Raw genomic sequence first — 72,089 nt, 5'->3', positions numbered from 1 at the left:
TTGGAAATGTTTTTTTTATTTGACCCTGACAAGGGGGGGGGGGTCAGTGGAGATGGTGACTTCAAAAGTGATTGCTTTATGGTCAGATCTTACCAAGGAGGATAACACTGTAGGAGTACTACAGTGGCTACTCATGTTGGTGAGGACCAGGTACAGGATAGTTTCACCTCTCATAGGGGTGCTGACCGGCTGATCCAATGCATTGCCATTGATGAAGTTGAGACATCTCTGGGCATTCATGTTTGGGCTAGAATAGGTCTTGCACTGTATGGCTGGGCAGTTAAAGTCACCCAGGATCAGGGCAGAGTTTGAACCTTGAAGGATTCAAGTAAGTCCAGATAGGTGGAGTGTGTGTCCTGAGTCAAGGCTGGGGGTCTGTAGCTAGCTATGATTTGAATAGGTGTTTTGTCAACAGTTAACTGCACTTGGGAGTGTCTCCTATGCATCATACTGTTTGAGCAGCCTGGAGGTGTGTATGTTTTTGATAAATATTGAAACTCCACCTCCTTTGGCATTGTAGCTCTCCATTTGAGGGCTAAAAGTATGGTAGGATGAGTAACCTGGTAAGGATGTGGTGCTCTCTACAGCTGTGAACCAGGTTTTGGTGACAGCACAAATGTTAGCATCCTTCAGGGCAAGGAATGCTTACAATGAGTGCAGTTTCATGCTAAGACTCCTAGCATTTAGCAGCATGATCTTTGAATTTTGTTTATAAGAATTTTCTGTGTTGGTAATTTTGTGCTCATCACTTTGCCTAAAAAGGCACTATGGCAAAGGCAAGAGCCTTTGACAGAAGCCTAAAACCCAGGGAGAGAGATGAAGGCCATATCTGGCAAAGCATCGTAGTCTGTCAATCATGTACTAGCTTGTGACTGAGACAGCAAGCATCCTAGGTTTTTAATGTGATTGCATGTCTCACATATTGTGTTCCTGGGTGGTAGTAGTAGAGAGATGTCTGTGTACATAAGGCAGTTGCTACACTGCATCAGGGTGCCCATATCGACCAGACTAGCAGGAGAAACCACAGGGAATTGTTCATCCATGGTTATCAGAATCTATGGAAAAGAGGTCAGGGATAGTAGAGTGGGTACTATCTGAGGAGAGTACCTATAGGTGTGACTATGCCGGGATAAAATCAATACAGTATCTGCAGGAGAGGGCCTCACTCACACAGGAGTGTTGGTATGGGAAAAAATGCAACTGAGATACCTTGCAAAGGGTTAAACAGCACATCGGTGGTGTACAATGGGCAAACAACCACAAACTCACACAAATGCTGGGTTTAAATATCACAAAAACAAAGGTAAAATAGAAACACTGGAACTGACCATTCATCCCTTGTCCCTCAGTTCTTAGATCAGCACCCTATGCCTGACCAGTTCCAACCAGTTCACTTACTCCCAGTAAGTGCAGGCAGGCCCTGGTCAACAGAAGATGGTGTAGCAGGAAACACACAAATCACACATGCAGCTCTGAATACAGCAAAATATGTAACCAGACTATGCTAAAGATACTTAAACTCTGTTTAGGTCAATTTAACACAGGAGAACAGATACACACTTAAATATAACAGTAGCAAACAAGAGCAAACTGATTTAAACAAATTAACCAATTAACCAATAAAAAATCTCAAAACCGTGCCCTGTCTCAGCAGTCTTCAATCAGACAAGTTCTAACTGCACACTCCTGCCCCTTGGGTGCAAGGGAACCCTCTCCAAAAAGATGTCCTGGATTATGCTCAAGTTATATAAACAAAGCTAGATTCAGCAGGTCTGAAGTTAGTCTATGCTACAGCAAACAAAGTGCACCAATTTCAGAAAGATACAGTTCAAATAATCAGGTACAATAAGCCTTTAACTACCAATTCCCAGCTCAGAAGAGCAGAATCTACCCTCTCCTCCCACAAGAGTGCAGACCACAAACCTTCTGACTGTAAAATAACTGACCTGAAGGCCAAGTGCTTAAACCAGAACTAAGACACTTTTAGAATAACAAACACTAAGCCTTCAACCAGCAAATCCTAACTTAGAAGGATGTAAGCTACCTCTCCTGCCACAAGAGCACAGACCAAAAACCTTCCCAATGTAAAACAACTGGCCTGAGGTCCAAATGCTTAAACCAAAAGGCATAGAATAACAGTTATAATTGAATCAGGCTACTAACAAGCATTAATAAATGCAGCAGAATAAGTGCAATCAGGTACTTTTAAGAACAGGCAGCAAAATCAAAATAAAGTAATCAAGTAGGAAGAAACAAGAAATACAATAAGATTATTTTAGGTTAAGTGGGAAGGGATGAAACATGATAATTTAAGGTTGGGAAACTAAGGGGAAGAGGTGACTTCCAAAATGATCTCTCTCTACTCAGTAGAATAAGCTGATGAGATGGGACTGGGAGTAGTGTCCAAAATGAGATTTATAGTAGGGGGCGGGCAATTCAAAAGCCATCAAGTATAAAAACACAAAAAGGACTGAGTGGGTAGAAATGTAATACTAGAATATGATACACACTAGAAGTGATAAAACCATAAATAAAGAGCTTCAAATCAACATTAAATGCAGAGATGACAGATATTCTGAACAATGCAGACTACACAGACACTTCAGCTAACTACAGATATTTCTAAATAAAAGAGCAATGCTGTCTCTCAGCTCCTCCCACTAATTAACTGATGCTATTGACAGTTTTCAAATTAATTCTTTGCTATTTTTAACTGACTCTAGCCAAGAACTCTTAAAACTCCAACAGAACAGAAAACTGAAAACTATATAAATGTAATACTAGAATAACATACAAACTAGAAGTGATCAAACCTTAAATAAAGAGCTTCAAATCAAAATGAAATGCAGAGATGAGTGATACTCAGAGTGATGCAGACCACACAAACATCAGACAGATATGCTATATTCTTATCTACATGTAAACAATTTTACATTTCCCTAGTTCCTTACTATTAGCAAGCCAAATGCAGATGAGTGGATGTTGTCAGATACAGACACATACAACAAGCAAAGGTCTTTCTCTGAGACAGGTCTGAAAGTAATAACATTAATTCTGGGTTAGCTTAGTTTACATCAGTGTTTGTCACCTGTCTTCAGTTCCCAGGCTAACAGCAACTAACATACATTTTAAATTATCTGTGTCAGAAGTACATATCTGTCTGATGTTTGTGTAGAACTGGAAGTCATAACACAGTTTAACACTTTTACATTTTCAACCTAGTAATTATTTATGTTTCAAGACAATACAAAAACCTCTAGCTGTAGACATTTATGTCTGCTTGCTGCACTGAAATTGAGATAAAACATTCATAAAACAAGTTCAGCTTATTTACTTGAAGATTTGCAACTTATGTCTGCATGTTCTAGGCTTCCAGCTTCTACTATTAATACATACATTTGCACAGGTAATACTTTATATACATTTCTGTTCTTTGCCAGTACAGTGCACTGTGGTTACCCTCTTGAAGCTCAGTCATACATCTCAACATCTTAGAGCAAGACATCTGGACAAAAGCACAAATAAAGGGGGAACAAAAGCCAAAACATTGTGGCAGTTTATAAATATTGCTCTTATTCACTTAGACAGTTGACAGAATAACAGGTTTTGCATTTGCAAGAAGTTTCTGAAGGATATGACATCTGACATTCAAATTTGTGCTATATTTTTATGACTTCAGTCTTTAATGATTAGCCAGTGATTTGCCAAACAAAACACAAATGTATGAGGCAAACATGTGGTCAGTCTGCAAAATTCTGGACAGTTGAGAGGTATGAGCTCGGTACATAGCATACAGTTCTACACACACTTCTGCACCTGTTGTTTAATATCCACATAACATATATAAGTCTCTTGCATTTGGAAGACAAGCATATGTTTCATATCAATATTGCCATATGACATATGATTATTTATAACATCCCAGTTAGCTTGGCTGGTAGTGTCAAAGTCAGTATTGTACAACAGGCAATCCAGTAGTAGTCATATGTGAGCTGACCCTTACCGGAGTGACTCAGGGTCCAGAGCTGTGATCTATGTCACTGCAGACAGAGCCATCAGGGATGGCCATAGGTGCTGGACAGCAGACTAACAGCAGCATGTCAGTCCAGGAAGTGTTGTTGAGACCTACTGTTTAAATTCCTATTTCCCATGAGTGCATCTCCCCATCTGCATTCTATTACATGCTTAATTGTATGACATACCTGGTATAGTGCTGTACTCCTTCGTCAGAGAAAATCCACAAGTAGTGTTTAAAGAATCGCAGTCTGTCTTCATGAAGAAAGTTTCAGACCTGTCTAACAAAGGCAGCAGCTTGCCTTTTGTAGGTGATGTCCATGAGCAGGTGATGGACTGTGCACCAATCTGTGTCTCCCACTTGCTAATTGCATCCAGATCATCTGTGTTGCCTTTCCATTAGACAATGGCATGGCAACACTTTGCTATAAATAAGGCCTTCATGTGGGCCTTGCCTTTTCTTTTTTGGCCTGTGAGGAGGACATTATTGAGTTGTGTGAGCTACAGCTTCACAGAGGGTAGGTGGAAAAACTGTCTACTGTTTGGATTGATGTTGGTATTATGTTATGTCTGCAGTTTTGCATGCTATGTCTGCATACCTCTCAACCTCTTAGCACAAGAAATCTGGACAAAGCCCGACAAAATGGGGGGACAAAGACCAAAACTAGGGGCAGATTTTAAATATTGATTTTATAAATTTAGAAATTTGCTAGAGTAACAGGGTTTGTTTTGACATACATATTCTGAAGGATTTGATGTCCGAAACCCAAATGTTTACCTTTATTTAGTGACTTCATTCCTCATATCATCCCAGTGATTTGGCAGAAAACCACACATTTTATGAGGAATAGGCCAAAAATATGAGCCAGAAATCTGGACATTCTGTGGGAATCTGTACAGCTGAGAGGTATGTATGTCTGTTCATTGTTAGACTTTCAGATTCTCTTGTGGTGTACTGTGGAAATGTGTGTTGGGGTGAGTAAGGAGACAGGCAGATGTGAGTCTTATAGATCCTTTTCTATCTGATTGTGCATGCTGTGCCAGTTGATGTTGGTCTATCAGCTGTGTATGTTTGTAGGGGCAGACTGAGACATGTCACTTATAGCCTCAACATCCCTCAACCATTTATGTTTGGCTGTTGTGTGGATGCCCTGCTCTAAGTGTTTGGGAGCAATGCTAGCTCTGTAGCAGGTAGTTGTACATAATGCTGCATGTGTATCAGGCAACAGCTGCTACATTCTGGCCAGGAGTCAGACTAGGGATTGTGAAGACACTGGCAGAGAGCAAGCTGTTACTGTCAGTGAGGGTGCAGTGTCAGCTCTTGTGTCACAGCATGGCCTGGTTGAGGGTACCCACAACAGACCAGGTGAGGCATGTGCCTGTGGTGCATATGTTACGTAATAGTGCCAACCAGAGAATGTTAGACAACATTTAGTACATATATTCATAATTGTGAAATGTCCCACCCTGCAGGCGTTTAACCTGCTACTATGGGTGGCAGTGAATGCAGTAGGAGCAACCAGCTTTGCTGGACATTGCAGGGCTCCATTATTCTTATGTTATACTGACATAAATGTAGTTGTTCTGCCACACACTGTGCTGTGGGCGAGGACTGTGCGTGTCTAGATGTGACAGATACTAGAATTGTAACAGATGGAGATACCAAGTCATTATTATGGCAGGTGTATTTGAAAGACTTATGTGCATGCATACAGTGTGTAACACAGGACTAGCATGGACATGTGTTTTCTGATGGGTATGACGTGTGACTCTGAGCTGTCTGTCATGCTCTTGTAACCCCAATATGCACTGCCTTGCCAGCATGTGAGCACACAGAGTAGGTTTTATGAGGACCCTGCCATAAATAGGAGGGCAAAACTGTGGATATTCAGCAACAGTCTGTGCAGTTGTCAGCTCTACCTGATATTGTAGGCCTCACCATACATCCAGCAGCTTTTATTTCTTTGTGCACTGGCTCTGTGTCTGAGGCCCAAGTACACTGTGAATTGGGCCAGTATATATAGGAGTAGTGTGTGACTGGCAGTCGAGATATGTTTGTAAAACAGTTGTTATACTCCAGAAGTCAGTTGGCTTACTGGTATGTTACTCTGAATGTTATTCAAATGGTTCTGAGTTCAAAATTTTGCAGTTATGTCCTTTTTTGCCTGTTACATCCCTGTAGTGCATGATATATTTACAAATGCATCAGCAATTCCCCAGAGCTGATTTGGTGTAGTGGTGTGTTGGTGTGACTGTATTTCAGAAGGCCCCTGTGTTCAAGACTTGGCAACTTTGCCTTTTTTTTCCTTAATTTTACATGACTGTAATGCATGATATATTTACAAAAGCATTACTAATTTCCATAGCTGATTTGGTGTAGTGATGAATTGTCCTGACTCTAATAACCAGGATTTTGGGTTCAAGACTTGGCAGTGATGACTTTTTTCCCCTAATGTTAAATGACTGTAATGCATGATATATTTGCAAAAGCACTACAAGTTCCCACAGCTCAGTTGGCATAGTGGTGTGTTGCTCTGACTCTAGTGCACAGGGTCCTTGGTTCTAGACTTGGCAGGGCCAGTTAGTTTGTTGCTGGGCAGAACAGTGGCTGAATGAGATAGTGTGATTAAAGCAGTTTTAATGTGGTTTGCACTGTTTTGTGTGATGCACAGCGGGATGCCAAGCAGCACTTAGTCCTGCTTAGCTAAACATAACACCGCTTATTCCCACTTAAATTCATGCTAATTCAAAAAAAAAAAAAAAGGGGGTGATAGGAAAGTGGTAAAATGGGGGCAAGCAGGGGGAAAACATTATGAAAGGCAGCTAGTATGTGCAGGATGGGTGTAGAAAAGGATCATAGCTCTCCATTTCTTGTGAAGCAACAGTTGTGCATGATGTGGACAATTTGGAATTTAGAGCCCCACACCCCACAGGCAGGGGTCTGAGTGACATACATTTGTTAATTAATTCAAGTACAGATTGATCAACTTCAGTGTACATGGGGGCAAAATGAAGAGGTATGGTGGGACACAATTTTTTTTGTGGGACAGACCCCCCCCCTTTTTTTAAGGTGAGAATGGGATGTTGGGGAAGGGATGTAATACATTTGGGGAGGTAAGTTGGGTAGGAGAGGTTGCTTTTGCAGACATACAAGACAGACAAGACATGCAGACAGGGGCAGTGTATGACACATGAGGGGGTAAACACCTTGAATGGGGAGGGTGGTTGGTAATCAGAGGCCCACATGCCCCCAAATGAAAACAGTAGGACTGAGGCCTCCACTCATGGGCAGTGACCACTGCCCCTTCACAGCCCCAAAAGTGGCTGTGCTGAGGCTGGACAACAGTGTCAGCCTGCCCCTCGAGGTGTACCAGTCTGCCCTCGATCTGGTGCAGGCAGACATCCAAGTCCCTCTGGATGACCCTGAGCACCATACCTCTGAACTGTTGTCAGGTGACAGGGTCCTTTTCGTGCCCATGCCCAGGTGGAGACGAACCCCATCCCCTGACGTGGCTCCACCTGAGGGTGGTGCAGGACCAGTGGAGGAGGCAGTTCAAAGTTGGGTTCCAGACATGCTGGGACCTGGTGCTGTGGCCAGATGAAATAAAACATGTGGATCCTCTGGGATCTGCCTACCCAAACATGCTATGGTGTTGAGGTTTTTCAAAGTGTATGGGTTAGTCCTGAACAAAACATTTCAATATCAGTTATAACAACATGCATGGGTGTTCCAACTAACCCAGAACAATAAAATTGTAAAACACTGCATGGCAAACAGAACACATGCATAAATGGAATAACAGTCATTATTGTAACAGCATGCCAGTAAAAGTTATGGCAAAAGGCCACCGAGAATGGAATTTGAACAAGGTATGTTAGTATGCAACCATTTAAATATATGAACAATAATGGAACACAAGTCCCAACATTAAGTTTTGAGAATAACATGCCCGTAGTATAATAATAATTATTATTGATGCAGATAATGGATGGGGGGGAGAGAAAACAGTCCATTACCAACTGTATAGGCTTATATTTTTCACAACAGTACTGCTCAATACTCTACAGGTCTGCCCTCACTTTACATCTACCTGAGGCCTATAGCTACTGTAGCACATAAATACCTGTTAATATGCCAACCTGGAATGTTATGGGGCAGGCTTCAACAACTCTAGGTACATGAGTAGAGGGGACTCGTACATGTCAAGGTTACATATATGACTACCAAGGTGTACCTTGCACTGATGTTGTGTGAGAGTGCTAATGGCATACTTCTACCGGATTTATATTTGTGTGCAAGGTTATTGGCAACAGTGATCGCTAGCCATGACAACGTGACACTTGAGAGACTTGTACTGGGAAGAGTGCATAGTCTATATAGCTGTCCTGTTGTCATTTGTAGGCATGGGGCAGGACACTGGAATATTTGTATACAGTTTATTAGTATACCCTTCATACAGCTAATACAATCATTTATTTTCCTGTGAGCCCCATGGAGAAAATATCTGTTAATGGAAAGCTCCACCCTCTCATACAGTTTAACTCAATCATTAGGTTTCTTTTCTCCCTACAATATGGTTCCAGCATTGTGTATGTACCAGAAACTTGCTTGTAGTTTTTAAAACTTTTATTTCCTTGCATTGGAGTCAAAGGAAGGGAAAGCCCATCAACTTTTTTTTAACTCAACTTTTCACATACTTTGCAGAGAAATTTGTCTCCACTTGCATAACATATCGTAGACACAGTTAAATCTGTAGTTTACCCTGTAAGGTACTGCTGTCAATCTTAGATGGGCAATTAACCCTGCTAATGTCAAGAACACAGTATTTATTTATTTATATTTGTTGACCAGGAGTGTCCGACTGGACATAGGTCCATTTTCAGCAGAGGCCCGGGGAGAAAAGCTCCACAGTTAAAATAAACAGACAGTAGTTACATTGGATTACATAGCAATTAACAATTTAACATAGCAATTACTTACAACATATTTACAGATGAAGAACATAGTACATCAGTAGACAACTAGAATCTTTATCTGTAAAGTACATAACAGACATTAACAAATGTTACAATAAGAAGTTTCTGCTGTATAATAAGTACTAGGATTATGAGCATCTGAGCTTGCTATAATCAAGGTAGTTAGTGGAGTGGAAAGGAAAGGTAGTGGTTGGATGGGGTGGGTGATATTAGAGTGGGAGTTGCAAGGGCATAGCCAGCATGTTTTTAGGTGCACTTTTAGTAAAGTTTTGAAGTGGGTGCATGATGGTATGGTTGTGGGTGGGAGGGAGTTCCATAATTTGGCTATGGTGCAAGAGAATAGTGCTTCACCAGCAGAGTTATTGGCTTTAGTGATCTGCAAGTGATTTTTGTTGCTGGATCTTAGTGGTCTGGTGGTGCGATAGGGTTGCAGTAGATTCTGGAGGGATGGGACATTTAGTGGATGGTTTACTAGTTTGTGGGCGAGTGAGAGTTGATACCATTGAAGGAGGTGAGGGAGTTCAAGTCAGCCCAATTCAGCAAGTGAGAGACAGTGGTGACTACGGTAGGATGCCCCAGTGGCGAATGTGGCGATTTTGTTGTAGCGGGTCTCTAGGTTGTTTAGATCGCATTGCCTTAGGTTGGTATATATTGGAGAGGCATAAAGTAGGGTGGAGATAAGGTGGGAATTTGCTACTGAAATCTGCTATTTTGGTGAGAAGTTGCTTATTTCTGTATAACGCTCCTAGTTTTTTGTGGACTTTTTTATGGTCATGGATATGTGAATGTCAAATTTTAGTTTATTGTCTATTTCCACTCCTAGCAATTTGGTGTGTTCAGTTGGGTATATAGTGGTGTTGTCTTTTGCTGTGATGTTAAAGTGAGAGTTGTTTTGAGTATGTTTGGTGGGTTGGAAGATGAGTAGTTTAGTTTTGTTTGGGTAGAGTATTAATTGGGCATCGGATAACCAAATTTCAACAGAGGAAAAGGCTTCCTGTGTGACTTTTTGCAGTTTTGGTATGGACTGGGCTGACCAGATGATGGTTGAGTCATCTGCATATTGTATGAGTGTACCATGTTTGGTGGCAGAGGCTAGATTATTGGTGAAAACAGAGAAGAGTAGGGGTCCAAGGATGGATCCTTAGGGAACCCCTATGGAGACAGGTAGTTGGGGAGATATGTCATTCTGCCATACAATGTTATGTTTATACATACATTTACAGTAGCTGACATAACAAAAAGACAGAAAGCTGTGGAATTCTTTCCACTGTTTTTATTGCAGAGGGGAGGAGAACTTAACACTTCCTTTTCATTGCAAAACAAAGCAATTAGATCAGTCAGGGATTTAAAGGCAATTGTCTACTCTTCTGACAAATTTACATAAGCAGCAACACAGTATTGAAATTCTAAGCTTTAAATTTTATTTATAATAGTTTGTGTTAAGATAACTTGAGTAGTAGCAAAGATTTTTGTGACATTTAGAGAAAAGTCAGTAAATATTTTTTCTTGTAAAGTATAAATGCATTTACCATTTTCAACCCCCCCCCCCACACACACACACACACACAGATGGGCCAGAACTGCAGAAAGAGAGTCAGGTGGCAACTCTATCAACTAGGTGCACTGATACTGTTCATAAAAATGTCTTTTATGCTTTGTGTGACATGCTTCCAGAGGGAGATGCATATCTGGTACATGTAGATCCATTGTAAGAGATTCCCACTGACTTTGAGTCAGTCCTTGTATTGTCAGAGAGCAACCATAATATACAGCTGAATTTACTTTAACATGCATTTACTATGTGCCCTAGCATTAACAACACCAAGAAAAGGAAATTAGAAGTACTTAACTGTGTTTAAATATACACACACACACACACACACACACACACACTTTTGTACACATGTACTTTATATACATACACATATACAGAAACACATGCACACACACACACACACACATGTGCGTGTGTGTGTGTGTGTGTGTGTGTGTGTGTGTGTGTGTGTGTGTGTGTGTGTGCGTGTGCACTCGTGCGCATGCAATATGTGTGCATACAATGAATTATTTATAATAAACAACATAGTATAGTTAAGCATTATTAATGTTAAATTCTAGTAAATGCTGCTCAGTGATTTACTTGGTCACTCACACATTGGCTATGTATTCCACATGCAATCTTGGTCAATGTTTTTCTGTCAGTATTTTTTTATTTGTATTGATAAGTACATTTAATAATTGTTATTATCTTTGCCAGTGTAGATTATGTTGTGGCTGAAAAGGGTCATGGGACCAGTTCACTTTCCTGGTTACCAAAGTATAAATAAATATGAAACAGAAAAAAGAGGGGGAATATGACAGAAATAATTGAGGAACTAGTAAAGCACATTTTAAATCTGCATCATTCACGAGAGAGACAAATCCTGCCACTGAAGGCATTGGGAAGTAGCAGACAGACTAAGTTTAGAGTCCTACTACTTGTCACTTGTAAATGTACAGCAAGGATTTTTTTACCGCAGTGAGAATTTTCACACCTCAGCATGAGAGTATGGGAGAGGGTTTATTAAGTTTGTTAGGACTACAAAAGACTCCTCTTACAAAAAAATGTTTTTATCTGCTTTCTTTTGATGCAAGTGGCTAACAGCTATTTATAGCATAGAACAAGCTCTGGCAGGCAGATAAATGAGAGTCAGTAAGGTAAACAGAGAAACAGCTCTTTTACAGAAGGTGTGTTCAGATGACAGTGCTTTACAGTCCTGCCATTATATTTTAATGGCATGAGAAAACAGCACCACGTCCTTATGTCTGGCATGAGTCATATAAGGAGGACTTGAAATGTATTCTGGGAAGAAGGAAGGAAAGCAACAAAATAAGATCACATTACCAAGGCAGGCCCCATCATCCACCATTTTGAGAGAAACACATTAACATTTTAAAAGAAGCACTTGGAGTGATTATGAGGCATTAAAATAGCTAAAAAACAAAGATACAATGAAAAAATATGTTTTTTGAGTTCTAGGGTGGAGTTTTCCTTTAACACTACCTGACAGTTTCTACAAATACTTAGGATTACTTGTGTGTCACTATGCACACATCTTCCAGTCCCTGGATTCAAACCGTGGTCTGTGTATGGAAAAATTAACAACATTCATCTATTTCTTATCACAGTGAGCGAGTGGACCACCACTGTTTGCTGTTTGACTGATTTGTGCCTAAAATTCACTTGGTTACAAAGTCTGACCTTGTAATATAAGTGGAGTGTCACAGTGACATGCATGAAAGATAGTGAACTATGTATTAGTACTTTGAATGCAGGTGTACACATTTAACCCCTAGTGGATATGATTATGTATGATCTGTACAGACCATCGCAAGCTGCTGGTTTGCATACCTGACCCATACACATTTGTACATCATATATTTTCAGTCTTTACATATTTCAGTCTCATACTTGCCTGCATCAGCATACCTACATTCAGGAATACATGTAGCTGAAATGCAAAGGACAATGCTGCAGGGAACACACTGTAATACATTGCACATTACTATTCAGGGTTCAGATCTTAGTGCAGAACATATATCACTTGTAATTGTATCTTGTTTTACAGCTCCACATCTACAGCTTGGCATAAGAGCTGCCTAGCAGACAAACCACAGTGAATTCATGCTCTCATAGTCATATTTACTGTGTAGCACCTGTACACTTGAAATTCTTCAACAACAGACCGGATTAAACACAACAGTTTGTGGGAATAAGCTTTATTTAGGGTGATGTGACACAGAGGTTTATTACATTCAACATTCTACATTCAGTTGTACTGCATGTCCTGTAGATGATGAATGTATGTCAGTTATTACTTTCACAGTAGCAAGCACAGTATACTTTATACACGGATTCATTCTTACACAGTATTACTACAATACTGGCTTCCTTTCATCAATAGTAGCTTGTTTGCTACCTTCATCTGAATTACACAGCACCTGGCATTAGTTAGTTATATCAGTGTTGGTCTTACAAGGCATTTATTCAGTACACTCAGAACACACTATACCTAATGGCAGTAAACAATTACACTTCCTTATTTATTGGACTATATATACATATATATTTCAAGTTATATCTGCACTCACCACACTGTCAGCACAGCATCAGCAGTTGTGCAACATGGGCCTTCACATTATGAGCCCTCTCCTCTGCAGCTGTGGGGGAAAACACACTATTATGCATACCTGTCCATCAGATATTCATAGTACAATTTGACAAATCACCAATTGATATACTTACAAACGTCTGAGGCATTCCGGGCCCGAGCATCTTGGATCCATTTACTTCCTCCATCTCAGGTCATCATAATGATGATGGACCTGCTCAGCAGTGTGGGGGATGCCAGTGGCATTGGTGAGCTCATGAAATAGAAGGTCCCATGCCTAAGACTTATATACTGAGCCCTGGTACTAGCCTTGCAGCAGTCTGCCATCATGGTTCTGTATGAGGAGTCCAGCCATGACCCTGGATTCTAACATGCCCCAGCGCTGCACCTGAAAGTGTGCTCCCTCGCCCGCATCTTCCATAGTTCTTACAGAGATCAAACTCTAACAGGTTCTGCCTGCATTACTACTTGTGCAGTTTAAATAAGGCCATATTCCCACCCTTTGCCATCATTGAACCATTTTCAAAAATGCTAAGCAAAGCTCAGCAGTGAGCAATCCCGCTAAGCTGAGTTGAGGAGTGCATAAAGTGGCAAATGCTTGGCAGTACTTAGTGGTGCACAAATCCACTTAACTGGGCTGAATACTGCTTAGAATGGCACTTCTTATCAATGTTCAAACCAGCAAAGCAGAGCTAAGCATTGCTAAGTACTGCTCAGAAAGGTCCTGTTTAAGCATTGCTTAGATTGACTTAGCAGTGCTTAGCAGAACTGAGCTAAGGGAAAACAAAAATTTCCTTTAAAAACAAATTAAAATTGGATATTAATTACTCATTTTTGATACATTATTATTAATTGTATGTGTTTTACTTTGCATGACCTCCCCCTATGTGCTTTCATTACATTACCTTGGGGTGTGACTGTACTATATCAGACACTTGTGTTTTAATGGTGGTTTTCACCTTATATCTCCACTAGCATTGGGAGTCTGGACAAACTACACTGCCCTGGTAAACAAATATCACTAACTGCATCAAGAAATAAAATAAAATTTAATAAAAAATGCTTTTCCATGTAAAAGATGAATAGCTTGTCTTGGTATTCGAACCATGCACCTACTGTACATAAAGCTGTGACTCTAACCACTCAGCTAATTTGACTGTGAAGATTTCAGCTATACATTTCTATATAGCTTATTGATACATTTAAGCACTGCTGAGCAAAGTGCCACACCGCCCAAACCCTTTCAACTATGCTTAAACTTTGAGGAAACTGAAATAAAAAAAAAACATTAATTTAAAGTTAGACTATTAGACTTCACATTATAAAATTAAGTGTCATAGGACACTTTCTTTACTATTTTCATGCCATACAGCACTTTTACAATGCAGGGGGTGTGTTACAGATACTGTAACACCCTCCACATTATGCTATCGTTCACAGTATTATTTAAGAGTCCGAGGACACTTTCTTCATTTATTTAGTGCTGTATGGTACTTTTACAATGCAGGGGGTGTTACAGATACTGTAAACACCCCCCACATGACATTAGAGTTCACAGTATTATTTAAGTGTCTGAGGACACTTTCTTCATTTGTTTAGTGCCATACAGCACTTTTACAAGGCAGGGGGTGTTTACAGATACTGTAACACACCTCCTACATGACAATTCATTTCACATCTTCCATTTTAGTGTCTGAGGACACTTTCTTTACTGGTAAGTTCCGTATGGCATTTTGGAAGTGCAGGGGGGAGTGTTACAGATCTGCAAGCACTGCTGTAACACACCCCCTAGCACTGATTCAGTATCCATGTACACGGCTCCCCCTCAGTAGCATGCCTGTTGAGAGGGAGATACGGACAAGGACACCATTCACTCAGTGTAGGAATAACACTATTCCTACATGGAGTTTATTAAATCCGGGGGTTGATATACTTCATTTAACTAAACTATTAAACAAATACTTCATGTAAGAGAATGTCATTATATTATAAGCAAAAGAACTAGTTAAGAATTTTATTTTATTTATTCAACTTTGTTTAGTATGTGCATTCCTGGGTTAACTCAATGTTAGCTCTAAGTAATATGCTAATTACAAGTATTTAAGTGCTGAAGATTTTCTTTTCTTTATTCCTGTGTAACACTTTCCTTTCACAGATCATTTATGGAACAACTGATGCTTAGAAAGAAAGCTTGAGAACAAAAGAATGTTTCATTTCTTCAAATGCCAGATTCTTCCTACCTTAAGTTGTCATGAAGAAAATCTAGGTCAGAGTTCATTACTGCTATGTGTGAAAGAAGAAAGGACATTTCTATTTTTGTGCTTCTTCTCAAGTGTATGTGCGAGAAACCTACTCAAAATAATACCTTGTTTATTTTCCTAGAAGCGAAGAATTGGTTAGACAAAAGCTATAGTAATGTTTAATACTGTGATGTTGTAACATAAAATGTGTTTATATTTTACACGTTAATAGCTTATGCTTTCATGTTATTAACTTTAACGATACATATTAATTGTACATCATAATGGAAAGAAGTAAAGTTAGATGTTTGTTACTGATTAGGTCAGCTTAAATAAACTAAGAAGAATGAAAACACTTACAGAGGGAATTAGTACTGGCTGTGTGCTGTGAGTTGTCATTTTCACATGCTGCAGTCAAAGTCTGATGTCAGCATGTAAAGCTTAGATCAGAACAGCAGTTCACAATGGACAAAAACACAAATTCAAATTAAATAAGCAGGAATTATTATATATACAGTCAAGATTACTTGTAATACTATAATTAATAACAGTAAACATCTTATGAATAATATGCATATATACAAGTAATGCAATATCTACTATGTATGATTAATAAACTAGAAGTATCAGTAAATTTAGAAGTGTGTACACAAGCTATAATCTTGAATAGAGAGTTGATGATTAAATGGCTCTTTGATGGGAGATTTTAAAAATACAAGATATATAGAATAAGGTAGAATACTATTGAGAGAATAAGATATAAATGTATATTTAAATAAACTGCTTTCAAGAAAGATTTCTGTTACATATAGCTTCATATAACAGAAATGTGAATGTACACAACCTCATATAATATACATAGAAAATCATATAGAATATTATAGCAATAACCCACGCCTGGTGTGGGTAATGCTGGATTTACCCATGGTTGGCGTGGTTTTGTCCCGAGGGCGAAGCCCGAGGGACCAAACAAAGCCAACCGTGGGTAAATTGAGCATTACCCACACCCAGAAGTGGGTTATTGCTATTATACAATGACATTATTTAAGAAAAAAAAAATTACTTTTCTTAAATAATGGCATTGTATAATGCCTCCTTGCTGCCCTTCCGCAGCTGTCTGGTATTCCGTGGCAGTTCTGATGTACTGCGCATGCATATGCCTACCCAGTACATCAGAGCTGTGGGCAAAAGCAACGGAGAAAGCAAGATCTCCGTTGCTTTTTACTGTTTCGCTATGTTAAATGGGTTTAACATAGCGAGACAGCTTTAAAAAAAGCAACAGAGAATCTCCGTTACTTATTTTAAGGCTGTCTCGCTATGTTAAACCCATTTAACATAGCGAGACAGTTTTGAAAAAAGCAACGGAGAAACCAAGATCTCTGTTGCTTTTTACAAACTGTTTCGCTATGTTAAATGGGTTTAACATAGCGAGACAGCTTTAAAATATGCAATGGAGATCTCCGTTGCTTATTTTAAAGCTGTCTCGCTATGTTAAACCCATTTAACATAGCGAGACAGGTTTAAAAAAAAAAGCAATGGAGAAAGCAAGATCTCCGTTGCTTTTTACACACTGTGTCGCTATGTTAAAGGAGTTTAACATAGCGAGACAGCTTTAAAAAAAGCAATGGAGATCTCCGTTGCTTTTTTTAAACCTGTGTCGCTATGTTAAACTCCTTTAACATAGCGAGACAGTGTTTTAAAAAAGACTTATACTAATGGAAAAAGTCCGGGCGACCGACCTTTTTCCATTAGTATAAGTCGATTTACAACGCGCACCCTGGCCAATCAGCATGCACGTTTTGGAATATTAAGGGGGGGGGGTCATGGTGTAATTGAAAATAATCTGCAAGCTGAAATTTGAAGCTTGGTCATGTGAACTTTGAAGCTTTTTCCATGTTGTATGTTATTGGATTCACTAAGACTACCTGAAAGAACTTATTTTGCAAGTCAAAGCTGAAACTTGATTGTCATATTGCTTTATCAGTACGTCCATTTTGATAGAAAGTAAAGCAGATTTTTTCAATATATTTGAATCTGAGAAGTGAGAATGGGATTTGAATTGAAGACTTTGTAACTTTTGAATACAATATAGATTGCATTTTTTGGACTCTATAGAAATAGCAAGACAATTCTCTTCAACCTTAATAATGCACATATTTTATGAAGTAGTTTAATAAGTTAAAGGATTTTTAAATATTTTGATATTTGATGTGTTAAGAGAGTTACAGAAATTTGAGATATAGACTTGTACTTTTAAATTAATTCAGAACTGTTTGTTAGAGCTAAAAAATATGTGTGTGTCTTCTGACACGATAGGTACACATGTACATTCACTTCTCTTTTGCGTTATCATTTAGTATGATAAGATTACCTTTCATCTATAAGCTTAAAGACACTTTTATCACTTCAGGTCCCACTCTGTTTTACTTATATATTTAGACATCTCATTCTAATAATGTTAAATGAGCAAATTATTTAGGAATATTTAATGGGTAATTTGTACTACTATTACATAAGTAGGTATATAATATAATATTTGTTAGTTTATTTAATATTTGTAATTAATAATAGAGTATTATTGAACATTTATGTAGTAATGGGGTAATAGTTTTAAATGGCAAAATATAAAACTGAATTAACAGTCTCTTATTATTTTGACCCATATATAATATTATATTAACTATTTCTAAGTTGCTTTAGATTTTGGCTATTTTTTATGATTTGTTTAGGTGTTGGCAGGTAGAGTAATTGTATAGTAGCTTGACTGTTTGATAGGCAAACAGGAAACTTTGGTATCCATGGTAGGTTATGTTTTATTAGCAATATATACAGTTATAGTTGTAGACTTGACTTTGTTTTTGTTATTTGTGAGCTGCAGTAGTTTAGTTTGTAGAAAGAAAGAATTCAAAATCATCTGTAGTGTTAAGATAGTGTTGGAAGAATGTATTATAGCCTTGTATATAATTAAATTAATATAGTGGATAAATGTGTCATATTATCTTTTAAAGGAAATCTTTTGGATGCACAATATGGATAGTTTTAATCTGTTATCTATTAATATAAATGGATTAAATAATGGCACCAAAAGAAAGTCTCTAACAATATCTCTACAATTAAATAGAGGAGACATATTCCTGTAAGAGACTCACATGATATATAAGGATATACAATATTTAAGTATCTTAGGTTATGAAATGTTATCATTTGCCTTTTTCAACAAAAAAGGAAAAAAAAACTGCTAAACCTTGGAGAAAATCCACATTATTGCCTAAGGTCATGGAATCCATTAATGATCTGAAAGGAATGTATACATTTGCAATAATTCAAAATAATGGCAAACTCTACACATTAGCTAATTTTTACTGGATCACTGGAATAGGTACAGGAGGGGCTAAAGATCACCTAAACTTGCTACAAAGTCATTGGCAGGGTAGTTTAATTTTAGCAGGGTATTTTAACTGTATAGCTAGTAAAGAAGATACAAGTGAACAGAAAATAAATCTAAAATAATGGCATCAGCTAAAGCACTAAATAGATGGATTAGTAAATTGAGATTTTTTTATCTTTGAATTGCAACAGTCAGGTTAGTAAAGTTATGGGACTCCTTAAAATGCATATTAAACATAGAATGGGAAGATGAGCTAGCAATAAAATGAAAGAGTAGGATTAATAGATGTTTCAAATACAAGATGAAAAATAGAAAGAAAGGTTTTAATAATAAACAAAGAAATTATATAATAGTGAAGTCATTAAAAATAATGGCAAAATATCAGTTTTAACACATAAAGTGGATATATTTTAAGAAAAAAATAAAATTGAATTGTTGTGTGATGATTTCAAAAATCTACTTAGATCAGCTAATAGAAGTAAGATGTTAAGCAAAAAGACACACATCAATAATATTAGAAATCCTCACACTAATAAGCTTACTTCAGATATAGAAGACATATTTAATATTCTTAAAAAATCTATGAGGATCTTAATAAAGATAAAAACTATAATCCAGATGATTACAAAACTGACAATTATTTAAAGAAAAATATTACTAATAAATATAATGACCGACAATATCTCTGCTGAACAAGCCTATTACCCTGACACTAAGTTAAAGGAGCTTTAAAAAGATAAAAATGGTAAACGTCCAGGGTTACATGGTTTAAATATGGAATTATATTGTTTGTTTCCATTAAATATTTTAGAATTACTGAGTGATGTTTTCAGGATAATTCAGAGTGACAAAATAATTCCCCCTCATGGAAATGTTCTGTAATCGTGTCTATATTTAAATCAGGAAAGGATAATAAGTTAGTCTTCTCCTATAGACCTATTTCATTATTAAATGAAAATAAACTATTTACTTTCATTTTCACCAAAAGATTAAGAAATATAGTAGATTAATTAATAAATATCAAAGATGATTTATAGTCAATAAATTAACATATGATAATACAAACAGATTAGTAACTATCTTAGATTTAGCAAAAGGAATGAACAAGAAGTTGGCCCTAATTAGCTTAGATATTGAGAGAACTTCCAGTTCTGTAGATTGCAGCTACTTGTTAAGACTTTAATAGCATATGCATTTCCATAACAATGTATTGGAATATTTAAAAAAAAATTGTATAGAGACTCCAAAGCATATGTTAAAATTGGATCATACATTTCTCAAGGATTCACTTTAAACAAAGATACAAAGCAAGGGTATCCCTTGTCACCTTTACTATCTGGATTAGTTATAAAACATTAACTAATAATATAAGAAGCAATGAAAAGATTTGATGGATTATCAATTAATAGAGATTGTCAATCTATAATACAGTTTTTTTGCAGATAATAATTTTACTAACTATATGAGATTATTTGATCAAAGAAATAGATGAGGAAATTGAAAAGTTACAAGAAGTATCACTGCATAAATAATAATAAAACTGAAATTTAGTGGTAAATCAAGTACTAGATAGTAAATTTAAAGATAAATATTAATATAATTGGGATATTTAGGAATAAAAATGTATCAAATGTGTAAACAAAAAGCAAAGCGGCTATACAGGTAAAACCCAATATATAAAAAGAGAAGTATATGAGAGAAAACACTATACCGGGTACCACACAATAACGTCTTTATTTAAACAAAGTAAAAAGGAGAGGTGAGCGTATACTATGCATTTTTATTTATTTATATGCATTTTTATATATATGCATTTTTAATGAGATTATTTAACTGTTTTAAATTAGATATGCATAAATATGAACATACTTTACATTTTTGTATATATATTTTATATTCATATGCGTATTTTACAATATTCTTGTCATATATGCCTTTAAATTTTCAAAAGTTGTATGATGTCACTAATTGGAAAAAAATTTTTTGACTGAGAGTGATATAAAACAAGCAGTTGAACAGTTAATTCTTTGTCTGATGAAGCAACAAAGGTTGCGAAAGCGCTCACCTCTCCTTTTTACTTTGTTTAAATAAAGACGTTATTGTGTGGTACCCGGTATAGTGTTTTCTCTCATGTATCAAATGTGAGTAAGATTATTAATAATAATTTTGAAAATGTAACTGAAGAAGCGTTACTTCTTATTAATAATGAAATGAATTTTTTTTAACTTTTGAGGATAGTTTAGTTGTTTGTGTTTTGGCTTTCCCCGGTAAGGGGTTGCCACAGTGGAACTTCGGTCCGCTAATGATTGGCAGTAGATTTTTACGAAATGCTGAGGTACCAGCTCGACGCTCAACCTTCAATGAAGGCATGCCCATTTACACATGCATGTCTTTCGAACACTACCCAATTGCAGGGAGGACATGCAGACTCCACACAGAAGGCACTCCCAAGCCCAGCCAAAAATCGAAAGGGAGAACCTCTTACTGTGAGGTAACAACGCTACCGCCGTACCACCGCGGCATCTTAAAATGATCATATTCCTAAGATTTTATACAGAAGCCCACACACACACACACACACACACACACACACACACACACACACACACACACACACACACACACACACACACACACACACACACACACACACACACACACACATATATATATATATATATATATAAATATATATCTACACACACACACACACACACACACACACACACACACACACACACACACACACACACACACACATATAGGTCCCATCAGTTGGTTGAGTCTTCAGAAACTTGAATTCTATATGGTTGAGACCTTATGATCGAGTGTTTGAAAACTGGAAGCTTTTGAATGTAGATCACAGTACATTGAGGATTGGGAAATGTATTCTTTTCCTCACTGTAGTGTGATCTTGGAGTTGGTATATATAATTTGCAGGGGGTGGGGGGTACAAGGATGCATTCCCGCTGCAAACATATAAAAAGGTAGCTTTTTGTAGATTTTTTTTTGCTGTTTTGTTTTTATTTTTGATGTTTGAGTTTTCGGAAACTCCATCATATGGTCTCTTTGATTTTTTTTGAGTTTCGAAAAAGTCAATCTTCTGACATAGACTCATATATTTATATTGTATTCAATGGCTTTAATACTTGACAAAAAATTTTAAAAAAAAGGGGAAAAAAAAACCTTTAACTTCATTTTATGGTATCCTAAAAAGCAGACAATTGCTTATAGAAATCATACAAGATTATGTGAATATGGTGCTATTAACTTCGCAGATTTAGAATCTTAGTGTATTGTTGTGAGTTTTAACTCTATTGGGGTCTATATTGTAAGATCAACAGTTGAAAACATCGAACACCATATGGTCAACACCATATGGTCGATATCTTCAAACATCGAACTTATAAAAACAACAAAAAGAAAAAAGTACCATAACAGGTTTAAGCAGAGGGGCAAGCCCCCCTGTACCCACCATGTGGGGGGCTGTACCCCCCACACCTCCCGCTACTTAAATATACCAACTCTGAGACCACACTACATTGCAGTAAACATAAATCTCCCCTTATGGAGATTTCCGTTTACATGTTCGACGTTCCCCGCTTTTGTTATTCTTGTATCGACAATATCAGCTTCAATATTGTCGGCTTTTGAGAATATAATATAGACCCCTCTATTGTACTATGGATAGACTCAACTTACACTAGTCAATGGAAAACCATCCAGGAGCAGGTTATACTAAATTCTTATACACTTATTAAAGATGAATCAGAAATGTGTAATAATCCTTTCATCTGGTTTACAAAATTTACCTTAGAATGAAATTAATTTCAATCTTTAGACTTTGAATATATGAAATCAATTCTTAAAACAAATAAGAAATATATTTTTAAAACTCCATTAGTATCAAAATGGAATTTTTTTGTGCTTTCCCATTGTACATACATTTAGATTTAAGGAAACTCAGAACAATGTTAAAATGAATTTAGGAATGTAGGAGTATTATGGTCTGATTGCTTTGAAAAAGGAAAAGCTAAGTCCTCGTAATATTTAATGAAAGAATGCAAGTTGGATGAATCTGCTAACCAGTTAATATTATCCATCAGTAAGAAATTAAATACATTTGTGAATAATATGAGTGAAGTGGAACAGACCACTATTCCCCCATTATATGAATATATGACTGCTGTTATTGAAGATAGATTGACATGCAAAGGAAACTTGTCCAAGCTATATAAGTTAATAATAATAATAATAATAATAATGATGATGATACAAAGTGCTGGAACTTTTTATATTGTAATGGATTCAGTGAGTCAATAGACAGTAAAAATGAAATTTTGTTACTTAAACCAATTAGTCAAACTTCTTCAAGTTTATACGGGAAAGTTTTTATGTGGAAATATATACAAGGAACTATTGTTATTCGTATAAAATCTCTACGTTTAGTAAAATTACTCCTTCAGTTTGCTGGAGATGTAGCAAAGATGTAACAGCTGATTGGATACACATGTTTATGAGTTGTAAAAAATGAAATGTATATTGGGAATAGATAAGTATGTTTTTTAAGGACTTATGGTCTGATAATTGTTCCTTAACTAGATTAGTAATACTAATGAATATTCCACTTTCTGCATCTGTAAAAGCCAAAGAGCAAAAGTGTTTTATTCTCTCTTGGCAGTCCCTAGAAAAGTTATTACAAAAACTTGGAGATCTAACTCCTCTCCTATATTCAAATTATGTTTAAATTTAACAGCAATACTAAGTAAAACTGAAAAGAAGTGATCAGAATAAGATCTATAAATCATACTAGTAATTTTGTGGTTGGGATAGGCTTTACTGAAGTACCAAGATTCTTAATGTGTTAATCATATAAGATTACCTTGATGAATCAATGTATTCCTGTCATTGTATAACAATATGTGAAGTTAAATTTCTTCCTTTCTGGGTATATATATATATATATATATATATATATATATATATATATATATATATATATATTTATATATGTGTGTGTGGGTTCCGTTCAGAAGCTTGAAATACTGAAATCTCGAATTTCAGCATTTCGAGCCCAAGAAGCTGAATCCACATAATAGCGAAGGTTTACAAGCGCGAAATTCAAACCCTCAAATACCGGAGGTTTTGAATGTCATGCTTCTAAGGTTCCGCTATGGTTAGGTATTCGGGTAAGTATGTGTGTTAAGGGGTTTGGGTAGGGGCTGTTGTGTGTGTCAGTGTGTTTTGCTGCTGTGATGTGTGTGTGTGTGAAGAGAAAGTAGCTTGTGTGGTGGTGTTTTGTGTGTGTTTGTATGTAGTGCAACCTCGGAGTGAGAATATTTAAGTAGGGGGGTGTTCAGGGGGGCTTGCCCCCCTGCTTTCATGTAGTAGAGTGATTGTGTGTGTTTGTGTGGTAGATGGTGTGTGTGTGTGTGTGTGTGTGTGTGTGTGTGTGTGTGTGTGTGTGTGTGTGTGTGTGTGTGTGTGTGTGTGTGTGTGTGTGTGTGTGTGTGTGTGCAGTAAAACTGCAAAATTCAAAACTTCCAGTATTCGAGGTTTTGAATTTCACGGTTTTTAGTTTTCGTTGTTTTGTGGATTACACTTCTTGGGCTCGAGATACTGAAATTCGAGATTTCAGTATTTCTAGCTTCTGAAGTGAATCCATATATATATATATATATATATATATATATATATATATATATATATATATATATATAGTAAATAAGTTAAATTAATAAAAAAATTCTTAACAAAAAAAAAGAAAGAAATGAAATAACTTATTCAGCAAAAAAACATACATTCTCCTGTTCTAACTTGCAAAATGTCTTAGTACAAGTAGTCTTAACAAACCCAGCTATGTACTATATGTAAAGAATGTTAAAGTTTATTCATCTATATTTGTTTTAGAATTTGGATTTCAAGATCTTTCCAGATAGCATTTTATACAATTTTCTATGGAAATTATAAGAGCATTTATTTATTATATTTCAATGTGCAGGCATAATTCTAATCCATTTCTTCTCTATAGACTGTTAGCTGTCTAATTATTCTACCTTCACTTTACTTGTCCTCTGGAATTCTACCTCATTTCAAATAACCTTCATTTCTGCAGTCTCCAGTCATAGAATAATTTGGGCCGGATTCATGAATGCTTGCACGGAGTCTAAGAGTAGAGTAACACTCCATGCAGCCAACATGTCTGCTGAGCGATCCAGGAAAAGCCGGCAGGGGCGTGCAAGAGAGCTGCTAAATCGACTCTTACACGGACAGGTTTAGGTTATGCAAATTACCTCATTTGCTGCTGAAAGCTATGCAAATGAGGTAAATTTGTGATCCAGGAAACCCTAACCTGTCCGAGTAAGAGTAGTGTTATTTGCAGAAATGTACTCAGTTGTCAACTGAGTACCGTTCTGCAAATAGCAAAACGGAGCCGTGACAGCTCCAAATAAAGGATGCATCCAGTTGAGGAAGCATGCCAATGGCCAAATATATGGCCATTGGCATTTTTTCCCATTGCAAAATAAAAAAAAATATTTTTTTTACCGATGCATCCAGTTGAGGAAGCATGCCAATGGCCAAATATATGGCCATTGGCATTTTTTCCCATTGCAAAATAAAAAAAAAATGTTTTTACCTTGATCTCCGATGTTTAAGCGTAGCACAGCGCCGCGCAAACTTGCTGCGCTCTAAAAATCAGAAAACCAAAAAATAAAAGGCACAAATAGGGAATTTATTCAAAATATTAATCTGCCATGCAAGTGAATGGTAGGCTGAAGATAACATGGCTACTCAGTAGAGGTTGCTAAGGGGGAAGCTCAGTCTGAGAGATGTAACTAAGCATTAGTAGGCAATCCTATGCAAATGAGGATAAGGATAGTGAATCCCAATATTCTCTGCTATGTGAACCATGTCCCTAGAGTGTAAGAGTAGGAAAAGGGGAGTAATAGATTAGGAGATGGGTGACATCATGAGGGGGTATGTATGAAAAAGACTGTAAGCTTACTGGAGCAGAGTGGCATGTGGTTGCTGTGAGTTATTCAGGACTAAAAGAGGTGTGTCTACAGTTGTCTAAACTGAAATCAAGAAACTGAAGGTGTACGATGTGGCTATCACTAAAGTTTCTTGCAAAGCTGCTTACACTGTGTGCACGCGTGTGCATGCGTGTAAACCCGTGTAAGCCTGTGTGCGTGGGTGTGTGTCCGTGTAAGCCTGTGTAAAGCTGTCAAAGCTAGTATACACGAATGTGCACCCGCCTAAGCCCGTGTAAGCCTGTGTAAGCCTGTGTGCATGCGTGTGAGTTTGTTTGAGCTTGTTTGAGCGGCGCTGCCCCCTGTGGAAACAGAAATGGGAAAAGGAAGGAAAGGAAGTAGTAGGAAGTTAACCAAGGAGAATTAGCAGAGCTGCCAGGTGAAATCAATCAGAATCAGCCAATTACACAGGGAGTACACTAGCCCAGCCCAGCCCAGCACCTAAAACAATGCAAACAACATTCCCCCATGTTTTTCCTCAGAAACACTGCAACACTGCAGTCAACAAAGAGAAGTGAAAACTTAAAAAGCTTAAACTGAGACATAAACATGTTAGGGGCTGCCATTGCTGTTATAAGGCAACATGTGCAAGATGCTGAGAGTGGTGCCATTGCGAATGCTGCTGAGCAACCCACAATGAGGAGACAGAGAAGAGTGTACAAACCCAGGGTAACCTACCAGAGGCTACATGAGCTGGAGATAGTGGAGCGCTATAGAGTGGACAGAGAGCTCCTGCAGCAAATTGTTGAGCTGTGCAGGCCATGCCTCACACACAGAACCAACAGAGGGGAACCCATCCCAGTGGAAACCAAGGTATGTGCTGGCCTAAGAATACTAGCAACAGGTACCTTCCAGAGACCAACTGGTGATATGATGGGGATTTCACAGGCATCAGCATCAAGGGTACTGCACCAGTTCCTGAATACCATGTCAGCACATGTCGGTGATCATGTATATTTCCTCAATTCCCATGAGGTATTGGCCAGCAATATGCGTCTCTTCCAGCAAATAGCGGAATACCCTGAGGTAGTGGGTGCAATTGACTGCATGCACATACACATCAAAGCACCAGCTGGTGAGCGGGGTAGGGCCTGCATCAACGGCAAGGGCTTCCACTCCATCAACTGCCAGGTCATGTGTGATGCCCAGGGCATAATACGGAATGTGTGTGCTGGCTGCCCTGGAAGCTACCATGATTCCCATATCTGGCATCTGTCGCAGCTGTACCAGACATTTGCAAATGGGGACATCCCTGACGATGACCTAATGGTGGATGCTGGATATGCACTGGAGCCGTGGCTGATGACACCCATCAGAAATGCACACACACCTGATCAAGAACTCCATAATGAGGCACACGCACAAACACGAAATGTAATCGAGCATGTGTTTGGGATGCTCAAGTCATGGTTCCGGTGCCTGGACACATCTGGTGGAGCCTTGCAGTACTCACCAACTACATGTACCCAAATTGTCATGGTATGTGCCATGCTACACAATCTGATTCTGCAAAAACAGCTGCAGCAGGAACAGCATGGGGCAGGGCCAAACAGCCCCGCACCATTGCCAAGGCCTGCACAGGCACAGCGTGACTCGGAGGAGGAACAACTTGAGCCTGCCCCAGTAGGTAGAAGGAGGCATGCCCAGTATGCCTTGTCCTTGGCAAAGAGGCAATGCATAGCACATACACTGGCTCAGTAGGAACCCTGGAAATTATACCTCTCACTGACTCACACATAAAATAAAAGGGATGCCCAACTTGACACTACCTGTTTCCAAACATATATAGAGAGTGTATTATGTGCATCTGACATAGGCAGCCCTGCAGCACCACCTGAGGCATGATTGCCATATATTACGCATTATTAAGCATTGCTAAGCAGCTTTTACCAATATGTAGTATATGTAAACAAAATTGCTTGTGCAATGTTGGCCAAGGTCGGCCAAAGCTGAGCAAAGTCAGTTAAACATGCTCATATCTGCTTTACTGTACCTTAAGCAGTCTGGTCTGGCCAGCATGAAAATAAAAAGCATTGACAGGGCTTAAACCCAGGATACTGTGCACTATAGTCACAGTACTGAACCACTAAGCCATGATAGCATTACAGTGGTACAGACACAGCAGGACAATTGTACACTAATGCAAACACAAAGCAATGCTGTATCATGCCCCTAATAAGGCAAATGGGTAACCTCACCCACATGCCTATGCAGACAGAGAACATCAGGCCAGGTGTTGTGATGTTGGTTGTGTAGGCTATGAAGTCACAAGCTAATATATGTGGCAATGGACGCTAAGACTTGTAGTATACTAGTATGCCTCAAGCCAGTATGATAGGCAACAGTACAGACTGTAATAGTGTCCTGTACATAGCAGTGCAGGCACAGCAAATGTGTATAAGTGTCAGGTGAAACCCACATCCTATGTACACCCACAGTAACAATCCGGTATACCCACGGTTAGAAATGTACAAAGAATAGCTGTCCCCCCTGTATGTAGAAATAACCTATAAGAACCTTAGCTACCTCTGTGTCTTGAGACGGTCTCCCTCAAAAGCAGTTCCAAATAATGTCAAAAAAATGGTGGCAAAGTCCACAGCAGCAGTCAAATAATTTTATTATACAAATACAGCGATAATCCAACAGTTAAGCGCTTTCACTTGCTCCACGGCAAGCTTCATCAGTACGCTGAAAAATGAGCCTCCTAACATTTAAATAAACTTTTTGGCGCCAAAACCAAACTCTTTGAATACTCTCCTTTAAAGAGATATTGCAACAATATGTCAAAATACAACTGACGATAAGCTAATGTCAGTACTTGCATCTCAAATTGTCATAATCGCAAAAAAAATACATAAATATATAAAATTGAATGAAAAGAAATAAAATTGAACACACATTATGTACCGCATATAAACAATGTGTGGGTAAATATAAAACTAATAAAATGTCAGAATCTGACGTTCTGACTCTAACTGTACATAATATTCTATTGAAATATCCTATATACATTACTGAACATGTAACTTGTGAAGATATAAATATTATTAAAAATAATATATAAGTAATACAAATGTAATATCTATATAATTGGAATGATGGTGAGATTTTAAAGGATTGCTGTCCTACAAAGAATACTGGTGGCAAGTATTTTTAGATTCTTCTAATCCACCAGGACTGAATGATGTCATTTCCATCAAACCTTTATTAGCTATGGATTGATAATTTTACATAGTACATAAGGTTATTTTGGGCACATGTGGACTTATATTAGACCATATCAGTATACATTTAGTTTTTTATATGCAGTTATAGATTTATGTGACATCTTTCACACTGCACTACAATGCATTTCATCATTCCAATCATATAGATATTACATTTGTATTATTTATATATTTTTGAGCTGATTATTTCTAATAATATTTATATCTTCACACGTTACATGTTCAGTAATGTATATAGGATATTTCAATAGAATATTATATACAGTTAGAGTCAGAACGTCAGATTCTGACATTTTATTAGTTTTATATTTACCCACACATTGTTCATATGCGGTACTTAATGTGTGTTCAATTTTATTTCTTTTCATTCAATTTTATATATTTATGTATATTTTTTTGCGATTATGACAATTTGAGATGCAAATACTGACATTAGCTTATCGTCAGTTGTATTTTGACATATTGTTGCAATATCTTTTTAAAGGAAAGTATTCAAAGAGTTTGGTTTTGGCGCCAAAAAAGTTTAAATGTTAGGAGGCTCATTTTTCAGCTTTCTGATGAAGCTTGCCATGGAGCAAGTGAAAGCGCTTAACTGTTGGATTATCACTGTATTTGTATAATAAAATTATTTGACTGCTGCTGTGGACTTTGCCGAGATTTTTGACATTATTTGGAACTGCTTTTGAGGGAGAGCGTCTCAAGACACAGAGGTAGCTAACGTTCTTATAGGTTATTTGTTCTGTAGTTCAAGAACTTTTCATTCTTACTACTGTATGTAGAAATGTTGATAGGTCTATGCAAAGTGTCTCATGGAAGCCCTGCAGGCACAGGATGATCCCTGTTGATCTATGACACAAAGGTGAGCCCTGCTGTAAAAATACACCTTGATTTACCATACACATATGGTATAAATGTGTATACTGTGCATGCTCACACACTCCAAAAAATGTAGTGGATTTCAATCTGCATCACACTGAAAGGTCATACTGGGCATGCTCACACACTTAAACAAACTAAGCAAATGGCAGGCAGGAAGATACTGAAAGGTCATACTGGGCATGCTCACACACACAGGCTAAATACGGATGTGATGATAAGGGATCTATAGACAAACGTGTATAGTCATCTCTACTTCCAGAAGCACATTCACAAAGTGGTCTGAAAATCCTGCTATGTGTACTCACAACCTGCCAAGGTCTGTGCATGTAGGTCAAAGGAGGTTGCCACTACTCAGCAGTCATCAGACCTGTCAGAGACTACCACAACACACTTGCGAGGAGTCTGACTAGGCAAGTTCATCAACTAGAAAGAACAATGAAGAACCTTAACAAGGGGATTACTGGCCTCAAATAGTTGCCCCATGCAACAAGAATGAATGTAACCCAAGCTGTGCTCAGTGGCATAATGTCTACGCAGCAGATCTCTGCCCAACAGACAGGTCCATGACATGGTTACACTCAGATCTGTTCTGAGTTACAGCTCAATGGCACTAAATGTACAGAGCCAACTGATATTGGCAACATACTGGCAGATAGGATCAGTGTTAATTTTACTCCCCTCTCACCCATGAAAAAGCACATGTATATAATGGAAGACTGCAATGTTGCTGTCATCACAGCTGCACAGGTAAAAAACACTCTCTGAAGCCAATATCACAGCAGCCATGGGACTAGATAACTTCCCAGGCTGTGTAGTATCTACTTCCCTGAAGTAAACATTAACATGGAGGTTCTGTGGCTACTGACATTTCCAGAGGACTGCAAACTAGGAGCCATCATTGTAAACACTAAAGATGTGGACATCCTACAAAAGGGCCTCACTGAGACAGATGGCTGTTGTCCAAGCCATGGGCTGTAGCTCAATGCCAAAAGGTGCATTATCATCACCTTTGTTAAAATCTCTGTAGCCAAGAACTACAACATAGGTGGTAGTATAACTCACACTTTAAGTGTGACAAGAGACCCTGGGTCACGGGTGGACAGTGGATACAACTGTGATGAGCACATTCCCACAGTAGTCAGGAAACCCTCTTATGTGGCATACCTCATCACAAAATGTGTCTCATGCAGAATAAAAGAGGACATTGTTCCCCTCTACTCACCACTCACTAGAAGTATAAAAGAGTACAACGCCACTGTTGCTATGTACCTCACAAGACAACTACAACAACTAGGAAAGCCAGCAGCAATACCTCACAAAGAGCATTAGTGGCCTGAAATACATGCCATATACAGACCATCGCAAAATGCTCCATCTGTACTCCCTTGCATATCGCCTACTCAGAGGTGTTCACTGCGTAACATCCAACGCTATGTCAAACATGCAGCTGTTGGATATGATCCACGTAAAACACTCACAATCACCCTGACCTTTGGATCCAAGACCACGAGTGAAATACAAAAGGAAGTGGTGTAGCCATTTACCTTATGGATATCCACACCTCCAAGTTACTACCACAGCATGAGGCCTTGGAGACCATGCAAGTGCAACTAACATTGGGCAAAGCTGCCCATCAGATTGTAGCTTGCTACAGATCATGTACCTTGTCTCAGGAACCTCACTCCTTATTCTGGAGAACAATGGCAAATATAAAGGTCCTATCAAACACCATTATATGAGGAGATTACAACTACCCAAACAATGAGTGGGTGAATTACTCGTATACAACGTCCTTTGCCCAATGTGTCCTAGAGTTAAGAAACTCTAACATCCTGGAACAGCTGGTCAGCACGCCCACTAGAGGTGACAACATACTGGACATGATCATCACCAACATGGGGTACCAGTGTTCCACAACAGAGATAAACCCCTCACTGGTAATATCAGATCATTAAGTAATCACACTGGACATCCACATCCCGCCCCCACACCCAGTCAATGAAACCACTGTGAAGACATTTTCAAAAGCAAACAGCACACTTCCCAAGACCAAAGTGGAAAGTCCCAAAGTCCTCTTGCTATAGGATAATGGTATACAATCTGCCAAATCATTTACAAGTGCATCCTATGAGCATCTACAGGTCTGCATGGATCGAGACATCACAAATAAAACCAAGATGCACTCCTCCAAAAATAAGAAAACAATCTGGTGGTCATTGCCCATAAATAAGCTAGACAACAGAAGGAGGAAACTAACACCTGATAGAGCCAACTTCACTAAAGGAAAGGCATCACTGATCATTATTAGGATGAAACAATGATCGCTCATGAAATAATCCAAGCACAGTTTCTAAAGACAAACTGCCAAAGAATGTAAGAATAACAACCACAAAGCCGTCTGTAGCTATATCAGACATGTAGGTGTCAACTTCCAAATATGCTGTCAGCTACTGAAAAAAGTAATGACATACACCAAACCAACTTTCATTGCCCACACCCAGGGGGACAAGTGCAGTGTAAACACCCCCCATCACCCCCAAAAGGGCCTGTGTCTATCACAGAAGGATGCAGAGACACAGACATCACGGACATGCATGTAAAGACAGCCCTCACCAAAGCTAAGAACATAGCATCAATGTGACTGTAAGTTGTCCCAGGCTGCGTCTTACACTTGGCCCACAAGGAACTACACCCTCACCTACATTCACTGTCCATACTCAAGCGTATCACAGGCTATGTACCCAAAGAATGGCATACACTAACAGTCATCCAGCTCCACAAAGGGTGTGCCAAAACAGAACCTGGAAACCATTGCCCAACATGTGTACTCAACCTGGTCTACAGAGCTACTGAACAAATCGTCATGGAACCCATACACTGAGACATTGGAGATCTCCAGACACTGGACTCTACACAACTTCACCTTGTTAAAGGCATAGCCTGGCTCCCAAACCTAGTTGACTTATTTAAAACAGTTACCATGATCATAGATGGAGGTGAAAGTAGTCCACACAGCCCACCTGGACCTCACTAAGGGCTTACCACACCATTCCCCACTCCGTCATCATGGACAAGTGTACCAGCTTGAACATGAACAGCTATGTCACAGGATGGGTGGCTAAGTGGCTCACAGATCAAACACACATGTTCATAGTTGTGGGTGCCATGTCCAACTCTAAGCCAGTCACACATGGCATCACACAGGTCTTGGTCCTGGGACCCCACCTGTTCAGTCGATACTGCTCAGAGGTACAGGCAAGCACGGCAGGTGTAAGGCTGAACAGATTTGCAGATGACTGGAAACTGTGGACCATAATTGACTGTACAGCTGATGCAGACATCCTCCAGAAGTGTCTTACAGAGACAGATACCTGGTGTCAAAACAATGCCCTCAAGCTGAATGGCAAAGAATGCATAGTCATCCCCTTTGGGTAATACAAAGTGCACACAAATTACCACATAGGTGGTAATCCAGCATGTACGGAGAAAGTAATTATGGCCCTGGGGACACAGGTAGATAGTAAACTCACCTTTGATGATCACATGGCCAAAGTGTTTAGACATTCATTCAATGTAGGCCATCTAATGTCACATAATGTAACACACTCCGTATAGTCTGATGATGTCACCATTCTACAAATATAACTGCAGAAAAAAAAAAACACCAGTGATATGTATAGGGCGTCATGTTAATGAGTACTGCTCTGGAATCATGAAGTAGTTAGGTTGGGGTTTGAATCCTGCACTGGGCAAGTGTGTACATGTGTCTTCCTTGGGAAGGAACAACCTTTTAGGAGAATAGTGAAACACCTCAAAAGTGGTAATGTAACCATTGTCAAGTCTGATGATGTCACCATTCTACAAATATTCCTGTGGAAAAAAATGCTCCCAATAATCCATATAGCGTGTAGTGTTAATGCATTCTTCTCTAGTAACATGAAGTAAGTAGATAGGGGTTTGAATCCTGCATCAGGCAACTGTGTGTGTTCCCCTTGGAAAGGAACAACCTTTTAGGATAGTAGGGAAACACCTCAAAAGTGGTAATCTAACCTTTGTCAACTCTGATGATGTCAGCATCCTACAAATACACCTGTGGAAAATAAAGCTCCTAGTAATCTGTATAGCTTGTCGTGTTAATGCATACTTCTCTCATATCATGAAGTAATTAGGTAGGGGTTTAAATCCTGCACTGGGCAACTGTGTGTTCCCCTTGGGAAGGAACATCCTTTTTAGGAGAGTAGTGAAACACCTCAAAAGTGGTAATCTAACCTTTGTCACATCTGATGTTATCACCATCCTACAAATATACCTGTGGAAAAGAGAATTGTCAATAATGTGCATAGCGCGTTGTGTTAATGTGTGCTCCTCTAGTATCATGAAGTAGTTAGGTAGGGGTTTGAATCCTGCACATGGTATGTGTGTGTGACGCTGTTGGTCAATGTCCTGTGGGTTTTGCTTTTACCACTGTATGACATATCAGTATGCATTGCACGTGTGAGCTAGCTGTGTGTCAAATACATATCTGTACATGTTACTTCAATGAATGCATGTGTGGGAACCCTGCTTTCTCGAAGAACACAGCTGTCATCCTTGCCAGACTGTGCTGCTGCTTCCCAGAACTTAGGTCACATATGTATGCTTGTGACAAGGCCAGCCACTGCAGTGATCCCTGGCCTAGGTCATCTGCGTCACACAAAGTCATTACGATTCCTATTGGAATGTGTGAGTGAGGGTCTATGGCCAAGGTATATGTCAGACCTGTTCAAACGCAGCAAAGTCTGTCCATGATGACTATTCATAGGTGTAGAACAAACTGTGGATATGCATGCAGACCACTTATTGCTTATGTGATCCACCAAGGGATTCCAAAATACCTTTGGAAATGTGATTAACAAAGGAGAGATGACATAACACTTGGTTGCATGTACACATCGGTACCTGTTCATCATGCTGGTGGCTACTACCTATGTGGTACTGTGGGGATAATATGTTCCTTATAGGTGGATGACTATGCTTAATTTGGCTTATAGCTTTACAGCATGGGTTTAACAACAGGCATCTGTCTGTATGATACCCTTGTGGAGTATTTGTGTGTCATCTGGAGAATGCATTATAGGCCACAGTATGCATTACTAGATGTGGACGGACATATCCCTACTGTGATTGCTTGTATCTAAGAGAGCTATATGGCAAACAGGAGTTGTCTCAGTAATGGGTGCAGGTGAATACCAGTGGTTACTGGCATTGTATAGTACCTGAAGGATCCAAATGTTGCTGTGAGTCCTACATCTGTGTGTCGGTTGTCAAGACATCATCTAACGATTAGTTATGGTCAGGCTGTTGAAGTGATGTATACCACCAGAATGCAAAACAATGACAGATAGGAACAGTATCACCCACAGCACAGTGTCAAACCATGTCATACACACATGTGTACTCAGATTCCGGAATGTGTGTAGTACAATGCATACTGGCCACCAATAGAAACTATGGAGTGTTACTGTGTAATACAGAGCATGTCACCCTGGCCATGTGTCCACTATGCACGTACATGCAGACAGTGCACCTCCACCATGTTCACAACTGTACACCTGCAAATCTGCGCTACACACATCCCACACATACAGTCCACTCTCCAACACATGCTGCCAATACTGCACACATCAGCCAAGTGGCACTTGGCTGGACAATACACAACTGGAGCCAACACTGGTGTAAACAACACTACAATGACAATCATGGCTTTAATGCATCATGCCTGCTCAGCTACACCTTCAAGCATATCATTACACTCTACAGCTGACAACATGCTAACATTGCTATACTGCTATATAGACACCCTGTGCATCAGCACCATGGTAGCCTGTTCCTGCATCCATGTTACAGATGACAGGAGGCGGCACAGGTTTCATCATATGCACAGGGTGTGTTGTTGGTTCGCCAGAGGCCTACAGTGAGCCATCCAATTGACATGTATGTGTGTGTGTGTGTGTGTGTGTGTGTGTGTGTGTGTGTGTGTGTGTGTGTGTGTGTGTGTGTGTGTGTGTGTGTGTGAGGGGCAAGAATACTGTAATGGGCCAATGTTGTTGTAATGTGTGTGGGTATGTGTTAGCCCTAGGTGTCTGGAGTATGTGTGTGTGTCTGCATGCATGCAGTTCCACCATGTGGCTGCCATATATGGGTATTTGTGGGACAGCCACAGACTGTACCTGCGAGGCTTTACAGATCACCATCTCTGGCCATGGATACGGTACCTGTGCCTGGCAGGGGTGCTACTGACACTATCAGGTACTAAGACAGATTGGGTACTATCCCCAGAGGTGGATGGATGTACACTGGACACAGGTCCCTGCTGGGACGGTCCAGAGCCATGTGCACGTGGTCTTCTAGGACATTCTATGGACAGCCCACCCCCAACATTGCTGGGACTGGTACTGGCACTACGGGAGCAGCTGTGGCTTGAGGGACTTCCGCGGCGACTGCCAGCTGCTGATGTTGCTGGCATATGTCCACGTCAATGTCTCAACTGTCCCGCGCTGTCCTGACACATGGGCATGACATTGTGGAGGATATCTAATGTCTCTCCCCAACGTCTATCAGTGACCTCGATGTAATGTCGGATGGCACCTGCTATGTCAAGGATACTATCAATGACAGCGGTGTTATGGGCCCTCTGTGCCCTTAGTCTCTGTCTGGTGTGCCGTTCCATACGTGCCTGTGCCTCCATGACAGCCTGGAACATGCATGATGTTGTCAGACCTGTGGCACATCTGCCAGTGGCATGATGAGGAGCAGTGCTCCTACGAGAACCCCTGGACATCTGCCTATGTGGTACCCTTCCAGACATTTGGGTATGGCTGCTGTGTTGGGATGCATGTGCCATGGATACCACACTGTCCTGGCCAATGCCAACAGTATGCTGTCCCTCAGCTATGGGCATTGGTGATGGATGTATTGGCAGTATGACTGTATGCATGGATGGGGTGGACAGCTGTGTACTGTCAATTGGTGGCCCAATGACAGACCCTGGCAAACATGCCTGTGCCTCAACACACCTATCTTCATTATCACTATGTGGCTCAGTAACATCAGTTTCCCTGCTGCAGTGAACCAGCCCTAACACAGCACATGTGGGAGGGAGACAGGAAACACACTTTACGACCTGTACATGATGTCGGCACACTTGCACACATGCACACATGCACACATGAACACATGAACACATGCACACATGCACACATGAACACATGAACACATGAACTCATGCACACATGCACACATGCACACAAATACACTCCTCACTACAGCAGATACCCAGACACACCACCAGCAATCCAGAACATACTTAATAGTGGTTGAAGGTGGGTTACAGTATCACAAGGCAAACAGTCATATCAAACATGTCAGCATGCAGAAAGTTTGTTGATCAAGACCATGGAGTGCGAGTGTAGACAGCCCGTGTTAATAACAGTATACATGGCTTTGATGCATGTGTGCTGTTGTTCAGTGACTGGCCTCACAGCCACTCATTACATGGGTTTGTAAGGTGCCCAATAGGGAGCATTGACTAACATGAATGTGTTGTTTTGAAGAGTGTCGCACAGCCCATTGATGGGCCTCTACCCCTCAGGTATATCATGTGTGCTTTGTGGATGACATGTGGGATACTGAAGTGTGACCTTACAGCGGGTGTCTGGATACGCTATGTGTAGCATGTTAAGGTGTACTGTGTATGACAAAGTTGGGTATGTTGTGTACATGTGTATCAACTATGCCTATCCAATGTCCAGTACGGTGTTGCCACAATTGTGTGTGCTGCTCTGTGCATTGCATGTGATTGAGGCAGCTATTGTCATTACTGAGATGTGCATAGTCTCACAGCAAACATGCACAGCATGCATTATGCGTAGGTGTGTTACATGTACATGGCCTACACCTCACCTATGACATGCACATTTCATTAGCAATATTAAAATTATAACACACTCACCAGCATCGACCGGCTGCCTTGCTGTCACACCAGAGGGACCTACAAGAATATGAGACAGTTTGTCAGTGGCCACAACTGTGCCATTGCTTCTGTGGGTTTGATAAACTACAGTAGTACAACAGTCGACAGTCACAGGCATACAGATTATATTCGAAATATCAGTATTGCACAACAATATGCAGCACAACTCCTAAACACACAGTACACATGTCACATATGCATAATATACCAGTACAGATAACAGTAGTCTACAGATAGGTCTTGTTACCTGCATCTCCATGTCAACATGCTGGGTGGCTCCGGCCTCCATGATGACAAATGTAAGTTGCTGTTCATGTGGCTGGCCAAGAGCCACCACGCTTAGGAGCAGCTCCTCCACTCTGGTGAGAGGGGGATGAATGGCAACCCCACCACCTGTGGCAAGCTGTTGTCGATGGATATCAGATGCACGCCGCCAGACATGTCTAATTAAATCACTGCAGTGATGGCGTACCTGCTCATATGTCCTGTTATGCATGCCTATGCCACTTACCCGACGAATGAGATCTTGCCACAGTGCAGTCCGCTCATGCTGGTCCTGGCTGATTCTAGAGAACAGCAGGGTGTAGTGCTGCACTAGGCTGTTGTGTATTACCACCTCCTCTGCAGCTGTATAACACGGGTTTCTTTGGTGGGACATACCTTTGGAAGACAATTAAACAAGATGTGTGAGCAAGTCATGTGGTACACTTAACATTCTAAAGTACAGATATCAGTTACCTGCCATATTTCACATCCGATTGGTTGTCAGAGGATAGACATGTTCAATACCACATATTAGTGCTCAGGCCACAACTGGCTGACAGTGCCTGCCACGATCTATATATCAAACCATGTTCTGCACAGCAGCAAAGAGAAGCCAGTATGTAAGACTATACACCAGTACATGGCACACCGTATGTGACACAATGCACCACCTAGCCACAGGAGGTATATATCAAGCTAATGCATAAAGAAAGATGTCATCCATTGCAATGAATGTAAAGTACAGTTACAGTATTACCAGTATACCACAGTAGTCTTTGATGCCAAACCCCTGCTTAACATATGTGCTCAGTTGTTGATATAGGTGGCATACTGCTGTACTACACTATACATGTTGCTAGATACACATATATACCCTGTAACACAGATATAATTGAGGGCATGGTACAGGTATAAATCCACACACATCAGACATACATACAACACACAAATGTATGCCAACCCAGATGAGCTTTACCTGTGTACCATACAGTACTGTGTGTCACTACTTACAAAACCTTATGCCTGAGGTATGTAATCTGTGAGGACTACAGGGAACACACAAAACAGTGTTTCCAAGCAATGTGAACATACACCATACTGTACTGTTTAGGCCTACAGCTTCAGGTAGTACTACAGCTCATATGGGAGTTGGGTTCACCAGCAGTACCACTCACTAAGCATACATGTATCGCTTTAGCCTACAATGGGACACCACAGTCGACAACAAGGGACTACGTCACACCGTATGCCATACTACTTTTTCTGCCTAGCAATAGCATACACATCTTTTGCTGGGATCACAGCTAGGACTCAAACTACCATGACAGAAACAATTTCACACTAAGCTATCACACTTTTACAGATCTTGCACACATTCACCAACACATTCACCATCAAACTCAGTCAACCTCACATAGCAATTATTGCACTAAGTACATGTGTGTGTGCATCCAGTCATAGGTAGGTAATACGCTATTGGCCCTAGGGCCTACAGCAGCCTAGCCATACACTACCCTGGCCTTTGACATACCTGTAATTTAATTTCACTTGCCCCTGTCAACCAGAGCCACAGAGGTGATTCCTGGGGTGTATTTCCTATCTCCTAAACAATCATCAGGAGTATTAATGACAACTGCTAATGAGGAGCTTTGTTTGATATTGATAGGTGGTTTGTTCCAGAGTATGGCATGTCTCTGAGTTAGGACTCTATCCCTCCAGCATGTGCTGTTTAGTGAGCTGACAAGGTTTAGGGCTCTAGAGCATGTATCGTGGAGGGATTGTAATATGTTTATGTGGAGGATGTCCAGCAGCTATGGGTGTGACATAGCTCTGTATGTTAGGCAGAGGTCACCTCTGGGTAGGCGGTATGCAACACAGTGTAGCTGTGGTTTTGTGAGTCGGTCTGCATAGGGCATCTGTTTGAGGCCGGTATTACTCTTTGTGAGGTATGTCTGTGCCCTTTCCAGTTGCTGTAGTTGTCATGTGAGGTACATACCACATGGGGCATTGTAGTCTCTAATGGGTTTTAAGTGTGATGAGTAGAGGGGAACACTGACCTATATTTCTCCTAGATGACACACCTTTTGTGATGACGTGTACCACATAGACAGAGTACATGACTAGTGTGGCACTGTGATTATCAAAGGGGAGGCTATTGTCCACCTGTGTCCCATGTTCCCTTATCACACCTTCGGTGTTAGGTAGACTACCACCTATGTGTTAGTTAATGGGTACAGTGTTCTGGCAAGATGGGATGGCACTGCAGTGTCAACACTGAGCTTCAGTCCATATATATATATATATATATATATATATATATATATATGTGTATATATATATATATATATATATATGTATGTATATATATATATATATATATATATATATATATATATATATATATATATACATATATATATTTATCTTTATATCTATACATATATATATATATAAATATATATATATACATACACACATACATATAAACATCCATTGCTGTAGATATAGATGTACATACAGGCACATATACAGTCCACTATTCATGGTGGGAATATCAATTATGTGACAGTTGTGAGATATACATTTATGTAATAATATTGCACAGTGTTGTGCAGACTGCATTGAAGGTGTCCTCAGCACATGTAGCTATAGCAGGCCTCACTGGCTGCAACACTGCAAAACTGACAGAGCATACCCACAGAGTTTAACCACCACATGTCATATACCACACTGCATGCTGTTTTCTTTGCCACACATTACAACCTACATAGAAATATGCACGTAACAACCTTCAGCAATGTATATATATATATATATATATATATATATATATATATATATATATATATATATATACACACCCTTCAGAAACAGTTGCAGTATGTCCCTTGCCCTATGCACATGTACAGATACATATAGATACGTACTGCTGTTACATATGGATGATTCACAGTATGTAGAGTACTCTTCAAAAACATCTACTACATGCCAGCAAATACATATGTGTTACACACCTTTCATTTGTATTGCTCTGTTCTGTCTGTTTTTAAAGGAAATATTTTTTTTTGTTTTTTTTTTTTTGTGTTTTCTCTGTCTGTTGCTGTTGCTCTTTCTTTTTCTGTGTCTCTCTGTTTCTGTTTGTTTGTCTGTATCTGTGTCTCTGCCTCTGTCTCTGTCTCTCTCTCGCTCTCTCTCTCTCTCTGTCTCTCTCTCTTGCTGCAATGAGATTATTGCATGTGTGGACAGCAAGTACAGCCTGCTTTTCTAGGTATCTGCACATGTGCATGTGATGGCCTTTGCACCAATTGGTGGCTACCATTTACTAATTACATGCAGCCTGCTGTGTGGTAATTGCAGTACTGACTGTCATAGCAGCCCACTGCTATAAAATGCTAAGTTAGGTAGGTGTAGCCCTTTCAGCTTTCCAAAGTGGGGCCCATGCTTGTTTGCTGTGGACACCGTTGTGTCAGTCAGAAGATTGGTATACTTCTTATATCTGAAGCTAGGGTTGTAGCCAGTTATTTGCATGTTGTACTCAAACCTGAATGTTGCTGCTTCTAGTACACACTTGTCAGTTGTAGAATTTTACTCACTCCTCCAAATGCTTACACAAGATACATGGGAGTATGTACTTTCTTTTCTAATTAGCCAATTAACTGCCATACAAAAGTAGTTATTGCAATGTATTCCTCTGGCACATGAACTGTTTGTGAACTACTATACTGTAAATATTAATTACCTCACTTCTGAACAGTTTGTTGTGTATTTGTGTTGACATTATCACAGGCTGCTCAAGACAACTGGACACATTTCAGTACTGAGTATGCCTACCTATATCCTTGGTAGAGCCTGAATACACAGGTATATTGTTCTTTTGGGTAGGGGTGCAGAAGTACAGAGAGCATTATATATTATTGTGTGATGTTTATCTTGCTGGACATACAGGGTTGCTGTGTACCTGTTAGTCTAACAAGGCAAGTAGTCTGTCTGCGTAGCTCCCACTTATGGACATATCCAGATGGTAGCCAGAGGTTAGCCTATTATTCTTTGTCTGTGCACCACACCGGACTTTTCTGCACTGGAACAATGGCATTGTCACAGTTGGTTGCTACCAGTACATGGCTACATCCTTTGATATTTCTGTGTTGTACTCCTACATAAGGGTATGCTTGTGGGACTCATTCCAAAGCTATTTGCAGAGTGTGTAACAGCAGAAAAGCTGAAATGCCTGTGTGTTTCTTCCTCTGCCAGGCCTCTGATACACTCAGGTATATATTTGAACGGCCTCAGGGAAAGGTACATATAAGTGAGGTACACCTGTAATATATTACAGACATTAAGTTGAGACTGTGAGAGAATAAGAGCATATGTATTAATACACCTTTTCTGATGTGCATGCAGTGTGTACGCTTACTTATTGGCATTATTCATTAAGTGTAATTCCCCACTTTTCGGCCTAACGTCAGTACTTTTCATGGGGATTCTGAGGGACACAGCTAACATTTGTTTACGAATCAGGGACATCCCTGAAAAGCAGACACAGTTGGAAAGTATGGCCTCTACCCTATTCAAATATGCCAGTGTTTATCCTGCTCTGATACTGTGTGGGGTTTGTAAAGTGCTACTGTAACTTGATTTCCTGCTAGAATGGCTGGTTCTCTTTTCACAGTCATGTCATGCTATTCCACAACAACTGCTGGTAAAGATCCACAGAACAAGATTTGTGCTATGGCATTCCTGTTTTCCATTTACATTCACTCATTGTAATGCATGATATATTTATTACAGCACCAGCTTGCTGTATGTCTACTGTGGCTTAGTGGTACTTCATGCAGTGTAGTGTGTCCAAGGTCTGGGGTTCGAGACTGACAGAGGTGTTTTATTTTTCTGCTCAGCAGAACAAGGGCTCTGCCATGCAGAGTGACTAAGGCACTTTTAAGCAGTTGTAAGTGGGTTTGCGCAGGTTTGTGCGATGCTTAGCAATAATTAGCTAAGCGCACACATGCGCACACTTGCGTTAAAACCGCTAACTACTGCTTAAAAGTGCTTACTCCTGCTAACCCCTGCACTAATTTCTTTGAAAGAAAAGAAAATGGGGAGATAGGAAAGTTGTGAAAAAGGGGTCACAAAGAGGGAAAGATAGTAGGGAAACAAGCTCGGGATGTGCAGGACGGGTGTACGGAAGGTCCACAGCTGCCCATTTCTTTACCAGCAACAGCTGTGCATATGTTAGAAATTTGGAGTGAAATTTGAAACCTTCCACCCCTGAGAGAGGGGTGAGGACAACAAAGTATGTTGTACTGCCAGTTATAATTATCAGTTTACATGTCCAGCGGACATGTGTGTGAAACGGGCAGCTATGTATGGGGCATAATTTTTTTGTGGAAACAGATTGCCCTTTTTTTTTTTTTTTCAGGTGAGAGTGTAATGTGAGGTAGAGGAAGTAGGTATATTTGGGAAGGTAGGTTGGGGAGTTAAACAGACAAGACAAACAAGACAAACAAGACGCATACAGGGGCAGAATATGACACATGGGGTGGGTGAACACAATTGACTGGGAAGGATGTTTGGAAATCGCAAGCCCATGAGCCCACAAATGGTAACAGTGGAACTGAGATCCCCACCCATGGGCAGTCACCACTGCACCTTCACAGTCCCAAGGGTAGCTGTGCTGGGGGCTGCATAGAAGGGGCAGGCTCACCCGTGAGTCATGCCACGCTTGCCTCGAGCTGGCATAGGGGATCAGCGACTGAATGCTGGATCTCCCTACGCACCACAGCCCGGACCCTTCAGAGGGTGACAGGTGGCCCTTCTCCACCCACGCTTGCACGGGGGGATGATCCCCATCCCCTGCAGCACTTCCACCCAATGGTGGCATAGGACCAATGGAGGAGGGGAGCCCGGGCTGGACACCAGACCTGCTGGTGCCAGGTGCAATCACCAGCTGAGGAGGGACAGGTGGGTCCACTGGGACCAGCCTTCCCATACGTTCTGTGTTTAAGTGTGTTTAATTACAACATAAACAACAGCATTACAAATTAGTTGTAACAGCATGCAGTAATATTTCCATTAACCCAACACACCAGGGTTCCAACAGGTGAACAGCAAGCATAACACATGCATATATTGAATGACAGTGGACATTCCAACAGCATTCAGGGATGATTGGTGGCAACAGGCCACCAAGAATGTGGTGTTTGAACAGGCTACATGCATCAAAGTAAATGCAGATATTTATAGAACAATAGGACATATGTCCCAACAAATGTTTTGAGATTAGACATACCCTTTGAGGTGTGGAATTGCATTGTTTATGCACATACAGTAGGGTGTAAAAAGATACCTCCATTAACATCTTATAAGTACTTATAGTTTACACTACATTCCTATTGACTGCAGGTGTATATCCCCTACATGTATTTTTACACTAGGCAACGTGCATTAGGTTGTGTAATGGGTTTGGCTAGTTCATTATATACCTGACCTATATCTGACATACTAACTGTCCAAGATGCAGATGTTACTGCTACATAGTTATATATTTTATTTATATTTATATATCTACATATCTGGATGTGTTCATGTGACATTTTCAGTTATATTTCTACAGAACCCTATATTTCATGTAGCACACTCACATTTCTGTGGAACACATTAACAAGCTACTTGTGTGCCAGATTTACCTATGCATGCCAGCCGTTAACCAACTGTTGAGGACTGTATATATGCTTCACAGCTACTGGCACTTCCTTCATCCACTTTATATGGGACTGCCCAACTGGGGGTTGACAGCACTTAATACTACAGTACTATTTATATAATGCAAGGGTACAACAACATTTCAAAGTAAGTGACACAGACACACTCCAAGTATTATACCTTTTTTAATTACATTACACACTTTTCTACAGGCTCTCTCATTTATTTGATATTACAGTGCATACAGAAGACTTTTTCAAGATTTATTATACCTTTATTAATAGGTTACAACACTCTTTTTCAGGCTCGCTCACTTATTTTATATAACAGTACATGCAGAGATATTATTCCGGACTTATTTTACCTTTATTAATGCGTTACTACACTCTTTTGTCTGGCTCTCTGACTTATTTTATATAACAGTACATGCATGGAAATTATTCAGGGCATTTTATGGCTTTCTTATTGGGCTACAACACTTTTTTTCAGGCTCTCTCACCTATTTTATATAACAATACATGCAGAATAATTACTAACCTGCCTGGTGGTGCAGCCTTAGCAGCCTATCTGTATAGGCCTGCTGATTCGCAGCACGGACACCTGCAGCTGATACTACTGATTTAAAACATAAAATAGACAGGGGAGTAGTGGGACTAGAACAGGGAATGCCTCATTTTTGCGCGAATGCTCTACCAGTACGCTATTGCTATGTGGCTTGATTTGCATAAACATTTCTTATTATGCTCTTCGATGTCAAAATTGCTAACTGCAGCTAAGCAATGGGCACACCCGCGCAAACATGCGCAAATACAGGAAGCTATATCGGGAATTAGAAAAAAAAAATTAGTTTACATTTTACATTTACAAAGGGGTTTAGTATGTGGGGATGTGTACTGTTTGCTATGTGTACATTTCAGCGGACTCGCTCATTGCATTTGTCTTTTTCACTTTATATGGTTGCAGGGGCATGGATATTTGGACTGCTCGGCAGTCCGACATGCCCCCTGCAGTCTTACATGCTCCATGTAAGCCTTCCAATTGAGTCAGCACCCTCATGCATATGCATGATGCGCTGATGTCGTAGTCTTAAACGGCAGTATCCAAGTAAGACTTGGTTAGTCTTACTCGGAGGATTACTGAATCCTGGCCTTAAATGTCAAATCTTACTTCCTCTTAATGTTAATCATAACATAGTTTGCAGTAGGTGCATATACTTCTACTCTTTTATTAACATTATGTTTTTCATCCCCTTGAGTATTTGTTTATTATTCAAATGGAACTCACTCATTTTATTTATAATGTCAAAACCATTTATAAATATAAATAAAAATATACTCTTGCCTTACTAGCATAAATGCAAATCCTTACTTATTATGCATTGCTATACTAGTTTTTGTTTCAAATATTAACTTTAATATTTAACGACAGCATAACAGGATGACAAATAAATACACGACAAATAAATGCTAATATGCCTTCTCTTAGTTTCTCATATCACCTAATCTTTATAGAGTAACTTAGTGAGCAACAACATGACTAAATCACTGTCTCCCACTAATACATCCAGAAAGGGTTGATAGCTCAGCTTAATCAATTATCATTTAGTGCAGCATAAGTAAACTGCATACTGGAAATGTCATAATGCATAACATTATATAACTGCTGTAATTCTGATCTTTCTTTTAAATAAATATTTTTAAAGTTCATAAGTTATTTTGAATGTTACTTACATCTACATTTGATCTATAGTTCAATTCCCTTCTCCTCATCATTGCAGCCTCAGTTTATTCCCTTCCTGTTGTCACGAACATCAGTGCTCCACCTTTGAACTCTTCAGAGACCTGGATTATCACCAAGCAACTTGAGAAAAAGGTAGGAAGTAAAACAAATAAAGAGCAAGCTGTTTTTGCACGACTAAAGTGTTCATAGTTCTCAAGCTCATGTTTAAGTGACAACTGTTTCATATGCAACCTGTGAAGAAAACATGTTAAGAAAGAACAAACAAAACATAGTTACTAATGCTTTATCATAGGATCATAGGATCATAGGAGATTACTAGGCTAATGGCTCTGGGGCCGTCACAAGCCTAGCCAAGAGTTTATCCCCAAAAAAGAAACCACAATCAGCACCTGTCACCCCTGTCAATGAGGGACACATGTGGAACCCCTGGGACAAATTTGTGGTTGCCCATCCACTCATCAAGGTTGCACTTGAAGAGGGTCAGCAACATATTTTGCTTGACGTGTATGGGTAGTCTATTCCAGAGAGAGGGCAGCCTCTCGGAGACATACCTGTCTCTCCAGCAAGTTTTGTTAATGTCACATATTAGATTTAAGCCTTTCAAATGGGTACTATGTAAAGAGTTAGACTTACGGATATTGAGCATCTCTAGTTGAGCAGAGTCTGAGATTGCCTTTTAGGCAAGGCACAGGTCACCTCTGAGCATTCTGAACTATACAGAGTAGAGTGATAGTGATTTGAGCCTGTCCACATAGGACAGGTGTTGGAGGCCATGGCTTCTCTCTGTGAGGTATTTCTGTGGCCTTTCCAGTTGGTGCAAGTGTTTGGAGAGGTACATACCAAACAGGGTGTTGTACTCAATTATTGGCCTAATGAGGGAGGAGTACTGAGAAGTAATAACCTTCTTTTTTCTGGATGCAATCCCTTTACTTATGAGATGAACTAAGTAAAAGGCTTTTATGACCACTGCCGCTAAGTGATGGTCAAATGTGAGGTTGTTGTCAACTTGCGTACTCAGGTCTCTCACCATAGGTTGTGGGCTTAGGGGGTTGTCGCTAATGTGGTAATCAGTAGGGGTCGTGTTTTTGCTGAATGGTATGATAATACATTTTTTTTGCATTTAACTTAAGGCCATGACTTTGACACAAGTCATTTGTGGCTGTGAGACCCTCTTGCAGTATGTTACCATCATTTGGGGAGTCAATGACAGCACCCAACTTACAGTCGTCTGCAAACATGGGCAGCCACAGTCCTTTTGTTTTTGCCAGGACCTCTGAAAAGTAGATATTAAACAATAGGAGTCTGAGGACAGATCCTTGGGGGACACCACTAGTGACAGGTCTGCTGTTGGAGGTAGTGGCACCTATTTTGACCTTGTGGGCCCTATCAGTTAGCCAGTTGGCCACCCACCTGATGAGATAGGGATTTACACCAAGTTCTGTTAGCTTGTCGATGATCAACAAAAGAAGGAAATAGTGCTCAAAATAATACTAATAAATCAAAAGGAGCACTAGGATAGCCATTTCCACTGATATAAAGTTTTAATGTAAAACAACCATGTTGCCAACACTAACACTACATAAATGCTGAAACACAGTACATTTTCATCAGTAGTATCACAGACTTCATCAGACAACAGATACAGGAACATGACCCTTAATATATACCATTCTAATAAACCTTAATTAAATAAATTACCTAATTATACCCAATAAAAAGTATTGTTGAAAACCAGTATATAAAAAAACTATAAAACTTTTTGCCAAATGTTATTAAACATTTTAAATGTTCTACACATTAAAACTTGAATACATACATATATAAATACATAAATATGTAGAAAGTTTTAAAAACATTAAAAAATGTTAAAAATGTTAAAAAATACGCTTGTTAAATGTGTAAAGGAGTATCTTATAAAATATAAAAATGCAGGTAAATACCACCATCTGGTGTTGAAAAATAAAAAAGACAAGAACTTGTTTTTAGCAGTTAGCATCAGGTACAGCGGTAGCCTTGTTACCTCACAGCAAGAGGTTCTCCCGTTCGATTCTCGGCTTGGCTTGGGAGTGTCTTCTGTGTGGAGTCTGCATGTCCTCCCCGTGGTTGGATAGCATCTGAAAGACATGCGTGCGTAAATGGGCATGCCTTCGTTGAAGGTTGGGCGTAGAGCTGGCACCTCGGCGTTTCGTAAAAATCTACTGCCAATCATCAGCGGACCGGAGTTCCGCTGTGGTGACCCCTTACCAGGAAAAGCCAAAAGACAAACAACAACAACAACATCAAAGCCATACTAAAATATGCAAATATAAGGATGATAAAAGTATATCTAAAACATGGACTTACATGTATAAAAATATAGTTGTTTGTAACTTAGCAGATCTTAGTTTTAAGATTTTCAATGATGCCCGAGTGGGGGATTATGTCAAAGGCTTTGGCCAAGTCAAGGTAAGCTGTGTGTACTGACTTTCCCTCATCCAGTGTCTTGGTGACCATCTCATAAAATCAACCATGTTCAACAGGCAAGATTTGCCCTTGACAAATCCAAACTGGGTGGGGTCAAGTGCTTGGAGATTGCCTATGTACTTGTTTATGAGGTCCATAATAATAATACGGTCCATGGCCTTAACAGATCATACTTGTCAAGCTAATGCGGCAATAGTTACCAGGGTCAGTAGTGGTACCACCTTTGTATAGAGGGATGACAATGACAGTTCTCCACTCATTTGGAATGAAGCCTGTACTTAGGTTATGGTTGAATAGGGTGCTCAATGTCAAGGCTAGTACTTGAAGGAGATGTTTCAGAATACAAACTGGGATACTATCAGGTCCTATGGAAGCTGTGTTCTTTGCCTTAGACAGGACCTTTGACACTTAATCTACAGAGGTGAGAGGTGTGGGGCAAGTATCGGGGATATCGAATGGCCCTTTAAGGGGGGACAGAGGGTGAAGTTTGCGTGGAACCTATCTGCTAGCAGGTTGGCTAAGTCAATAGGATCAGTGTAAGTGGCACCATTAAAAACTAATTCAGAACAAACCTAGACTTGGCCATGGAGGTTTCTGACGTAACTGAAAAAAGTTTTGTATACACCTTCCTCCCCACACTACAACAAACAAACAAAATACACACAAATACAACAGCACAAATACATGCACCTACCCTACATATAAGATGGGGCTAAGCTCCCCTGCACCTCCCATATGGGGGGCTGCACCCCCCAAACCCCCCATTATATATACTAACTCTGAGATCGCACAAAAAAGACAAAGACACTAAACCCACCACTACACACTCTACATTCCCCTTACACAAACACATATCATATATGTACAACCATCACTACGCTCAACACACTCACACTCTTGCCTACATACCATAACCTACACATACAACTTCCCAACAAACTCACATACACTAAAATCCCTACCCAAAACCCTTAAAAAATAAACACTTACCTGAATCTCCAGCTAGCCATTAACACAGCGCACCACCACAACTGCTGATTCAACATTTCCGGATTCAGTCATGTGGACTTTCGTGCAACTGGGTTTTCGAGATTTTAGTCTCGAGACACTGAAATTCGAGATTTCAGTATTTTGCGATAATGAAGTGAACCTATATATATATATATATATATATATATATATATAGTTTACTATCAAAAAATTGAAAATAAAAAAAAAAGTGTATGAATGTTCGAATTTTAACATCGGAAATGAACATTTCCGTATGTACCTAATTTCGAAAACAGCTGTTAATTGTCGAAAATGTCGCTCGCAACATTTTCGACAGTTAACAGCACTCCCACCCTTCCCTTAACTCCCTACCTAACTAGCCTAAACTCAAATCTATGCAGGGGGGCAAGCCCCCCCCACCCCCCAACTTAATATTCCAACTCCAAGATCGCACTACAGTGAAAGGGATGTATTTCCCTAACCACACTGTAACACGATCCCCTTACACGAGCAAACGTTATAATTGCAAATGCACAGTCCATTCGCAATGATAACGTTCGCTCACATAACCTGCCGAACTATGAAGTGTTCGAACATATGTTGTTCGAATACTTCATAGCCGTGCGAATGCACAGTCCATTCACAATGATAACGTTCGCTCACATAACCTGCCGAACTATGAAGTGTTCGAACATATGTTGTTCGAATACTTCATAGCCGGCGACATTTTGATAGTAAACCTATATATATATATATATATATATATATATATATATATATATATATGTGTGTGTGTGTGTGTGTGTGTGTAGATATATACATATATATATATATATATATATATATATATATATATATATATATATATATGTGTGTGTATATATGATAGACAGATATAGTAGTAACATAATATTAATATTCCTAAACATTTAATATGCTTATGTTTAAAGCCCATAGACATAGTCACATTTCATTTGAAGCATAAAGTCCTAAAAAGTCATAGATAAGTGTTTTACTTAAAGGATAACTCTATTGCTTCAATAAACTGCAAGCATATAATCAGAAAATGAAGGTTACTTGTTTTTGAGGTTTTTTTAATTTTGAAGTAGTTTCCCATGTACTCAGCTCACTCTGTCTCTTGAGGGATGGAACATTCTAGTCCATTTCTTCAGTGAAGTTGAGAATTTTATTTTTATTAGCAAATACAGATGCCTCTTCAAGTGTGTCAAATATTTTTTTATTCCTTCAGGAAGAAAGATTTTATCCTTACTAGAAACAATATCATAGTTTTAATATTATTCTTTTTAAGTTCTTTAACTGATGGAAAGCAAGTTTTCCTTTTGTTCCTGAAATAGTCATTGTCAAATCTGTTAGGTGTTCACCTATTTTAATAGACGGGTTAAACCATGGTGCTTTTAATATTTGATCTTTTTTTCCATGCTGGACACAAATTTAAATATTAATAAATGTGGAAGTGAGTCTTCCTTTTTTGAAGGTTTTATCAAAGCTCTATGCACCTTCTCTATCCAAAAATATAAAGTTTCAGGAGGTTCAAGCCTTTATGCAACCAAGTTTTTAAAAAGTTTATTATGCTATCACCCTCATATTTTTTTCGGGTATACCACATATACTAATATTGGTTCACCTCAGTATGTTTTCTAAATCATCCACTTTATCTATAAGTAGGTTGCCCTGTTTTAAAAGAAGTTCACTTAGGGACTCAGCTTCAGTTATTCTCCCTTCATGGTCATTTAAGGCTTTTGCTATGCCTTTGATTTATACAACTTGCTGCTTCATTAGTTTTTTTTCCAACTGGGCCATCTTCTTTCTGCATTCTTCTTTAAAGCTTTCTGTTCTAGTATCAGGTTTATCATTTTATCCATACATCCTGCAGACTTGATATTAGTGACTGGACATCTTTTTTGACACAGAAATCCTACATAGAAATTTTGAATTACTTATTTTCTAGTTTCATCTTCCTTAACCAAGAAGATAACATTTTCATAGGAAAATTACAACTTTTGAAGAACTTCAGATGATAATACTTTTCTCACTATTAATAAATGTAAAATACATGTAATAAATATATATATATGTATATGTATATGTATATATATATATATATATATATATATATATATATATATATATATATATATATATATATATATATATATATATATACATGTGTGTGTGTGTGTGTGTGTGTGTGTGTGTGTGTGTGTGTGTGTGTGTGTGTGTGTGTGTGTGTGTGTGATGCACACACACACATACACACACACACACACACACACACACACATATATATATATATATATATATATATATATATATATATATACATGTGTGTGTGTATTTTAAAATATGTGACTTTTGGCCATTTGTCCTTTAATTTTCATCCCAATTTAACACGAGATGGAGATACACAGAAAGTGACCACCTTTTTTGAAGGTGGTGTAGGGATGCGAGTAAAATTTTATGATATGATTTTTGTATCACCATATGCATTTGTCTTCTATGTTTATTTTGCACTCCTATTTGGTAAACTTTGACCATTAATCTTTGGATACAAATCATTTTCTCCTTAAATAAAAAAAACTATGATTGAATTTCTTACCTTATGGCTACTTTTTGGTTACACCTTCATGGAATCAAAAAGTTGGAGTAAGCACTAAAATGTATCTCGGAGTATTTATAATGCCATGCCATCTGGGTGTCTAGAGACCTCTAGATCTCCAGCTCAATATAGTTATTATAGTGTAATTTTGGTCAGTTAGGGAATGTTAAAATGATTCTGGGAATCCACAAGACTGAATTTCTTCCCTTATTCATGATGTTTGCTTAGACTATTGCTGGGTGAAAGTGATGTTTAAAAAAACTGTAAAATTCACATTTGAATATCTAGAACTCGCAACTTAATGCCATTATTTCCACTGCAGTTTTACAGCATAATCTTGGTCAGTTAGGGTGAGTTAAAAGGATTCAGGGAAAAAAAAACAGAGTTGACAATCAGGACTGATTTTCATACCTTAATTATGATTTTTATTCAGGCCCTCATTGGGTGAAAAAGTTGTTTAAAAAATGTATGATGCTACTCAATGCATCTAGAACATCAGCTAAATGTAGTTTTTTTCATACATGGTTAACCAGAGCAGTCTTGCCTAGTTAAAATGTGTTGAATGATTACAGGAAAAACTGAACAGTTAGACAAATTGTGGAAAAAAAGAAGAATACAGTAAGCAATCTGGATGGTAGGTAGATCAGGATGGGGGCATTTTGTGTGTGTGTGTGTGTGTGTGTGTGTGTGTGTGTGTGTGTGTGTGTGTGTGTGTGTGTGTGTGTGTGTGTGTGTGTAGGGGGTCAATGAGCTCTTTCATCAATGGCACCAGCTGACCAAATGCCACTAACTACAGATTGCTGTCATTCAAATAAATATTTTAGATAAAATGTGTGTATATGAGGTAGTATGTACAAGATGATCATTATTGTGTGTGTGTTTGTATGTGTGTGCGTGTGTGTGTGTGTGTATGTGTGTGAGATTGTCTGTCTGCATGATCATAATCAAGGTAGCTGTGCTTGCAATGCATCCTTCCATCTCGGATAAGTGTGAGCCATGCATGATAGAGCAGTCAGTTCACAGTCATCATGCCTGACCATGAGAGCTAACAATGCCAGGAGCTGCACTGCTAGTTCCATGGCCCTGGCTAAAATTCAGGGTGCTAACTCAACATGAATGATGTCTGTTGCATGTGCTCTTATAATGACGATATCCATGACCATCAACATGTGGTAAACCACTTCTGGGTTAGGACCGCTCGACCACTGATGGAGCAGTGGAAAAAGTACCACTACAGGAGTGGGATATTACACAGCCACATCGGCTACCACCTGACAATGTAGCAGCTCTCTGTCCACATAAATGTTGACTCTACACTAGTAGACATTCCATTTCATATATTCCCTGAACCAGTGCATCATTCATCCTTTTCATTTAGTCACCCACATGGTTCAGGCAGTGTCACATATCAGAATGTAAAAGATGCAATACTTGGAGTATCTTTTCTGTGGCCCTGGTGGAACATGCCTGTGCCTTCATATTGGCCTATGCATAAATTGAATGGCACCTACTTACACACCAACATCAGGAAGATGGTGGACAGCAGGTTTCCTCAAGCATCTCTGCTGACAACCCTCTGTGGTACTTCACCTTCATGATGGCTACAGGGAAACTCAGCCAGCTAAGTAGCTGGAGAAGCCGCACTACCCTGATCATTTGTGTCACCCTCAACCTGTCCTGTGTCTGAGGGTTCCATGTCATGAATATGCATAGACATAATGATTGTGTCTGAAATTTGGTCAGAGGATGTGGGAGAAACAACCTCAGTTTGAGACTGACCTTCTGCACTCCTGCACAGTGCCTCTTCATCACTGCCATCATCATCAGATGCTACTGATACTCTGACATCAAACGGTAGGAGTTCCATGTTGCCAGGGACATGATCACCTATGATAACAAGTAATTAGAACAAACACGAGAGAAAATACAATAAATATCAAACTTATGCTATGCAAATTTAGTGTATTCAATACTAAATGCAAATGGAAGTAATAAAAGGACTTTAATGTGCACATAACTCTACTTTATGCACAGTAATAAGGAGGGAAATATTGTCTACCATGTGCAGGTGGTCATGCAAAATCACTAGCAGATGTGCCTACACAGGAGAAATGGAGATGAAAGACAGTTGATAAGTATCACAATGCAAATGACACAATAGCCACAAAATAATCCACTTTACACTGCTCAGTAAGAAACATCTTAACTAAAATGCTTCTCTCCAGTATCCTCCACCCCCCCCCCTCTCTCCCTTTTAGTTTCCCTTATCCCGTTCCCCACTCACTCAATTTCTCTCTATATATAGAGAGGTAGAGATATAACATATACATATGTACAAGAGAAATTATTTATTTTATGGCATACTTGGAAGTTCAACAGTAGACACTCTTTATTTGTTCTCCACCTCAGTATCAACAGTTATTCTATGCCAAGCTCCTACTGAGCTGTCTGGATCTCTCTGACAGTAGACAGGAACTCCTCTTTCTCAGGCAGTGGTGGTCTGCTAGCAGGACCATCACCAGTAGCTAGTCATTCATAGGTAATTACAACTGTTCTGTTTCACTTTTTTTATGATGTCACTGGAATGTCTTAATTTTTGGTAGTCATGCCCGTATCCTACAAGAGCACTGACATTGTTGACTACCTACTCCAAGATAAGGTCACACAAGGACTTGTCAGCTCTTTCCTTCTCAAACAGAAATGAGGCATATCTCAATAGGGGAACCTATCAGTTGCATGAAAGAGCACTTACCCGATGACCAGATTACTGAGACCATATCGGCGACAGAGCAGATCTCTGACAATGGTAAGTATAAGTAGTGTGGAATGGGATGTGTTCCTATTTCCGCAATGTGGTGTGATCCCGGAGTTGGTATATTTAAGTAGGGGGATGTGGCTGGCATAGCCCCCCACAGTGGGGGTGAAGGGGGGCTTGCTCCCCTGCTATATACGCGTTTCTTTTTGTTTTTTTATTTTTTTGCGAAAACAGAAATACATTCCATTTCGCAATAGTTATTCTTACCATTGTCAGTGATGTGTTGTGTCGACCATGTGGTCTCAGAGATTTGGTCAGTGAGTAAGTGTTCTGTCATGGATCTGATATTGATCCCTCAATAGTGCTTGTATGATGACTTCATTCTCTTCATATTTGTATGGTGATTAATGGGACCATATGCCTTAGGCACCATAGCCTTGTAGGAGATGACATATTAGAAGAGAAAAAAAAAAAGAAATTAAGGAAAAAGAGTGAGTGCTAACAAAATAAAATGGTCAAATTTGTTCAGGCATCATGCACAAAAGAAATTAAAGTGTAAGGCTAAGTACACACAAAGGCAATGCAGAAATGTAACCCCCCACAAAGAAAATTAAATTAAAATCACAGATAAAAGTCCATAAGGATGATATATTCATTGATTCATAGATTCATAGTCTGTTACTAGGTTGATGACTCAAGCCTTTCTAAGCCTAACCAAGTTTTCCCAAAAGAATAAAGATGTTCTGCATTCAAATAGGACATTGAGAGCAAAGCATTTATAAGCTACCTCTGTCCATAATGAACATGGGTGCCAGGCCCAGTATAAATGTTCTATTCCCCATCCACTTGTCTAGGTTGTGCTTAAACTGAGTAATAGACAAACTCAGTTTCACATATATGAGAAGCCTGTTCCATTGGAAGGGCAGTCTCCAGGAAATATATCTGTCTGTCCAGCATGTTCTGTTTATGTTGCAGATAAAATTCAGGTCCTTAGACCTCGTATCTCTGGTACTCTTTAAATTACCAGTATGTAGGAGATTCCTAAGTGTGGGGTTTGTGGATGCCTTGTAAGCCAGGCATAGATCACCTCTCAGCCATCTATAAGAGACTGAGTAGAGGGAAAGGACTTTAAGGCATTCTGCATAGGGCAGATTTGTTACGCTTTATATTCTTTTTGTAAGGAACCTTTGAGGGCACTGCAGTTGCTGCATATGCCTGGTCAGGTGCATACCAAAGGGAGGAGCATTGTAGTCTATGATTGGTCTGATAAGGGTGGAGTATAGTAGGGATAATAACCTCTGTGGACCTTATCCCACAATGTGCAACTGCATGCAACATAGCAGCATTACAAAAACATTTATTCTCAATTACAAATGAATAAAGTTATTTTGATATTGACTTTGGTTTATGGCAGAAAGATATATATCACAGACTTAACATATTTATTGGGCTACCAATGTAAACCCCCTGACATTGCCAAAGCGATATATATCATGTTTTTTGAACAGATGTTGAGATTCTCACCTAAATGTTACTAAATGTCAGGTAAAATTTACTTTATTTTTTTTTAATTCAAAGAAATAACCTATATACATGGCTATGACAACAGCAATGTACAAGCAATGAGGACAGCAAACAATGGTATAGTGAAATGTAATACATCAGTAATGCAAAAACAAATCCCCTTGTAGAAACAGCAACATACCTTTACAGAAAATCAATTCTAAAAGTAGACAAAAGCATTGCAAGGCAAATAGTAACAAAAAAGTGTGTGGATACAAATAGTGTCCCTTACTACAATACAAGTGCCTTCATTACATGATTAGATTCTACTGTGAAAATTCAGCCCTATGAGCACTTTGAATATGTAAATCAGGTATCAAGTAATTGGCATTCATTAATACCGCAATCTGCATTAAGTGATGGTAAGGTAAATATGGTGTAAGGGCCTACACCATTCCATGCACATGTCTAGCAATGCAAGAATGAGCATTGGGAAGTGTTACTTGCTAAGGGCTTGAAAGTGTGAATGATTTGTGAAAGTACAGAAATAATTAACTGTTTCACATTCCAGCTGCTTTGATGTATATGTACTGAGTGTGCGTCAAGGAGAATTGACTTAACAAAAAGTTAGGGGGTTAAAATGACTGACTTAGGAGAGAACCCCTTTATGATATTTGTATTACTAAATGCTTATGGTCCAACTATGATTCTGAATAAAATGTTTATAATTGATATGAAGTATGTAATACTTAAATAATAGAAAAACAAATCAAAAGAAATTCAAATCACATTGCATTTATGTCAGACTACAATCAAAAATAGAGAACAATGGTCACCAAAAACTGTAGTACTGTTTGTTTTTTCCTTCATTGCTATCGTGACAGGAATTTTGAACTTAATATATCATTCATCTGCACATTCATGGGAATTTACAAGTGCAACTGTAAGAAAAGGCTTATATAGGTCATTTAATGTAAAGTGATACACTGTCACCTGTGGAGTATATTAAGTTACTTTCTCTTTTTTGTAAATATGTGTGTTGTCTGTGGCAAATAGAGAAATTAGTTTCAAATGTGTCATGTTAATACCATGGTATCAAGGTTGAAATCTACATGTGATGTTATTTGTGTGTCACTAGTAATGTGCATATTATCATTTTATAAGACAACAAATGTTGAGAGAACATCACAAAGAGATACTCATTTCTTTTTAATTTTGGCCTCTTCCTTTGTGAGCTGCTTGACATTGCAAAATGGTGACTGTTAGTGGTCACTAGCAGTGAAAGTTGGCTCACCTCCCAAGGTAAAAATGAAAAATTTAATTTGGGCTGCCTTCAGTAGCATAAACAAAGCAAAAGCAGGACCTCCTGATCTAATAAAAGAAGAATTTAAGACAGTACATGTCCATCAGCACTCTCAGTGAAGAAAAGTGCATCTGCCAACAAAGGATCTCTCTGGCACAAGCTGTAAATACATTGAGTAGGGAGCAAACATGGGGGTACTGGAGGGGGGGGTCAAATCTTTAGTAAGGCTACTTTTGTCTTTGGTATCAGATGAAATATTGCATTTTTGGATATGAATTCAAGACTCTGTGTGATAAATGCTGAATGTTATATATAGTCCTTATGAACTGCTGTTAGCAATGTTTTGTTGTAGGAAACTGAATTATTTTTCTTGTGAATAATAACATTTACTCTGCATGATTTAAAAAATGACAGCTTATAGTTTGAGAACAGAATTTTGCTAACATGAATGTCAACATTTGTAGAATATATAATAGATTACTTATGCATATAAGCTAGTAATTAATTGTGACAGCAATAGATTCCCCTTTCAGATTATGTCCTTATGACTTCCTGTTGGTGTGCCACAAATGAGATGGTGTAATTTTCTGTGTCTCTCTTTTCTGAATAATTGACATTAGCTGAATCCCAGATGATGTTTAACACAAATGCAAGTACAGATGTGGTGCATGTGGCAAGCCAATGTTCAAAGTATTATTGATAGGTTGGTGTATTTTTTACTAACACATTTGTATCTTTATTTATTTTTTTTTTATTACTTTTATTTTTTCATTTATTTTTGCCTTTTGCATTTGCGCACCACTTGGTAGTAAGCAAGTATGTTTCACTTCTACAGGCAAAAATGAAACTTTAACCTATTGCTATAAGTAGCACAAACAAGCCTGGCACTGTTGCTCTGCTGGCAGCACTCTGGACAGTACTGAGTCAAGAAAATGCCAGTTGTGCAGGTCTGTTTCTATGCACATTTCTTCAAATTCCTGCATGGCTTTCAAACAGGACATGGCAGGTATCATACAGCAATTGGGCAGGAGGTGAAATTCTTGGTTACAGTCAGGGAATCCCACAAAGTTATGTTCTTGGTCCATACTTGTTTAGATTGTATCCTTCAGATATACCTTTTTCATTTGTGGTGTTCTACAGTCTATATGCAGATGATCTGAAACTGGGTTACAGATAAGGCATGTCCGCAAAAGGACTTGACTAAATTGACCATTTGGGAACAAGAGAATAATATGCTAAGTACATCAAAAACTAAGCATATGAAATTTGGGAGAAATAAACTGAAAGGTGAATTAATATAGCACACACTGATTGAAACTGTAGATTCAACTAAGGACTAGTGTATATCGTTATATCTAGCGCTGAGTTTTTCTAATCACATCAACTATTTAGTTAATGATAGCTATAGAACTATAGGTTATATAAAAAGATTTATAAAGTCTAGGAAATCAGAAATGATGAAGTCATTGTTTGTTAGTTACATTAGACCCAAACTTGAGTATGGAATAACAATATGGAAACTTTGTAAGAAAGCAAGCATGTGTAAAATGGAAAGAGTACAGCTGAAATATAGCTAGGGCATCCATGGATGTGAAAATTGAAGTTGTTTTGAAAGACTGAAATATCTGAACTTGTACAGTGTCTATTACAGATATTTAAGAGGATATACTATTTGGCTATAAGGGCATTTAGAGACAACTACCTGTGGGAATGTTTGGGATTATCAAAAAGTACTAGAGAATCATCAGACAACCTATGCAGAAGATTCTGTAGGAATAGGAAATGTACAAATTGATTCTTTGAGAGAGCAGCTGGTGCATGGAATAGACTACCAAATTACATTAAAGCAAACAATAGTTTAGATATTTTAACGAAAGCCTGGCCACTTATTAAGGGAACAACTGTTTTGATATATCGGCAGACCAGAAGGGCATTAATGGCTGTACTTGAAATATTTGTAAGTATGCATGTATGTATGTTTTGCAGTTGCAGTCATGGCTGAGGGGGGAGCATTCATTGTATATTGATTAAACTGTAGCAAGATCATTTTTCTTGCTACACAGCTTGGAACTGAGGGGGACACCAGTTTGTGGAGCAGTACTGGGCACTAAATGCCCCTGTATGGTTTTGCATTTGCCTTCTTGCCATGATTCTGAAATGGATGATATATGTCTGCATACCTAAATATGTTGTAACACATAATCTTTCAGACAGGTAGCAGCCTTTTGAGTAAAATATGATACACAGATAACTACCTTCCTAATACCACCACATATGCAATTGTCAGCTCCCTCATGAACACATCTCCAAAAAGTATCATCTGGCCAACAAGTCACCCTTTGCACCCTAACAAGCATTCTATGCCATCTACTGAAGAACCTCCGAAGTGTATCACCTACTGGACTAAACTGCTACTTTTTTACCAGCTTTATGTTTTCCTCCAAAATAATTGCCCCCTCCCCATATTTTGTACTCCTTCACCAACTTTCTCTTACCTTTCTCATTACTTTTTCTGCTTTGTTTCCCAAAAGATCTAAACACTGTACCTATCTTGTCTTCTTTAGTTCTCCCTAACCCTTTCCTCTCTCCCCTCTCTATACTTCTCTGGGTTTTTCATCCTGAATTTCCTCTCACTTTTAATCCTTTCCTTCTTTTCTGTCTGCCTTAGACAAAAATAAAATAGTGGATTACAATTCATTTGTAACTGAAAGTAAGGATTTACCCCCCCCACGTCTGCTTGCACTCCTACATCAGTAGATGAACATCAGTATAATGTTCTCAGCACCAAGCCCTTGTTGTAGCCGAATGTATATTGGGATGGCTCAAGGTCCATTCCAGATGCTCTGACACCATGGGAGGTGCACTGCAGTGCCCACCTGTTAAGATGAGTAAGTTCTTTGTAGCTGTACAAGATGAATATCAGGAAGGTTTGCCAAGTTGTGACCAAACTTGTTGCTCCCGAACAACCAGTACTGCAGCCACCTTCAACAGTGCCTGATAGTTACAGCAGTATCTAGGATAACAGAGATGGACAGACACCCCTGAGTGGATACAAAGCCAAGTACAGGTTATCACAAACAACTTCTGGTGCAGACTATATGTCATGACAGCAAAAGAAGTGTTTGATCGGTATAAAATAAAGTGATATATATAGTGGAATTGTTGCAGTACTAAAACTAGTGCACATTAGGCAATGCAGTACACAGTCTATTTACATTGTGCACCAGACATTGCCATACATCAAGGCCAGCAAAAAAGGTTTACATTAGTCATGCATCATATTCTGCACAGGTGATGGGATATGTCACACAGTGGTAATGAAAATAAATACAGTGAAGGGTACAAGACATACAAAGGGTATTTTGGTAGATTGCACACCATCAGCTCATGGTGACATTCATGGAATGTTCTATAGAGTGGGCCATGCTGTATTCCTCTTGGCATGCTAGATAGTATTCTCTAAGCTGCTCCAAAGATTGTCCTGCTAAACATCCCTTAGGAGGCATTATGGTATGGAATCACTTCAATGGTTTGAAGTGCTCCAACTCAATATCCTCCAGTATAAACAAAGTATCAGACAATCATTTGTGTGTCATACTGCATGGTGTCTCATGTTGGGAGCAAGGTGTGGGCTGTGACGCATAATGATACAAAGCCTTAGGCCAGCTACATTGTGTGCACTCACAACCACAGATTCAACTAGTAGGCTTTGGCTTCTTCTGGCTTTTGCACACACAGTTGTTGCTGCATCTGCCACGATAAAACATATCAAAATCTTCCCTATCTTGTGTGGCAGATATGATATTATGTGGCATCATTCTGAGAGAACAGGCAATAGAGGCTGTGCTGTCCATAAGCTTAATCTCAAATAGGATTCATGATTGCACTTATCAGGGGCTTGGTGCATGATATAAATCATAATGGACAACTCCCTATACCACATGTGGTAGTAAAATAGACCAGGATAGAATTCTTTACCACCTGATCATTTACTTCCATGCTAAATTGGTAAGTGCATACTAACCAGGCTAGTCAACCTGGGAAAAATTAAACTTTTTGCTCTTTCTTCGTCCCATCAACATTAAAGCCACCACTAGAGATGCTTCTAGAATTATCATATACTGACAGGGATGCAATAATGGCCTCAAATTGGATGTCATTCACAGGGGTTCAATATTTGACAGCCTGGGAAGGTATGATCAACAGACCACACATTTTCTTCTGGAATGACCTGCATCTCTACACTCTATGGTTTTGAGGGTACAGGCACCTAGACAGTGTGGCATTTCCCTGTGGTACATTTGGTTGGGGACATATGGCTAAAATAACATTCAGGTGCAGACAAATATGGCTGTTGTGAATTCCCTGTGGGTAAACAGAAGAATGCTGTGCCATGCCCACAACGTCAATAACCAAATACACAGGGGGAAAATAATGTCTATGGCCCATAAGACAACATGAGACAGCAGGCAGTATGTCAGGAATCAGCAGCAAGCTGGCCAATGGGCATGCCAGTGGCATTAAAATGCAGAGCACAACTGGCAGCACTTTTATAAGTGGTGTGTGTGAACCATTACCCCTTTCATTCTTCTAACCTCATGCACTTGGTTATTAAAGCTGTGGGGAAGACAGTGTGTGCTTCTCTTTGCCCACAGGGAATTCACAAAAAGTCATATTCTCTGCAGCTAAATGTCACTTCAGCCATGTGTCCCCAACCAAATATACCACAGGGAGCTGTCTCTCTGCCTAGGTGCCTCAACCTGTGACTGAGACATGGCTTAAAATGGTAAAGAGCACTCCAGTTCAGCAGGGCTATAATGCCTTCCATATGTTTAGACCAACTAATACCCAGGAGGAGGAAAAAGGAGGAGATGTTTCAATCTTCATCCAGAAGAGATTCACATCAAGGCTGGTGATGCAACATGATGCATTAGAGTTTTGTCATGTCCAAGTCACTATCAGAAAGGTCCTGTATCATACATTAGCAAGCTGGCAGCCAAAATGTCTATCTGCAGGAACTAGAATCACTCAGTATTAAAGCCAATATAATTTCCATAGCTGATGTAAACTGTTCAACTGTAGACTGGTAAACCTACAACATTCCATACATTATCAGTACAAATGCCCTTGAACAGTTAGAGTACCCACAAGGGGGGGTAAACATCTTGGCTCTTATCCTTACTAATGTGGGGGCATTTTATACTATCTCTTACATATCTTCCTCACTTATTAGGTCTGCACTTAAAGCCATCTCCTTCAAAATAAAATTGAAACTGGAGACACCTTTCACCTTTCATCAGAAATTTTTCTAAGACAAACTACCAACTACTAAGTGGTACATTGTCAAGCTTCAGATCTCCACCAAAACAGTTAACTCAGCTGAATATGCATAAACTTACACCTCCATACTATACCAGCATGTAAACAACTGCATGGATTCAGCTGTATCCTGTAGGAACAGGCGCAGGACAAAATCCCTGGGGGCGGGGAGGAACAAGTGGAATCATAATATCAACAAGCTTTACAATAACAGGAAGACAATTTTGAGCAACAGTAAGAAGAGTAATTCCTAAAATGACAGAGCCCTAATCACTGAAATAAACAAACAACTCAGGATCTTGACAAAATCCAACAAAGCCAAGTTTAGGGCTTAAATAGTCATCCAATCCAAAAACAATCGCAAGGCCTTTTTTAGTTATTTTTGTAATTTCAGAAGCACAATGCAGTAAATGTGTCGAGCTGATTGTGAATAATGTTCCGAATACTGAGGCTGAAGATATAGGGAACCTACTGTCTGATAAATTCAGCTCAAATGTTACCCCTTTTTCCCTCTGTCTGTCCCACAAGATATACCTGAAAGTGATTCATGCACAGCTAGCACACAAAACCAAGTCCTTAAGTGTTAACAAAATTTTGAAATGCTGCATCAATGTGTCCTGACAATATTCTTGGATGCATCTGAAATAGCATGAAACATGACTTAGGTATCCCCTGTCAACACAGTAAAACCTCAGCCTCCATACAAGTTTTGTACCAAGCAAATTGAGAACAGCTACAGTCATTCCCCTGAAAAGTGAGGACCTTCCATAAGCCCAGTCAATTACAGACCCATAGGTCTGACTAGCCTCACATGCAAAGACATGGTAAGACTTATTAAGAAACTAATCAATAAGGATGTAGGGAGCCACCAAACATTAGGCATGTCTCAGTTTGGATTCATATGTTCTCAGTATGGTGGACTATTTTGAAAAGGTCACCAAAGAATTGATGAAGATAAAATGGCACACACCACATACCTTAACCTGGCAAAAGCTTTTGACATAATCCCATACTCAGACATAGTATAAAAGCTAAATAACCTGGGAATAAGCCCCTGTGTCATCTATTGGATTGATAGCTGCATCTCAAATATGACACAGGAGATCAAATTAGGGGAAGCTACCTCCACAGAGAGCAATCATCAAGTAGTGGAGTCCCCTGAGGTTTGGTGCTTGTAGCCCTCCTGTTTGGTATCTACTTCTCCAAAGTAAAAGCAAATAACAAAGGAGACTGGTTGACTAAGTTTACAGATGATTGCAAACTATGAGCAGCCATTGAATCCCCAAATTGTTTAGCCATCCTGCAAGAAGTTTGCCCTAAACAAATTACTGATCCTGGAATAATTCACTGAAACCAAATTCCAACAAATACATTATCATATCCTTTGGGAAGTCATCTAGTCTGAAGGACCACAACATTGAAAATTCATGCCTAAGAGCTGACCCACTTGTTTGTGTATTTGGAACTTAGATGGCACTGACCTAACTTTTGATCAATATGTGTCTACTGTTGTAAGAATATTCTTCTATATTGCATATTATAAACAAAAGGAATTGTATCTAGATCTAGAGATATCATTATCCCCCTTTACTCATCCCAGCTAAGGCCAATCATTGATTATACCACCCATGTTGGTATGTATCTATCCAGACACTTGCGACAACTGAAAGGTCCACAGAGATACAAGGTCTACACATTATGTCCTACATGGACCACCTCAAAAACCAGTCACTATACTCTGCACCCTACACACATCCATGTAAAACAAAGTTCATCCCAGTCCATTTTCAAGTGAAACTTGGATCTTTGGATGAGTAATAGAACATTTGCACCAGGACTACCTCCAATACTACTAATGGAGAGAGGCAGCTCCTAAATGCTTTATCCCACACATAGGTCGCCAAATTATCTAGGCCAGTCTAACACCACACATGATAAGTTTGTTCAAGCACCAAAATGAAATTGGCTATTACTAAAATGGCCTGCAATGGAAGCTAGCCTAGTACTTATGTATGAATCTATGACACAGTAACCCCTACCATAGCTGGTCTCACTGCTCCTGGGCAGCACCACTCTTTTTCAATAAACTTAGTCCACATTTCGCAAGGCCTGTATGAGAACTGCATTTTCCTTTATACTAAGATTTTGCTGCTACTTACATTACTTCTCTAATGTCATTGTTCATGTTACCAAATGTAAGAGGAACAATCATACCTGAGTATGTTATATGAAACAAAGTAGAATGCAATGGATGGGAACAAGTCAATTCCTTGTTGTTGTTGTTGTTGTTGTTGTGTCTTTCGGCTTTTCCCAGTTAGGGGTCGCCACAGTGGAACTCCAGTCCGCTAATGATAGGAACAAATTATATGTACTAGTTTAAATATCGAACTTACAAAATGATATCAACTGCAGAGTGACTCGCAGGAAATGTCCTAATACCCAACATCTTTGTAGACAATTTATCTTGTAGTGCAAATGAACTTATAACATGGAATGATGAACACAATTCTTGTGTCAGAGCAGCTGAATGGCCTACAATATATAACGTTATGTAGATAGTTCTTGGATGAAGTGAAAAACACTGACAAATAGTATTCAGATTGCTTCCAAAAAATATTGGTATAGCAAATTAAAATTCAGGCAACCTTTCTGCCAATTTGCTTATACTTGACGAGGCATATCTAAAATGACTGCCTCTAAATTCTGTAATTAGTTAGTGGTGCAAATAAAATGCTCCAGTGCAACACACACCTATGCTAGTCCTGACAGTGTTCGAAGAGATGATAATCGGCATGGCAGTACTGACATTGGTTCATAACTGTGTATCTCTGTTCAGTGCAGTGCGACATGTAATCCAGATGCAATCTTATAACAATGACCAGTATAACATTAAACTGTAGACTCAAGCTTTGCAACACTTACATAAAAAGTGACACCATCCTCATGCAGAATTCAGTAATTTTCTTTCATTGTCTCTGTACAAATTATAAAGACAGACTTATGTAAGTTCATAAAGGCCATTTTAAGAAAACCAATGTTTGGTATGTAGTGTCTGCAAAAATGGATAGTGCACAAGAATCACATATGGCAGAGGAATTAATGTATTAGTGCAGTGATTTAATGCATAGAAATGTGGATCAAATGTATCAATGGGCAGAGACAGCTGAAGTGGAGAGTTCAGCCATGTCATGCAAGTGTAATCTTTAACTGCTATAAATTTTACTAGTATTATTACCAGATCCCATCACTGCATGAACAATCTGGTCAGGTTACTGTGACAGCAGGCAAATTCTGCTGTTTGACCATGTATGCAGGTGCTAGTGTCCTGCATCCAGTAGCAGTGATGGGAGCTACCCATTCCTGCAGAAGGATATACCACTTGTGGCATAATAGGCATGTATCACTGTGGATGTTGCATGCATTTGGCTACAATCAGTGGCATCCACTTTTACCATGGTGAGACAGCATTGTGTAGAATTATTTGACAGTTGTATTTGTACAATGCATACAGACTTCTGCATTCAGTAACACTCAATATTGCTATGGTGTGATGGCATTGTGTACAATCATTGCATAGTGTTATTAGCACAATGCTGCATGCAGAAAGCTATAGTCAGTGCCACTTGATGTTGCCATGGGAAGAGGGCATTGTGTACAAACACTGGGCAGTGTTATTGGCATAATGCTACATACAGACAACTGTAGTCAATGCCACTCAATGGTGCCATAGTGTGAAAGCATTGTGTACAAGCATTAGATGGTGTTATTGGCACAATGCAGCATACAGACAGCTATAGGCAGTGGCACTTGATTTTGCTGTGGTGTGAGGGCATTGTGTACAAACATTTAACAGTGTTATAGGGATAATGCTGGATGCACTTTAGTAACTATCTTTGGCACTCAATGTTGACATGCTGTGAGGGCATTGTGTGCAAGCATTAGACCATGTTGTTGACATGATACTGCAGATAGACAACTACAATCACTGGTTCTTGATTTTGGCATAGTGAGAGGGCATTGTGTGCAAGCATTAAACAGTCGAATTGGTACAATGCTGCATACCAACAGCTACAGTCAGTAGCCCTCAATGTTTACATGGTTTGAGTGTATTTTATACAAGCATTAGCCAGCATTATTGGCACAATACTGTTATCATCAATGGCACTCAATATTGCCATGGTGTGAGGACATTGTGTGCAAGCATTAGACAGTGTTATTGGAACAATGTTGCATGCAGTCAGCTACAATCTGCAGTCAGCTGCAGTCTTTGGCACTTAATGTTACCATGAAGTGAGGGCATTGTGTACTAGCATAAGAAAGTGCTATGGGCATAATGGAGGATAAAAACAGCTACAGTCAGTGGCAGTCAATGTTTTTATGGCATAAGAGCATTGTGAATAAGAATTAGATGGTGTTATTGGCACACTGCTGCATACAGACAGCTACAGTTAGTAGCACTCAATGCTGCTATGGTATGAGGGCATTGTGTACAAGTATTAGACAGTGTTATTGACATAATGCTGCACACAGTGAGCTACAATCAGTGGCACTTGATATTGCCATGTGTGAGCACATTGGATACAAGCATGAGACAGTGTTGTTGGCACAATGCTGCATGCAGACAGCTACAGTCAGTGGCTTTCAGTGTTTCTGTGGTGCAGGGGCATTGTGTACAGACATTAGACAGTGTTATTGGCACCATGTTGCATTCAGACAGTAATGACACTACTGATATTAGCAAGTGTACAGTGCTACTTACCTGATTACATGCAGCATTGTGCCAGTAATACTGTCTCATGTTTGTATATTAAACATCGCTGAGCATTCATAGAATTCATTCTACTTTTAAAATGTAATCTGTCCTTCATACAAACCAGTGTGGGTAGCATGTAAAATTAGTGTACAATGAGCTGAATTAAGCAGCATATCATCATGTAATTTATCAAGGAGGAATATTAAACTGTGAAGCAAATACTTGTAATGGAGCACAGGATGTCATTCACTGGAACCATAGAGAGAATGGAAACATTATAGGTCGACAAACAAAATGACTAACCAGGAGTTCCACAGCACACAGTATAGCAGTGTGGTATAGGGCAGCTATTATATGCAGTAAACAAAATAAAATGAGCATTACCATAACATTGCAGCTCTTTTATTATAAAGAGAATCACCCATATGGCAAAAGACAGTCACTTTGCTGAGGTATCATACATTCATCTATCTGGTCACACTTTGACTTCTAGATAACAACTGTCAGTGTTGTGATTGTTTGAATCTGTATTTATTTTCTTTCTAAAAAATGCTATTGTTTGTGAATGGGATCTCTGAGAGATGTAGCTTATAACTGCAGCCCAGGCCTGTGACAGGAGCTGATTTGTATGGTTATGAGGTTGAATGGCTTTCAACAATGCTTGGTTAGCTGGGGCAAAGCACAAAGCCTTACCAGTACCAGCAACCACCCCACCCTCCCACATTTAGAAAATTGTCTGCAAATGCTCTGAGTACTCTAGCGATATAATGAAATGGCATGCAGCATGATCTTAAATAAATTCATAAACCATGAATATGCTGAATGAACATTAAGCTGAACACATAAGCTTTTATGCAAGTACTCACTTAGCAATATCCCCTGAATGAAACTACCTGATCCCCTAATTTCACTTTATAATGACAGAGTATGAAATGGGTACTGAACAAATAAAGATTTGATTGGTCATCTACTTGTTGCCTTCTCTCCGATCTCTTTCAGCTGACTGTAGAGTTTATCATCGGTGTAACATTGCTAAGTACCTACATTCTGTGTTTTTAGTCCCATGTTCCATCGTATATCACCACTGGTTACCTCTAGTCCCTATTACCTTTACTCATGCTTTTGTTTTGTTTAACTACATGTGCAAATGCACCTTCTCTATTAACCTGCAGTACTTGCTGAGAATTCTCCTCTCATTGTAACTTATTCCCAAGACTCTCTCTACTTTCTAACCTAAGAACCTTACCCTCCCACATCTGTAGGCTTTTTGGCCTCACTCCTACCATCTAGAGAACTCATTTTGTTGTTCATTCTTCCTCACTTTCCTGTTTCTTTACTCTTTCCCCTCCAAATAACTTGGTCCACTCTTCCTAACAGTCTCACCTCGCAGTTCCTTGCAGCAACCATACCAATCTCACTGATTGTTTCTTGCGCCAGACTCCATCTTCCCGGGGCCAGCCAACTCTGTTCACCCTCACTCCACTTGGGCTCACTCTGCTCCCCTACCCATCCTACCCCCATACCATTTCCTTTATACCTAACCCCATATGAAGACCCCCCCCCTTGCAGGCCCACCCCTTCCTGCCAACTGCATATTCTCTAGCTCCTTCCCTCCCTCAAACACTTAAATAACCAGACCCTCACACCCTCTTAATTGCTTCCCCCCTGCTCCTACCCCACCTCCTGGTGAACACTCTTAACCTCCAATCATTCTCTTTCAGCTTTGGGAATAATAACTCCACACTGCTGTATCTCTAAGTATGCCAACTTTAATAAGTATACTTTACATATGAACATGTTTCTCTCGACTTATACATTTCTCTTCCTTCCACCCTTACTTCTCCTTTTCAGTCTTACTTCTAATAACTACCACATACCTCCAGTATGTGAAGATCCTACTAAACCCCAAGCTAATGAGTTCCCATCTACTCAACAGCCTTTAGCTATCTGCCCATCTATCCTTTCTTTGCATACCCCTCTACCTAAAATCAGAATTCCACCTCCTTATGTTAGTCTTGGAAAAAGTTAAAACTAAGTACCTCTATCTGCCTCACTACAAACATAAAATTTCCTTGTAATACAAGCTCTACACTTAGCAAGTGACATTCATCCTAATGCAGGTCCCAACTCTTAATCTTCTATCAAAAATACAACTACTACTAAAATAGCACACCCTACCTGTCCCAAAAAACATATCTCATTTTACTCAATGACTACTAGAAGCATACTCAACAAAGTAAGTGAATTCCACGCCTGGGTTGCTTACCATACCCCTGATATAATCACCCTTACAGAAACCTGGCTGAAACCACACCATCCTGATACACAAAGACTCCCTACCAATTAAAATATCCTTCTATTAGATCACCAAAAGAAAAAAGGGGGTGGGGTTGCAATAGTCTATTCCAAACAACTTACTATATCATGTGCTAAAAAACGTATTCCATACTTTCATCTAGCTGAAATTCTGACAGCAGATTTTAAACTTAATAACCACATCACAATTACTGTAACAGCCATCTACATTGCTCCAGAAGACAGCAATCCTGCATTGGAAAATATTCTCTCATACCTCTCACAAAACATCCCAAATGAAACCATACTCCTTGGGGATGTTAATATCAACTGGCTATCTCTCTGCTGTCTAACTCGAGCTCCTGCATTAACTGGTATGGGTTTACACAACCTATTTCTGAGCCAACACAAAGCAATAATTCCCACAACCCTGGCACTCTTATAGATTGGATACTAGTCTATGACCCCTGCAAATATCATAACCCTGAAACATTACCCAACTCCATGAGTGACCATTCACCAGTAAAAGTCGTTAGATTCATTCCCCACTTCATCAAGCCACACAGATATATAACCTGCCACAAACTAACTAACTTCTGCCCCCAGACTTTTAGAGACCATCTCTCTAGCATTAACTGGACTAACCTGACCCAACACCCCCTCGAAGAAGCTGTCCAGTCTTTCAACTGTAGCCTTCTTAATATACTCAATAGCCTTGTACCCCTGCACACAGTTCATAAAAAATCTAACATCTCCTCATGGTTAACTTTTGCTACTCACACCCTTATGAAATCTAGAGACAGGATGTGGAAAATATGGGTGAAAACTAAACTCCCCACCGATTTACAAAAGTATAAAGAACTCAGAAATCTGACAAAAAAAAAAACACATCATTAAAGATAAAAAAGAATTCTACTCTAACCCTCCCACCTCTCAAAGATCAAGTCCCAAAAAATACTGGAACAATATTAACTAAATACTACATCCTGGGAACCCTTCCTCCCCAATCCCTACCCTAACAAGAAACTCAAAGAAATTGCTACCATCTTTAACATTTATTTCATTGAATCCATATCCAAAATGATTACTCCAGATCCCTCGTCTTCTAACATAACTAACCTTAAAAACAACCAGACCACTAAACCCTCTGAGTTCTCTCCTACTCCTAACTGTTCTACTACTTTTTCACTCACATCTGTTCCTACTAGCTACATCAAATCTTTACTCTCCAAACTAAAACCGTGTTCCACATCAGCAGACAATATTTCTTCCTATTTCCTTCAACTAGCTTCTGATTCACTTGCTCTCCCTGTATCTATCTTGACTAATGGCTCTATCTCTGAGTCACAGGTCCCCTCTATCTGGAAAGAATTATAAACTATACCTATACATAAAGAAGGTAACTCCACAAAAAAATCACTAACTTTAGACCTATTACAATCCTATCCCCCACTCTCTAAAGTATTGAAAAAA

The sequence above is a fragment of the Protopterus annectens genome, chromosome 4.part1 (genome assembly GCF_019279795.1).
Source record: "Protopterus annectens isolate FY-2018-M chromosome 4.part1, PAN1.0, whole genome shotgun sequence".
Classification (NCBI taxonomy): Eukaryota; Metazoa; Chordata; order Ceratodontiformes; family Protopteridae; genus Protopterus; species Protopterus annectens.
The sequence above is the reverse complement of the archived record's forward strand: the minus strand, read 5'-3'. Positions refer to the sequence as shown.